Genomic DNA, 71,871 nt, shown 5'->3' on the forward strand with positions numbered 1-71,871 from the left:
CCCATGGCCGAAACTGGCATTATGACACCTGTCGGGCTGTGGCTAGTAATTCAGCTTCTCATTCTTTTGATGCGTGTAGCTCATTTTTTGGATATTTTTACCTCAATTCTTACACATGGCACCTTTAATTTAAAGTAACTCCTGCTGCAAGGAAGCCTAGCGGAGGATGTGAGGACGCATAGAGAGGCTGAGAGGACGCATAGAGAGGCTGAGAGGACGCATAGAGAGGATGTGAGGACGCATAGAGAGGATGTGAGGACGCATAGAGAGGATGTGAGGACGCATAGAGAGGCCGAGAGGACGCATAGAGAGGCCGCGAGGACGCATAGAGGCTGCTCTCAAAGGCAGCTGATAAGCTGATAAAGCTTATCTCTCTATTGTACGCACAACTTCAGGACCCCAACTGTAGTTTATACAAGCCGTTTGCGTCAATGTCAGATGTGAACGCACTTAACTGCAGGTTGAGTTTGTTCATCTTTCTCTCTCTCTTAGTTTGGACTGGTCCTGTGAGAGAGTGACCAACATGCCCTCCATACACACGGCAGCAGACACAGTGGGTAGCAGGTGGAGACCTACAGTCAATATTTACAGGCAACACAGTGAGCCCCTGACAACACCTGAATGGAGACCTCTCCATTGCTGACCTCTGACCTCTATCCTCTGCTGTCCATCTAGTGCTGCCCAGAAACCAGGAAGAAAGACATCTAGGAATAAAAGAATGACTGGACTTCAGACAACAGCTGCAGTTTGTCAGTATAACAAACAGAGTATGACAAAACAGTAGTGCAGTATGACAAAACTGAGTATGACAAATCAGAGTATGACAAAACAGTAGTGCAGTATGACAAAACTGAGTATGACAAATCAGAGTATGACAAAACAGTAGTGCAGTATGACAAAACTGCATAAAACGTCATAATTAAGAAGAGGGACTGATGAATCACATATAGGATTTCCTATGAGGTTAGATCCGATACAAATGCGACTCTTTTTGCCAAGCCTAATGTCAGTTCCCATCTTGAGCCCTTTATTATGGCAGCAGGCTGAGTGGACTGGACAGGTCAGGTCAGACTGGCAGTCTGTGAACACTGAACACTGCAGAGCAGCAAAGGGAATCAGCACTAACCTGATAGACAGAAGCAGAGAGTACATCAACAAAACACCCTCACCCTAAACACACACACACACACACACACACACACACACACACACGGATCTTCACAACTACTTTTTTCATAATAGTTGTCAACTAGTCTTTATGTCCCAGTACAGTGCTGATGCTAACTTTACTGCTAGTACTAGCTATACTTCCATGGAAATGTCTAGCCTGTAAAGCCTTTAGCCGTTTTGTCCACGACTAGTTAACTGCTGCCTACAGTGCTGACTAGTGATTTGAATATTCGACTAGTTGACTAATTGATGAAACCCCCACCATGCACTAAACTGAGCATCAGGGCCCATGGATGCACAGGAATAAAGTCCACAAAAGAACTTCTCCTGGTGTTGTGGATCAGGCCCTCTGAGAGCCTAGCCCTTAAAGGCCACCGTGCGATCCAATTAACCTCGTTAACATGGAGCCAGAGGGGGAAGTAGTGAGAGAGATGGACACAGACAGAAACGATGAGAGCCATTTAGCCTCCCCTCACACAGAGACCTGCCTTCACAGAACCCTCCCTAATCCGGTTAGCGGCTCCTCTGACCCTGTGTTAGTGGAGAATGGGCACTGTTGAGTTAACAATGCCAAAGACAATCAGCCAAGTTTACAAGCGTCCTCTCTAGCAGGATGTACAGCAGTATCATCTGTCTTCAGTCATTATGACCAGCGCAAAACCAACCAAACAGTTCCACTGACCTTCAGTAATTATAACCAGCGCAAAACTAACCAAACAGTTCCACTGACCTTCAGTCATTATGACCAGCGCAAAACCCACCAAAGTAACTGACCTTGACTCAGCATAGCTGCATGGGTCTCGTGACTGATTTACACTCTGTTTTGAACAACTGAGATAAGGCAAACGCCAATCACAACATAATCTTCAAAGTTGTGTTTTTACGAAATGTCAGGTTTTTTTTTGTAATAAATTATTCAGCTGTTGATGCCTCCTCTTCTCTGGTATCATCTTTTGAAAGGAAAAAGACGTGGTTCACAGTCATAGATCTCATGCCCACACATCCAACGGACTTTCATCATCGCATCAAGTTCTAGCAAAGTCATTCCTCAGCCTAGGCTGCTGACTGTTTCTCCCTGAAGACATTTTGAAGTGGTAATCTGAAGAGGCTAAGTTTTGATACTCACAGCTGACAGAGAAAGAGCTTTCCTCTTTGGTCACATGGTTGAAACATTTCAAATAAGAGTATGGCATCTTAAAGACTACTACAAAAGTTAAAAACAAGGCAGAAAACAAGGAAAGAGCACTGAAGCAATCTTGGATAAGTATGGGTTCTGCTAGGGTTGTTAGCATTGTTAGCATGTTGGTGACACTAGACAAGAAAGTTTGCTTACCAATACTGTGTGACTTACATCAAAGCTTCACTCAAAAGTTCAAAGTTTTTTGCTTTTGTGTTTTAATGGGATTCAAAACACAGTCCACAGAGGTATCCGCAAACAAATCAGCATGTTGCAGGCTATATCAACCTTATGAAGTAAATGAGCCTGGCTCTATCTTTTACACAGGCTGCATGTGACTAGCTCATTTCAAACTGAGCTCTGGTGAGGAGTGTCCTCAGAAGGAGGGTGACCACCTGGGCATCACCGGGGTGGAGTGGAGTGGGGTGGGGTGGAGTGGAGGTAGAGTCCCACAGGTCTTGCATCAGTAGAAACCAAAATGGCTGTGAGGGGCGTAAGGCCAAGATGTGATCCTCAGTCTCAAAACGTTCATCTGGGGATTGGTGGGACACTCTCTAAGAAGACAAACTGGCTCATGGTTGATTATATGAATCAAAACCTTGGATATGAAACTTTCATGAACAGATTTAGAATATGACACTTCTGATTCAGCACCAATTCCCTACAATTCGCCACAGCTTTTGTACAACTGCACACAATTCAGCCTGATTCTGCAAGCGTGGCAGTGACCTAGTTTTGAATGGCTGCAGAAACTAAGTAAAGGGGAAATTCATCTGAGTTTCTCCACGGTAAGCCAATGTATTTGCTGTCCATAAAACAGACAGAAATACACAAAAGGGAGAGAAATTGCAGACGAGAGAAGCAACCTCAACCAGTACAAATATATTAATCAGGATCAAATTATACCTTGACAAGGATCTTGTGATGCAAAGACTTTGTCAGTTAGGACTAGAATTGGTGACAAAGAAGGTATATTAAGGGTGATTAGCTCAGAATTATTATTGGATCTGATATAATTGATAAATACAATTATAATTAATACATTAACTGTGATTTCTATCAGAGAATCCAGTGCACACATCCTCAATAGTATTACTATTATACTTATTGTTGTCTTGAATCTTTATTCTTCTCTCCCACCTCCCACTCGTTATCTCTCTCTCTCTCTCTCTCTCTCTCTCTCTCTGTGAGTGGATGAACTAGGCTGTCCACAAATCCCCATAGACTCTCAACCTCCCCACTTACCTCTGTAAGCTGTACTCATGTTCTCCATCTGCCAACTCTCTCATGGCATTCCTAGCCTGGTCCCGCCATACACACACATACACACACACACACACACACACACACACGCACACACACACCAACCAAAATATAACTATGCTTTTATCTTACTACCATTGTAGCATCATAGTGTTTCTCTGAAATTGTGTGTGTGTGTGTGTGTGTGAAAGAGAGAGAATGTTAATTTCCTCTCTCTCCATGTGCCTGTAACTAGCTGCTTCTCACCTCTCCTCCCACGGTGCCCAGCACACGGGATCTGTCACCTCCTGTGGGCCAGATGGAGCTTCAGAAATATCTCAAAATGCCGAATTGCCCAACACCACACTCCTCCTCCTCCCAAACACAGACCCTACACACGGAAAAAAAGAGTCATAGTATCCCCACAGCCCAGTCCAGTAGGCAGAACCCCTCCACACTTCTGTGAGCCTGGTCTTTCTGTAGAGAGGGCCTGTGCTGAGGTGCCCCCTCCACACATCCTTGAGACCAATTTCTCTCTGTGCTGAAGTGCAGGCTTAGTCAGGTGAGTGGAGGCGATCAATAATACATCAGGGGTGCAGGTTGGCCTTGGGCCAAAGACGGGATAACAACAGGACCAGCCCCACACAAGCAGCTACAGAGCTACTTTACTTCTTAGAAACAGGACCCGAGCTTGATAGCCTATATGCATTCATTTTCTGGCATGACAATATATCCTGTCGGGGCCTTAAGCTAAGCAGAAAATGCTAATGGAACTTTACTAGGTCTTTCTTGTCATGCTGCCATGTCAATTTGTCCTCTTACATTATGCAACAAGCTCTGCAATCTGTGGCAAATATTTCATAAATTAACCAAAATGTTACCTAAATTAACTTCATTTACACCATCACATTTTGCCACACTTCAAAAACCAAACACTTGTAGGCCTACTGCACACTGGTGGATACTGTAATAAGGGTTTCATACAAATAAATTCAGGTCTCTATACAAAATCAGAATTGGTATCTGCATGAGAATGAAACTGTAGAAGGTGCACTACTACCTCCCCAGGGGTAGTCTCTGGTTTACGTTTCAAACCTGGTGAATTTTTTAACAGAGCCTTCACATAGAATGTCCTGTGGCCACGGACAGAAGAGCACTCTTGTGTAACGGCAAAGCAGTACACGCTAGAATTTGCATTTGCAGAAGCCAATGTAGATGTGTGGCTAAAGGAAAGTATGAAGAAACCAGAACTCTATAGGGACATAGTACACACAACACTTGACTTGACGCTAGAGATATAATAGGTCTTTGCATGTTACCATTTCCTCCCTTTCCACTATTTGCTACTAGACAGCACCACCTAGTGTTCGCATGTGCACGTGCATGACATGCGCATGGCAAACACACACACATCATCATTAGAGGTGCATCACACCAGGGTCCTATTCTAAATCATATTGTCAAGTACTTATTAGCCAGCAGAGTCTAGACATTGTGAACTGTGATTTTGTTGTTAATAGGCGAGTTCGTCTTGCGGCAGATCTGTGCAGATCTGACTTGATGTGATGCATGCTGGGTTCAATGCATACTGGGATGGACGCAATGCTTGCTGGTTAGAAATTCTGTCCGACTTCTGTCAGCCGGGGAGGGACTTACCACCGTGACACCATGTCACATGGCCTTAAAATATCGCGGGAGTCTTAGCCTGCAGACAGATCTTGCAGTTGCCTTCCACGAGCTGCACGAGCTGAAACACGCCCTCATGACGTCAGTTCAAAGACGCGATAGGGCCATTTGGGAGGAATGTCCTCATGACGATTATGACTGGAGGCTCATGCTGCTTCCTTATGTTGGAATATGCGAAAATAAACAGAAATCGAAGGGATACCTTCTTATACGTGATTTCTGCAACAATGGTAGGCTAGCCTACTGAAAACGTTTGGATATTCTGTTATTTTCTGCTGTTGGCTAAATAGATAGACACACATATAGGGAAACACTTCATATTGAATTTATGTGCTACAATGCAGGCCTGTTAACTGTATGACAACAGTGGTTTATTTAAACTACATCATAAGAATTTATTTCGTCAATCATCATGCTCATTTTAATGAGTAAGAATGAAAGTTCTGCTGTGTTTATTGCAAACAACATTCCGCGATATCTCCCGCGATGTCTCCCGCGAGTCACGTCAGGCAGACTGTAGCCTTTCTGTCCGGGATGAGCTGCCCTCTGTTGTAGCTCCTCCTGGCTAGCCTATGGAAAGCGGTTTAGGACATAACGTCTGTCAAAATAACGCCTCCACGTGTAGATTTTTTACCTCTTCAGGAGTAAAAAATAGACGTCTGAGCGTCAGACGTCAAATTTTTACGTGTGCCACGCGCAAAAAATTTGCGTCTGACGTCAGAAGTAAAAAAATTACGTCTGGGTGATTTGCTGCAATGCCAGAGCCTTTGTGCCAGAGTAGACACAGCATTAGGCTTGTTTGACTTCGGCTGAGTCTGACTTGGTCTGGCTTACTACGTAAACGTGATCTTCAGAGCCTAGCCGGGAGGAGCTACAACAGAGGGCAGCTCATCCCGGACAGAAAGGCTACAGTCTGCCTGACGTGACTCGTGGGAGATATCGCGGAATGTTGTTTGCAATAAACACAGCAGAACTTTCATTCTTACTCATTAAAATGAGCATGATGACTGACGAAATAAATTCTTATGATGTAGTTTAAATAAACCACTGTTGTCATACAGTTAACAGGCCTGCATTGTAGCACATAAATTCAATAGGCCTATCAAGTGTTTCCCCTATATGTGTGTCTATCTATTTAGCCAACAGCAGAAAATAACAGAATATCCAAACGTTTTCAGTAGGCTAGCCTACCATTGTTGCAGAAATCACGTATAAGAAGGTATCCCTTTGATTTCTGTTTATTTTCGCATATTCCAACATAAGGAAGCAGCATGAGCCTCCAGTCATAATCGTCATGAGGACATTCCTCCCAAATGGCCCTATCACGTCTTTGAACTGACGTCATGAGGGCGTGTTTCAGCTCGTGCAGCTCGTGGAAGGCAACTGCAAGATCTGTCTGCAGGCTAAGACTCCCGCGATATTTTAAGGCCATGTGACATGGTGTCACGGTGGTAAGTCCATCCCCGGCTGACAGAAGTCGGACAGAATTTCTAACCAGCAGGCATTGCGTCCATCCCAGTATGCATTGTGTTCAACCCAGCATGCATCACATCAAGTCAGATCTGCACAGATCTGCCGCAAGTCGAACTCCCCTACTAGGCTTGTTCGTCTTGTCTGAGTCTGACTTTCGTCTGGCTTTCTACGTAAACGTGATCTTCAGAGGCTAGCCGGGAGGAGCTACAACAGAGGGCAGCTCATCCCGGACAGAAAGGCTACAGTCTGCCTGACGTGACTCGCGGGAGACATCGCGGAATGTTGTTTGCAATAAACACAGCAGAACTTTCATTCTTACTCATTAAAATGAGCATGATGACTGACGAAATAAATTCTTATGATGTAGTTTAAATAAACCACTGTTGTCATACAGTTAACAGGCCTGCATTGTAGCACATAAATTCAATATCAAGTGTTTTCCCTATATGTGTGTCTATCTATTTAGCCAACAGCAGAAAATAACAGAATATCCAAACGTTTTCAGTAGGCTAGCCTACCATTGTTGCAGAAATCACGTATAAGAAGGTATCCCTTCGATTTCTGTTTATTTTCGCATATTCCAACATAAGGAAGCAGCATGAGCCTCCAGTCATAATCGTCATGAGGACATTCCTCCCAAATGGCCCTATCACGTCTTTGAACTGACGTCATGAGGGCGTGTTTCAGCTCGTGCAGCTCGTGGAAGGCAACTGCAAGATCTGTCTGCAGGCTAAGGGTGCATTCAGAGCACCTCGGAATGACAAGGACCGCCCCCATGGCTAGTTTGTTTTTCCGACAGCAAGTGTTCATGTGCTTTGCCAACGGAATGTGTGACAAACACGGATGCCACAACAAAGGTTAAAACATACACTCACTAATCCTAAACAAACAACTGTATTTGCTTAAACTATAGTGTAAGATGCTCGTGAAAGAAAGATATGCAGCTTTCAAGTGATAAAAAGGGCAAATTCCCAAGTTCACATTAAAACTGTTGGACATGAAAGGCCACATGGACTACAAACGAACTACAACGTGACGACAAAAGTGATGACGAGCCCCTAACTGGGCAACTCTGTTAGCAAAATCTAGCCCCAGTTTCCGACCTCTGACTCACACATTAAGTGACGTGAATGACGCGGAATGATGATGTTTTCACTCGGAGAAAGGTTTTTACGAAGCCCATGAACGCTAGGTAAGACTCCCGCGATATTTTAAGGCCATGTGACATGGTGTCACGGTGGTAAGTCCCTCCCTGGCTGACAGAAGTCGGACAGAATTTCTAACCAGTATGCATTGCGTCCATCCCAGTATGCATTGTGTTCAACCCAGCATGCATCACATCAAGTCAGATCTGCACAGATCTGCCGCAAGTCCCCATTCGCCATGCCGCAACATTCGTCCCCATTAACGTTGGAAGGGTTGGAGCAACACAAGTAGCCTACTTTATTCACGCCTAACAGCCTATATCCATTTGGTCAACTTTATCCAGCCCTAAAAAAGCTAAATTTAACTTTGGTTTACTTGTAGTTTACCGTGTAGCCTAACTTTAAACAGTGTGCATGCTTAACACAAAGCATACTTGGGCTTCATTCATCCACACATCCAGCTCCTAACGTTTTGACAAGCATTTCTACAATTGACCTTGTTCCTGCCCATCTCTAGCTTTGCTGTCTCCATCCTTTCTGTTTTTGTTGTTTGCAAAAAAATATATAATATTTATTGGTAACCAGCAAAGTGCAATTTATTAATCGCTGTCATCTCTCTCCTGCCAACAAAGGGCAGGCCTGTGTTAGGCCTACGTTCCAAGTAGCAGTGCGTAATTCTGCTTCATAAAGTTGAACAAATACATTTGGTCATATAAATAGCCAGTTTATGGTCTACAGTGTAGTTGGTAAGTTATGGTAGGCCAACTTGGAGTGAATATACAGGGGGAATTCTTTGTCTAGCTGAGTAGCCTGGCTGGTGCGCACGTAGGCATAGCCTACGTGAAAATATTAAAAAGGCAAGACAGCAGGGAAACGTTAAAATGATAAACCCGGAAAAAGTTGGCATGTTAGGTATTTTTCGGTCCCTGTGATTATTTGTGAAATTGTGCAAACGGCCTTTTCAAGTCATTTGAGAAGGAAGGAGTGTAGCAAGCTCCCAAATTGACGCTCGTCTGAGAAATTCAGTTTTGGATAATGTTCAGCTTCGGCAGCTTTACAATGACTGAGGAGTCCATAGCAACAAGTTCATGTGTTGAATTTGTTATTACCCAGTGTGCTTTGTTGAATGATCTCAATATGCTTTATTGTTTTATTTCATGTAAATACTTACTAGAGGAGTAACTTTTCAAGTAGGCTAATGCAGTTGCAGGAAGTGTGCATTTAGTTTCCATGCTTATTGTGTTTCCACAACAATGTTAGGGAGTAAATCTACTGAAATGGCCACCATCTTGGTGAAGTGTGATGTGTAAGATCAGAAAGCAGAGGTTGACTTTAGGACGGTAGCATATGTTGATGTGTTATCATAGCGTGTAAGAGCGTGGGTGGAAGACATCGACAATTGGCCGGGGAGGGTCATGTCATTTTTGAAAACGCTGCTGGAGGGTCGTTGAAAATTATATTGCAGGCAGGGGAGGGTCATGCAACTTTTGATCGAAGCACTCAAAATCCCTACGGTGATCCCGTTTATAAATAACGAACGGTCCCTAAGAATGAAAGTTCTGCTGTGTTTATTGCAAACAACATTCCGCGATATCTCCCGCGAGTCACGTCAGGCAGACTGTAGCCTTTCTGTCCGGGATGAGCTGCCCTCTGTTGTAGCTCCTCCCGGCTAGCCTCTGAAGATCACGTTTACGTAGAAAGTCAGACGAAAGTCAGACTCAGGGCCCTATCATGACATTCTAAAGTGCATCGTCACTCGTCAAAAGTCTATTCAAATTTAGTAGGATGTCCAGTTCACATTGGGAGGGGTTTCGTTCTCAAAAGTGGAGCGCATGGCGTAACAAGGTGTTCCTAGGTCTTTTAATCAGTCATATGGGTGTGTTTGGGGCGTAACATCATTTTAAACCAATGAGAATGACATCTGTCATTCCCTTTAACGGCGCAATGCGCGATATGTCAAATAAATGCATCGGTATTTTGGCATTCAACGGCGCATTTGAAGGAGGCTGCTTGCGAGACCGTATGGAATAGTCATTCTTAAACCATGCTTTACTAAAACCTAGCATAGCCTTCACGCATTTGCACTCGTCTATTATTTGAACTCATTGGCAAAGTGAAACTAACTTCACCAAGGAGTCAGTCAACGACAAGACAGTTATATGCAGTTACTTTCACTATTGACTGACAATGGGTTACCATCGAAAACATAGGCTGGAAAAAGCAACACTTACCCTAATGTTGCTCAAATGACTGAATAAAACAACATTTATCCTGCAGAGGAGTTGCTTATATCTCGTGACAGTGCGTCTTCAGCTGTGCTCCATACGTGTCTCTCGCCTCTCCCCTAATCACTTTTAACCGTCATTACCAATTTGCAAATCATGGTGAATAACTACTTATCATGAGATGTACAGTATTTCGTAATATCTTTATTCTAATTATGTTTCCCATTGTAATCGTGCAATTTGTAATGCTTTGCATGGACGTGCGCTGGTGTGCGTTCATGAATGATAGAAGGATGGTGCACCTGCCAATATGACTGTTGACATGCGCTCTTAAAATAGCATATGAACAACTCGCCATTGACGTCTGACCAGGTTTAGGTGGTGTATGATAGCGATTTTTAGATAATGCGCCAGGTCCCTCCCTAGGTTGTTAATTGCCACACCCCTGGGCGCAATGCTTAAAAAATAAACGTGCAAAATAACGAATTCAACTTCGCGCCGGTGAATAACGAACTTTACGCCATGCGCTGGTGACCCAAAATATAGCCCTCAGTCAAGACGAACAAGCCTATTATCAGAGCCCGTCTACGGAGAGCCTTGCCACTCCGTATTAAGTCCCATTGTACCGAATTTTGGTTGCAGTTCCACCAGATTTCCACTGGGGGCGATCGCCATGAGTGCAGAATGAATGGGAGTCAATGGAGCTAGACGGCTAAATTTGTCTCTTTCACCTGATTGTCGTTGACAAATCTCAGATTTGACTGTAGTTTGTATAACTTCAACATGGGTTATAGGTCAAAAGTTGAATGAACGAGTACTTATATCCTTTTGATTTCTTACAGTTTGGGTCGTTGTTGCCCATAACACGCTAGCATTGTGCTAATGAGTGACGTCATTGACACGTTTGAAAGGCTTTTTAGAACAATTAAGTGACTTTAAAAAATATAATACTCCACCAAGTGTATTTTCTTTGCCTCCCCTTTCGAATACAATATTCAAATTACTTGAAAAAAAATTATATCCCGAGAAAAGTGGATTTTGAGGGGTACAGCTCCATAGACCTCCATGCATTCTGCACTCGTGGACGAGCGCCCTCATGTGGAACCACAGAAGGAACTGCAACCAGTTCAGAAACCGGAAGTTTTCCGAGAGTGGCAGTTCTCCCCTTATTAGACATTCTCTGCTATTATCTTGCGAGCACAATTCAAATTGTGCTCTCGCGAGAACTCTGGATTTCCAGGGTAGGTGGTGACCTTATCATATACTGAAGGGGAGAAGTATAACCATTTAGTTTCAATGACTAAACTAACCCGATAAGCCATCCCAATTATCTTTTTCTCTCTGTTTGAGAAGCCAAGGGCACTGAGGGTATGTCGTGAATAGATGGTGGCTGATATGATTTTGGAGAAGATGTTGTTGGCGGTGAAGGTGATATGATTTGAGTGCTGGTGTCACCCACCCACTGAGAGAGGGAAAACAGCCCAAGGTACAACAGGGACAGCAATGAGTGAGCACCACTACATTTAATAAACTAGACTGTCACATCTAATGGTCCATATTCAAATCTGTGGATGTGTCTGTTTCACCTCTGAGAGTGAACTGAATGGCTCACCCATGCTGGAATTATTGTGGCCGTAATAGTGGGGACGGTGATGGGAACTAAGCCAACAGAAGGCAATAAAGAGGAGCAGTCTTCATTCTCACGTTTCAGAATAAACTGATGGACCCGGAACATACTGGCGGGAGAGCTCAGTTCAGTCCTCTGAAACCCCTAAGAGAGGACAAAACTATAGAAGATTCTTCAAATTGCTTGTGAGATATGCCCAGGGTTGCCAACTCTCACGCATCTGGCGTGACACTCACGCTTTCAGCACCAATCTCACGCTCTCACGCACACAAGAAATGTCACGCCAAATCCATTCTTTTTTTTTTTTGCAATCCGTTCATTTTTTGTTGATGACTAGACTAGCCCACAGCATTGTTTCTAAATGACAGGATACGAGTTTAAGGCATACATGTGTCTAGACCAACAGCAGGTAGGTCTAATATCCGCCTCCAACGTTCTCAGCGCAGTTTTCTCTGGTTGTTGATTCGCTGACTGTTTAATCCGGTCCGCGACACCTTCACGGAACACGCTGCTATTTAGACATGAGGCAGACCGACATAAAGTGTGGCCGCCCATTCTTCTCTAGGAACTACTCGCGAAGTAGCCTCACAGACATCACATTAAATAACTTTTTCTCATCTTTTATAAGGTGCTATAGCCGCTATTTGCTGCGATAAACGGTTAGCGAGAAAAATAAATTAACTTTCAAGAAATAATCATATTAGGCTACTATAGCTCTGCGCTCATTTCAATTCCTATAGGAGGGATATCTCACATATCTCAACTTTTCGTTCCACACATGACAAACCGTAAACCAGAATAAACAGCAGACCTTACCGAACACAAAGGTGTAATGCAATCCCCTGTACAATATAAGCCGTTCCAGAGTAATCCGGTTTTGAAATGGTAGCAAATTTCTATATGGTCTCCAATTTTGGGCTTTAAGTGTCTTAAAACTGATCTGTGCTATACATATGTGTAAATATTAAAATCAGAGGATATATAGCTCATGGCTAAGAGTTTGTCGATGTAGCCATAATGATTTGTTTTCACAAAATGCTAAGCATGCATGTATTTAGGTGTCTTAAAAAAGTGTGCTTATATTGGTCAATGCATAATTTCATAACAGGCCAAATAGAAAATAAATGTTAAATGTTAAATATACTGTAGCCTAGACATAATATTAAAATCAGATGATGTAGGATAGTATAGAGTTAGAAGTTGGATGGCTCCAGAACTCACACCAGTGGATTGGGTCTTAAAGGAGCCACACCACTTTTATGACAGCTGTTCTGTTGACCTTTAGATTTGTTGCTACTGGGCATGAAGGGCAGGCCAATTATGAGTTCTGTCCAACATTGATGGTAGGTTTAGAAGAAAAGTGAGCACATTTTAATCATATTGCAATACCAATAACCGTAATCATTTTGGTCATGATTTTTCATTAAATGTTCATACTGTATCTCTAGTGGCTGGTAGACTTTGGAATCCACCAGCCACAATGGTAGGTGGAAAAAAATATTTTAGGCTATTTCCATCCCTGATACATTCGTACACTCATACACACATTCATAAGTCTCAATCTGTCCATTTCTTTCCACAAAACTCGCCAGAAGTAATCATTTAAGGGGTTATTTTTCATTTTTTTCTACTGAGCTACTACCTTTTTCAGGTGGGCAGGGGGGCCCTTTTCATGTCTTTGCCCAGGGGCCCAGTGGCTCATAATCCTTCCATGCCACGGGGTTAAAACAATGGTCTTGTTTTCAAGTGCAATCAATAATTTAATTGTACATTTTGAAGAAATTTAAATCAGGGATTATACTGTACATAGCAAAAAAGTCAGGGGACAGACATTTTTAAAATTAGGTTTAGGAAAAAATTTAACGCACACGCACTATGACTTCACAAAATCTCACTCCAGCCAATCACCCAAAGTTGGCAACCCTGGATATGCAAACACTGCATTTTTGCGCATGAGTCATGACCCATGCAATCTTGACATTTGACCCACAACCTTGAGTAACCTACCTTCAGTTCAGGTTCTATATAGTGAGTTGGACCAAATTGGACCAATATTGATGTCCCTGTGGTTCTGAGAGATCTGTGATTTTCTCCTTGAAGGATTGACATTGTAGACACACAAAATTCTTAATCAACATAAAATGACTGTTTCAGTGATAGCCTAAATATGCCTTCGCTATATTCCTCACGTGGCCCTTTTTCAGGCTAATTCACTTAGATTATTGGCAGAATAAGATTAATTCAAACGCCAGAAAAGCTGAAATCCATCCTACAACTATTGCCCTAATACGCTTTGATTTACTATGATCTAGTATTCTTGGGTTTTGTTCATGTAAAACAACGTTGAATTACCCCTGTGTATGAACTGTTCAACTCTGGTTGCTCAACATTGTGTATCTATTACACTCTGTGCTCTGTATCAAAAACAAGCACGCGCCCTGAGTTCAGGCAGGGTTAATAATTCCTGATTGCGCGCAGCTGCGTGGCAGCAGAGAATGTCTAATAAGGGGAGAACCTTCACTCTCGGAACTCTTCGGGTGTGGTACTGCATCTAGGGGCGCTCACGGGCGAGTCCAGAATGAATGGAGGTCTATGGAGCTGTACCCCTCAAAATCCACTTTTCTCGGGATATAATTTTTTTTCAAGTAATTTGAATATTGTATTCGAAAGGGGAGGCAAAGACAATACACTTGGTTGAGTATTATATTTTTTAAAATCACTTAATTGTTCTAAAAAGCCTTTCAAACGTGCCAATGACGTCATTCATTAGCATGATCATAGCATAGCATAGCATCAATGCTAGCGTGTTATGGGCAACAACGACCCAACCTGTAAGAAAACGAAAGGACATGACTCCCGGATTATTTCACTTTTGATTGAAAATCCATATCCATTTTGCGAAAAATAAAATAAAATCTGAGGGTTTCAGTTGTTAAATAGGTGAAAACAACAAATGTAGCCATGTAGCTCCATAGGACCCCATGTATTTTGGACTCGCCCGCGATCGCCATCTAGGTGAACTCTGGTGAACTGCAGCCAAATTCGGTTTGTATGGGATTAATAGAGTGGGGAGGCTCTCCTTAGAAGGGCTCTGGTGGCAGGCAGTGTAAATTCAGCTAGCAGCGCTGCAGAATCTTTGGTTCAGACTACCTTAAATTACTTGTCATCTGGGAGTAGGCTATCCACCTCCTGTAGCGTTAGTCCGTAGTTTGAGACTTCATTATTATAACTTCACGAGGTAAGTTAAAATACATAATAGCGCTGATGTTTGCTGAATTAACAAGTAGCCTTATATTGTGGGCAATTCAATATTTAGCTTCTAGCCTGACGTGAATGATTCCGTTTGGGGTAACGTTAACCTTAGTTTGATATTCGTTATTTAGAATTTAAGGGAGGTTACATGGGCTATTATTTTAGTCGTGTTGGAATTTTGTTATGTATATCTTTTGTTAATGTTTTTCTCCATATAATCAAATCTATAACTCTGTCACTTCCGTAGCCAATATCTTATCGTTCAGTTAAGTTTCGTTTTTGAGTTAAGTTTCATTTCTCTCCTTACGTTCAGACGCACGCACGCACGCACGCACTGAAGACAGCAAAGAAGACGCGCACAACAATGGCTGACGATATGCCGTCTCTGCTCAGCCTGGAGGAAGAGCTCACGTGCAGTATCTGCTTGTGTACTTTTGAAAACCCCGTCACTCTCCCCTGTGGTCATAACTTCTGTCAAGGCTGTTTGGATGAGACCTGGAAAGAAAGTTTCCTCCTATTCTGCCCTCAGTGCAGGCACCACTACCCTAGCAAGCCCGAGCTGAAGAAAAACACAGTCCTAAGCACTGTTGCTAACACCTTCAAAATGAAGTCCTCGTCATCGGGGTCCATGGATACACTAGTCACGATGAAAGAACCACAAGTTACCAAATGTGACACATGCATGGAAGTGAAAGCATTTAAAACCTGCCTTACATGCATGGCCTCGTTCTGTATAGAACATGTGAAACCGCACGAGGAAAATCCTATTTTCCGCGCGCACCAACTGACGGATCCGTTAGGAGACCTGCAGGAGCGGATTTGCCAGGACCATTGCAAGATCATGGAGTTCTACTGCAAGAAACATGAGTGCAGCATCTGCAGCAACTGCCTGCAGCAGGTGCATCGAGGTTGCGACTACACCACCCCACAGGACAGACGGACACAGAAAGAGGTCTGTCACTTGGTTAATTAAAATAAAATAAAAAATACAAGGCGAATCTTCTATTTTGAGTTTAAGGATGCAGTAGCCTAAAAGCCAAGTGAAGTATAGTCTACTGTAGGGACCTTCTCAAGTGAAATGATGATACTTTCAAGCATCAAGCTTCATATAACTAGAACCGGTGTGGTACAACACCTTGGATTTCACATGAACATGGCAAAATGTTTCTATATTTACATAATTTCACTCACTTCACAAATTCAAGCACACACAATTGAAGTGTCTGTTGAAACATCTATGCTACATAAGCATGTTTGCAACTAATGCATATTCCATTTGTGTAAGGCTGATAAGGCCACACACCAGGAATAACAAGGTAAATAAGTGTATATGATTATCATTGATTGTTGCATTTCTCTGTTCATTCCTAGTCTGAGATGAGGGGTATGTTGAGTCAACTGGATCGAAAGATTGAGAAGAACAACATTGTTATGGCCCAAATGAGGCAGCAACAGTTGCAGCTAGAGGTAAGTCAATACTGACCAGACGAATGTATACAGTATGTTTAAAGATAAACAAAATCCACCTGCTAGAAAATTGTGGGATTATTTTGTCTAGGATAACACATCACTGCAAATTTGAATGTCACTCAGCAATTGTAGGATGACATCAGAAAAATATGCAGTGGTCTCTTAATTTTTTACATTTTTCAATTTCCATACCTGTTTATGTTCAAAGATAAACAAAATCCACCTGCCAGTAAACTGAAATTGTTTTGTCTAGGATGATGCGGTTGCTCGTAAGACTGAGGTGAGCGCAGAGTATCAGTTCATAAGGAATCTGATCGACATGGACGAGCGGAATGCCCTGAAAGCTGTGGATAAGGACTTGGAGAGTGGTCAGACCAAGCTCCAGTCTCTATCAAAGAAGTTTGGCCAGAATGTGGAGAAGATGAACCAAACCAAAGCAGAGCTCAACGGCCTTCTGTCAAAAGCAGATTCGTTGTCCTTCCTGCAGGTATGCAAGACTGGCTAACACCTGACCGCTTCTCAAATCTCAAGTCAGATTGAGAATGGGTTTGGACACTCTTCATTCACTTCCGATTTCCAATTGGAATTAAACTTAAACTGGTACATTATACTCCCATTCATGACCCATTCTTTTTGGAAGTATGGCAAACACATCTTTCTTGTAAACTAAGGTTTTAAATGCAGTTGTTTACTCAATTCCAAAGAAAATACATGACCATAACACTGATGCCATTGCACTGCTAACTATACCCCTCTGTCTGTCATCATATAAACCCCGCTCCATGCCGGATAAGCGGTTGTGATTAGTTCTATTTTTTTGGTTTGATTAAAAAATCTGCTTCAGCAATGAGTCTCCAGATGGGCCTGCAGAGCAAATTCAAATTTGCTTACATGTTTGTCTGGGTTCAACCCACCTACAGTATGTATATGTGGCATCAAATCAGAAGAGAAATTATACTCATTTGTGATATGTAGTCAGTAAGGGATAATGGACGACACGGTGGTCTGTTCACAGAAGTTAATGCACGGTCGAGGTTGTAAAACGGCCCCGACGCGAAGCGGAGCGTAAGTGCATTAACTTCTGTGAACAGACCACCGTGGAGTCCATTATCCCGCTTATTCCACTGTTACCACTTGCGTTGTGCTAATTTCCCGTTACAATTTAAACGTTTTAATCGCCGTCTTGTTTAAACTGTCTTGTAGAACTACTTTCTTCCGACACATATCACCTAATTTCTCAACTTGCAGGACAAACTGCCGTTACTAGTTCTAAATGGATGGTTGCTACGGCCAAAGGCCAGTCGTTAGTTCTATTTCTCCCGTTGTCAAGCGGGCGTGTCCCAAGATTCTGATGAACTTCAGCTTTGAAACATCGCTATTTTACTTAGCCTGCTGTCATCCATCTAGCTAAAAGCCACCTCCGTCATATGCTACAATGTTGCAATGTTCTGAACGTCTGCATTTTACAGCTCGGATGCAACGTGACCGTTCATTTAAACTTCACAACGAGTTCGGCGAATTAATATACAAGTGTGATACGGCCAAAAAAATGGATCTTCATAGGTGTGCAAATAACATACGGTTAATGGTCGTTCTAAATTACGTAGGACAATGGGAAATTCAACCAAGCAGTGGAATAATGTAATATAATGTAGCCATGAAATTGTAGTGTGTGAAATGTGATGAATTTGTCTATCTTTTTTTTTACATATTATTTAAACCATCTTTTTTCATAGGCTTCAGTCCAACTGCCTCCCAATGCCAAATTTGACCCCTACTGCCCCCGTATAAACTTGGACTCCAAAGCTGTGATGGCCTATCACTCCTCTGCTGTTGCTGTGAAGGAGCTACTGAATAAAGTTCTGAGTGCACCAGTAGAAAACCGAATCTCACTTCTTAAACCAGGTGTGTGTGCGAGTGTATACATTTATACTTCAGATGTCAGTTGAACAGCATGTGATGCCATATTCTGCATGCCTTTACACATTCTAATATTCCATTTGACAGAGTTTGAGAAACGGGTTCTTGGTGAACCCTGTCCAGGTGAACTATGCTCCCATTCATGTTATGTATTTTTATTTGGGGGGAAAAAATCAGAATGTTGAATATCTTTTCTGATATTTTAATTTTATTTATACTTTTCTGGGCTTTTCAGATGGAAAGCAGCCACCATTCTCTGTCCCACATCCTCCTGTCCCATTTTTTTATCTGGGAGGCGGGCCACTCCAATCACTTGCCTGTGTGTTTTGCCTGCCCGCTTCTCATTGAAAATGAATTGAATACTAGCGTGTAGCGCTTCTCATTGAAAATTAATTGAATACTAGCGTGTAGCGCTTCTCATGTGAAAAGCTCTGTAACCCACTGATTGCGCTTTTGAGATGACTGGTCAAATCTGGTGATTGTGCTGTGTGATTACCCTCTGATTTATGGCAGGCATAATATTAGACAGAAGTTTTAGGTCTGTTTTAGATCTAGTTTTTGTTTCATGATCAGCTAATGGCTCTTCTTCCCCTCAGGCGCCTCAGGCAGCGGTCAGTTCCCAGATATGGCCCCTCTTATGGGCGTTATACCAGATGTGACGCGCATGCCCCGTGACATGAGTGTGTACTTTCTCTTATGTCTCTTTGTAACCAAGAACTGCAATCGAAATAGTTTTCATTTCAGTTTCACATACATAACACCTTATTTTAATACACTGCAGAACCTCTTTACCTCATACAGTGGGTTAAATCAATGCAGTAACCAATTACATGCTAATATTGTAGCAGCACTTTGTGGAGAATGTTAGAATGTACATTGTGAATGTACATGGAAGCTGATGCAAGTTATTGATGAAAATCAGTTGTGGTGGGTCCTACATTCACTGTCCTTACTGGCTACTCGTTCGTCTCCTCAGATTTCCCTTCCAGGAACATCAGATCACCCAGTCCGGGTGCTCCCCTCAGACCAGGTGGACAGAAATGGAAACCAGCGCATTCAAGTATGTTATGAAAAAAGAAAGCCACCATGCAGTTCAATGTGTGCATGTTAGAATGGCTGACAGAGGGGCCTGAGAGGAGCACGAGTCAGATCATTTAAAAAGTTCTATGAAATGGGAGTAATTAACCAGCAGGGATGGTTGTCAGCAGCTCATAAGATGCTGTATAAATTGGCATGTTTTAAGGATGGTTGGTTTTCTCTTGTCATCACATAACCAGATTCACATTAATCACCGTCTGATGCCTTTCTTGCTGTTTCAGACAAGAAGCCAGAACACACGAAGAGTCAAAAGGACGCAAAGGGAGACAGTAAGACCTCAGCATCTTGTACACCATTCTGTCTATAATTATTCATACTTAATGCCTCTGACTTTGCGGCATTGCAGCATTCTTAAATGATTCTTTTTCTTTGGACATTTTGCAGAATCAGACCGTCAACGTGACAAAGGTAAGTCTGGCAATCTGTGTTGTAAGTAGTTAAAGCAGAGACTTTCTAATGTGGAGACACAGCACTCAAAAAATACTCCATAGAAATGCATGGGGCTAGTTTGTCACGCCAATATGGCCGTTGTCTACACATATCTCACCCCTTCCTCGGCAAAATGTCGACATGTGAATACATTGAGCCAATCATGTGTTGTGATCTCGCCGCTGGAGCAAGATTGGTGTCGTGAAGCCTTGCGCACGCGCATTTCTGCTGAATAGGATGCCCGACGAGTGCCCATAAAGCGTTGTCATATGGCCGCCGAGTGGAGGGACTTGCCTAAAAGGACTTTGGTTAAAGGTACCATCTCTAATTACGACTGGGGATGGAAATCACGATTGCCAGAAACGGAGTTCCAGCACCAAACCCAAAGTCCTCTGGCCCCAACTTATAGTCGTTCATTACACACATTGTTTCTAAATAAAAACCATTACGGCAATACATATGACAATACATGGATTCACTTCATGAATTAAAATCCCATGACCATCATGCTATAGTTTCCAGCAGAGATAATGGACAACTCGAGGATTGAGCACAATGGCTCATGCATCCCTTAGTCTTTCCTGCTATTGGATGCAGCATCATCACATGATGTTGTTTATATGTCAGCACTATTCTCTGCAGAATATCCACATCACACAGGCTATGCATATCACACAGGCTATGCATATCACACAGACTATACAGATCACATAGGCTACACATATCACACAAGCCAGTGGTTCCCAAACTTTTAACAGGCATGTACCCCCTGAGACATTATGATCTTCCGGAGTATCCCCAACACCACCAATTGTTAACAAGTTTTTTTTTAAATTGTTTTATTAATATTTATTTTCATAAATTTTGTCGAATAGTGAATAGGATCATAAACATACAAATCTCATCAATAGTCAACATATGATAGGCCTACAAATGTGCTGAATATAATGATTTTAAATAGATCTGCACCTAATCTCACACACAATCGTCTTGTTGAATGCAGTGATCTTATCTGCTAGGTGCTTGTCTTTGCCTTGTAACTGGAGATTTAACTCATTGAGCTTTCCAAATATATCGCCAAGATATATTGCGCATCGGGTGCTACCTGGGCCTAGGCTACAGATAAAAAAATAAATAAAAAAAACAATTGTTTTTCACGTCAGTTCGCGCCCCACCTGGCATGTCTACGCAACCCACAGTTTGAGAAACTCTGTTTTACCCTCTATGTCTCCACTCTCGAATATTTTGTTAAAGGAACACGCCACCCAATGTCAATAGTAATATATGTTCTTACCTTAACTTTCACGAGTTGAGTCATACCTCTCCCGTGTCGGTACGTGCACTCAAAAGCTCTGGTGCGCGGCTGGACTGTGTTAGCATGTTGCTATGCTAGCGGGCTTTGACGGTAACTAAGCGTAGAAGTAATCAAAAACATCCACGTTTTCCCCGACTTAAATACAGTTGCACGAGTAGTTGATAGAAATGCTACGGCCACGCAACATGAAACGTGGCGATTTTCCAAGCGAATAAACCGGAGAACTACAATGTGTGGCGCAATAGCACTTGGAGTACTTCGACCTAGCGTAGTAGTATTGTTAACACCTAATTGTAGATACTATCCACCACAGAGTTTAGAATCCATGCTTGATCGACCCCTCAGCCTCCCCCTCCCCTCTGAGCGAGAGAGAGGCACACACACTAGAGATGCGCTGATGGGCTATTATTTCAACCATAACTGCATAGCAAAACTTATCATCCATCAGCACCAAATTTTTTTGACCAATTTTCAAAACCGCACCCGCCCACCATCCGCTGGTTGTTTTAATTTAGGCTATGATTTAGCGCTGCTGACGTGAGGCTAGAAAGCCCTTGCCTGTTCTAGAAAGACTGATCCAATGCAGCAAATATATTAAAAGGCTCAAGTCGTACATTGGCTATGTTGTAGCCTATCCCCAGAATATCAGCAGCAAACTCAGTCTCTGTCTCGCAAAACACTCTCCAAATAAAACGCACATTGGCCTTATGCCTATTCTGCCAGCTTGTGAAATTAGCCTATAAAACTCGTGCAACTGTATTTAAGTCGGGGAAAACGTGGATGTTTTTGATTACTTCTACGCTTAGTTACCGTCAAAGCCCGCTAGCATAGCAACATGCTAACACAGTCCAGCCGCGCACCAGAGCGTTTGAGTGCACGTACCGACACGGGAGAGGTATGACTCAACTCGTGAAAGTTAAGGTAAGAACATATATTACTACTGACATTGGGTGGCGTGTTCCTTTAATGCGGAGGAAATAAGTTTTTAATGTGCAGTGCAAATGCGGAAGTTAAGTTACCAACGTGGGATAGAGAAAACGTTTGAAAAGGCATATGACTTAGATCTTTTTTCGCGTACCCCCTGAAATCAGTCCACGTACCCCTGGGGGTACGCGTACCCCAGTTTGACAACCGTGGACATAGGCTACACATATCACATAGTCACTTGTCTGCCTCAGGGAAAGCCCTCACTAGCACAGTGGATTTGGCACTTTCGGTCTTTATTAGAGAACCGCCCATGTAGTCAGGAAGTTGGATGTGCAGAAATGTGTGTTTCATTAATGAGATACTCAAACACTGAAAAGCCACACCAGGGAATTTTACTTGGGACTTAGAGTGGGAACCCTGACATGATTAAACAGCTTTGTGGATCAGGCTGAACCATGAGAGATTTGTGTCTGATTGATGCGTGTGTCCCTCCACTACCTGTAGATCCTGGAAAGAAGCCTTCCAAACCTGCCGGTGGGTTCCCCAAGAACCCAAGTGAATTCTGTAAAGGTCCACCTGCTAATGATGGTATGTCCGACCCTTGCAATGTCAAATTTTATCAATCTCTTTTTCAAGCATTATGGTCTTGTACCCCTGAATTAGTTTTTTTAACAATGTGGCACTTTCATCTATTGTTGTCTACAGTAGTTCTATTGATGCAAACAATTCTATCACTTTCCCACAACAGTTCAAATGGTCAGCTGTTTTTATTTCCTGAATCTAAGGTTGAGCCAGTTTATCTGGAAATAACGGATGTCTAGTTGGTAGACTTTTGCCAAAAAAAACACTAAGACAGCAGTGTGTGAACTGTGAAGTGATTTCTTAGCCATTAATCAAACAGTTTTGTTCTGCTGTAGTTCTACCATTTAGACTGTGTTGTTCAGAGTTCTGACAGTCATGCTTCCATTGTGGAAAGCTCACTTGAGGTGGCTGAAAAGTTGACCCTGACCATGTTTAGTTTACAGACTATTGTAAAAGGTCTTTTATTGGGTTTCTTGACTACTGTTATTCTCTCTGCAGCAGATACACAAGGTGTGACACTTCCTCGTGACGTCTCAACTGCTGTGAAAAGGAATGAACTCCTTCAATGTAAGTTGAGAAGACGATACTTATAGTGTGCCAGTTGTGTGTGCCAGTGTATGCCAGTTGTGTGCTATGGGCATCATGGAAAACGGCACAGAGAAGCAAATTTCAACCTCTGAGGGCTCAGTAGTTGTTCACTAACCCCACCCACCCACCCCCTCTATGTTGCTGGCTCTGCAGTTGGCACCGTTCTCAAGCTGGACCCCAAAACGGCCCACAAGCGCATCGCCCTCACCGAGGACTTCACCAAAGCGTCGGTGGCCGAGGAGCCGTGCCAGTACCCCGACGGGCCCCAGCGTTTCGGCGTGTGCTCGCAGGTGCTGTGCGCCAAGGGCTTCGCGCAGGGCCGCCACTACTGGGAGGTGAAGATGAGCAGCAACAACTTCTGCGGCCTGGGCCTGGCCTACGGCTCGGTGGACCGCAAGGGCCCCAGCAGCCGGCTGGGCCGCAACGCCCAGTCCTGGTGCGTGGAGTGGTTCAACGTCAAGCTGTCGGCGTGGCATAACAGCACCGAGACGGTGCTGCACAACCCCAACCCCAGCCGCGTGGGCGTGCTGCTGGACTGCGACAGCGGCACCGCCACCTTCTACACGATAGCCGACCGCGCCTACCCCTTCCACACGTTCGTCTTCCCCTTCCAGGAGGCCGTGTACCCAGCCTTCTGGATCTTCTCGGCCGGCTCGTCCATCTCGCTGTGCAAGCTGACCGCCTGAGCTCAGGTGATGGCCTCTCAGTGGGCACTCTCAATTGTTTGAACGTGCCACTCTGTGAAGTCATGGGGCCCTGCTTTAATGGCTGATAATACAACACAAAAACGTGAAGTAAGCACTTCTAAAATGTTCAACAGTACACTTATTTATGGGGCGAGGGAATCCGCATGTGGCATATTTAGCAGTCTTGAATCACATGAGGAAACTATTTCCTGAAAAACAAATGAATGGGCAGAGTTGGGCTTTTGTTTTGAGAAGAGAAATTGTGCTAAACAATAATGATCTTCACTGCAAACTTTTTCATGCTGCATTCTAGCACATGCTTGGTTTCATGTCAGGCTTAATGAACAAGGAAATAGACTAGTGAAATCCAGTGTAGTACTTCCTATGTGTCTACAGCTTCATCCTGAATGCACTACATGTATAGTAACTTTGCTTCAGCACTTAACAAAATGTGAAAAATTGTCATTGTAATGTAGCCACTGTTAATAGATGTTGGTAAAGTTATATATCACAACTAAAATAATTTAAAATAATTGAATCAGAAATATCAGATGTTTATCTATTATATCTAATGAGTGTATTTAGGTGTTGCCTGTTTTGTCTAATATATATATATATATATATATATATATCATTATCACATATACATACATATATATACATACATACACACACACTACCGGTCAAAAGTTTGGGTCACTTAGAAATGTTGATTCCACTCCATTATAGAAAGAATACTAGCTGAGATCAGTTGCATTGTTTTAATCAGGGCAGCAGGTTTCAGATTACATTATGAGTTTACATAATTGTAAAAGGGTTCTTAAATGTTTTCTCAGTTAGCCTTTTAAAATGATAGCAGATTAGTAAACAGCATGCGCCTTTGGATGAATGGTTGCTGATATTGGTCAATATTATTATATTAAAGATCAGCCATTTCTTTCTACAACAGACGAGAACCCTTTTGCAATTATGTAAGCAGTGCACATAATGTAATCTGAAAACTGCTTCCCTGATTAAAAAAAACAATGCAACTGATCTCAGCTGGTATTCTGTCTATAATGGAATGGAATGGAAATTTCTAAGTGACCCCAAACTTTTGACCAGTGGATTTAGAAAAATTGATTTGGAGCCCTAATTTAAACACTGGGCAAAGTGCAGTCAGTCAGTTAGTCAGTGAGCAAAGTGTCTTGTGGATGAACTAAAGCTATTATGTGGCATGTTAGTGCTTTGACCCAACAATGTTATGCTTTGGATCTGCTTTTGTAAGACCATTGAAATGAGGGCAAAGTGCTGGGTGTTCAGTAGCAGGATATAAAGTCTTTAGATGCATCAGATGTTCTCTAGCCCAATATTGACAGTTGGCTGTTCTAGTCTAGTCATTTTAGGGTGCTCCAATTACAAGTTCTGTGCTTAATGCAAGGAAGCGTTTTGTCATCTACAGTAGTAAGATTGGCACACGGACAGCTTATTTTGTCTTTGAAGCAGATGTGCTAAAGCCAGAGACCTAATAACTATTGGTCTCTTCAGGATATTACTGTGGCCATCTGTGTGCAGAAGCAGTGATGTGTTTCCCAAAACCATAGCTGCTAACCTGTTAGCAACTTAGTTGGCTGGCAATGGGAAATTGCATTGCAACCAACAAGGTTGTTAACTTAGTTAGCAACTATGGTTTTGGGAAACGCACCCCAGAACGGCATCCTTGACAGCCAGCGTGCCTCCAAAAGTGATGCGTTGATCACCTTCCTGTGTGGACCCTGGATGCGTTTCCCAGAAGTGTTATTCTATGAGAGTGACTCTTAACTCCCTGTTGAGTTTTTTTTTTTTAAACTCCCTGTGCTTTTGGAAGTGAGGGAAACGAGGCACCTGATTAACACCTGACTCCTTGTCAGTTGAGATGTGCTGGTGTGCACAGCTGTGCGGTAGCCAGGGGAAAAATCGAATTCTTGTGTCTCTGTCTTGGTGATGGCTTGACCCTTTGTTCTCGTTCAGCTGTACATGTCGGGGGCTAGTCTCCCATTATTCCACACACAGCTGGACAGAGGCTGAGTAAAATAATCAGGACAAATAGATTGAATAATAAAGAGTTGTTGGATTAGTTTTGTTTGATGTTTGTCTTGTTCTGAGGGCCAGTTACACCATGCAGGTACAAGGTCTGTCTGCTCATGTGACCATGTTCCACAGTGGCTGATACGTTTCCTTTAGGACAGCCACTGGCATCAAACATGGATGTAATTTGGGGCGGATCACTCTTGAGATCAAACCTGGGTGTTCTTTGGGACGGATCACTCTTGAGGTTATGCCAGTCTTCACTGCTCCGAGTTCTGTCAGTGGGCCAGGTTAGCTCCTTCTCCTGTTTCCATTTATAGCCAGCCTGTATACAGATCAGCCATTTTAAACATGCCATCGGTACACTTCCTCAAATGTGACATTGCTGTTTTCTGTGGTAAGACCTCAGCTGTTTCTGCACTTACTGATAAAAAAAAACACCACATAAAGTTTACTGCCAAGAACAGTGAGTTGTTTTTTCCAGTAGTACTGCGTTTGGCTTTGGCTGATCTGACAGGCCTGCTCACAGGAGAGGAGACTGCAGCGTGTGGGCAGTTGGATTTCCTGTGGTCACAAGATCGCTCATGTTTGCTACCGTTTCTTATTCAGTAGATCAGATTCTTGTACAACAAATGGAATGCAAACAAATAAAGCTGTGTGCGAAAGAGTACACAAATTGAGAAAGGTTTGTTCTACTCTCGTGCACTTGTTTTCCTGTCTTACATGAACGGGTGCACTCACATTGTGGTTTTGAATAACTTGGTGCTGCAACTGAACAGCAACACATTGAATAGCTTGGTGTTGCAACACATGGTTAAGCAGCTTCTGTGGGCCTATTCATGTAAGGATCGATTTGTTATTCATGTGAAGGTCTAAAACGGCCGAGAGGGTGCGCCTGATGTGCACAGTGCAACCAAGGCTTTGATGCTCTTCTGTGTAACACGATCAGTTTCACAGTTCATACTTGTTCAGTGAGTCCAGATTCGCTAGCTTGTCATTTGCGTGCACCCACACACACACACATCCACATCACACACACACACACACATCTGCTTTTCTTCAGTGAGATGAAGACTGTCCAGCATGTGTGTATATGAAAATGTGTTTTGATTAGTTCCCAAAATGTACATCATTTCTGACATTCATCTTAAACGTACCAAATATATTCATTTACACTGTTGAAACTATCATACCTGTGAAATCCATACCTTGTTAAATACTGTGATGTACACCTGTCTTTGTTCACAATAGTACTAGAATGACCACTGATCCTTGGATCTGTCTGTTTGTTCTTCACTTCTAAATCTGTTGCAGTTGGGTATGTAACCATTATAGCTGAGAAATTGTCTACGTAGTTAAACTATGGTCATGTAATTTTATCTTGTAACTATTAGATTGCTTCCTCCAAAGTAATTGCAGTAATAAAAATGTCTTGTCTTGTCTAAATGTTAGTGTTAAATAAAGGGTGAAATAGAAAACCGTCTGTTTGGTGTTCTTAGTTGTTACATCTTAAGAGCGACTTTTTTTTAATCAAACAGTGGGGCCCACTGGTGGAAACGTACCATCTCAGATTTTTTTCCTTCTTTTTTTCCCCCAATGAGATGAAGAGCAGAGGTCAAATAAGAATATTCATCAGTTTGTTGAGATTAACCCTTCACCAGCTGAGCACACCACACAGTTTTAGGCACTTTTGGCAGCATGCTATTTCAAACCTTTATCTCAAATCTGTAGCTAGAGCCCACGTTTCCGTTGCTGTTCTAGGGCACTTTATCAAGACATCCAAATCACTGAAAGGGAAACCTCACTGACCACCACCAATGAATCACCCACCTGGGTGATGCACAAGCCAATATACACCAGAACACTCACCATATTCTTGATTCTTGAGATAAGGGACAAAACATGTCCCCCATCAAAATGACAATTAAAAAACAAATTATTTCATTTAAAAAGGCTTTAAAAGTTGGATATGAAAGACTTGTGCATGTTTAGACTCTTAGTTTTGGCTATATATATATTATTGCATAGTAATTTCATAAAATACCGGCACTGTACTATGAAAGCCCATGCAAATGACCTCGTCCTCCGCAGAGGTTACAGTATCAAACTGCAAAAATAAAGTGTTTTAAAATGCCCAAATATGATTATGAGGTTAATTGGATGGCTTAATAAAATATCACAAAATACTTAAAGTGAACATTGCATTATTTTATACATTAACAACCGCCTTTCAAAATCTGTCCTCAATTCATGTCAACTCTGTCAGATATTTTTTAAATTCAAAATAAATCAGGCATATTTTGGTCAGCTTTAACCCTGAGGACCCCCTTTGACTTCTTTCTGTTGATGGATGCAGCAGTTCATCACATGGTCTTGTAAGTGTTTTTTAAAAAATAAATATTCAGCAAACAAGTTGAAATCCCTGTGGTCACAGCTTTTATGTTTGAAATAAAAGTTGCTATTTTGGTTTATTTTGGTTTATTTTAGTGGCAGCTGGCAACTGAGGAAAATCAAAATTGCTACCATCTACTACACATGATTAAGTTAAAAAAACATGTTTTGTCAACTCTGTCAGACATCAACTCTGTCAGATATTTTCTCTGACGGTGTTGACATGTAAGCTGACGGAGTGGAAAAGTGCTCCCAAATACTCATTAAGTAATGTATAACAACTACATAACATGATAATATGATCTAAGTATGCATGTTGATTGACTTAAAACATCTTAATATACCCAAATGTCAAATAACTTATAATAATAACTCATAAAAAGTTTTGTTTTTATCTGTACTCTAGGCATGGCTAGACAAAAATTGTCAGTGTAGGAGCAAAAACAAAGACAGTACCAGAGAAAAGGGAGAGAAAGAATTAACAGTGACCCAGAAAGCAGAAGGGACAGTTAGACGGTAAACAGCAGTTAGAAAAGGAGAGACAGAGATGGAAGGACAGGGTCCAAAACAAAAAAGTAAAACAAGTAGAAGAATTAGGACCCAGAGCAAAAACGCACCGCAGAAAGTATTGGAGGAAAGCAAAGAAAAGGTCCAGAGCTATGCAGAATAGATGGCTAAATGAAATAGACACCCCACCAGAATGTCCTCTGGACCAGGCTGTTGAGGAGCCTACTTCAACCCAGCATGCCCTTGCAGCTGAGAGAGAGAGAGGAGAAAAACCAGGAAAAGACATGCATAAAAGCATTGAAAGAAAAGGTTAAGAAATTAACAAAAGAGCAACACAAACTAAGAAAGCAGGAATGGCGGAAAAAGAAGGCTCAAATAGAAAAGTCAAATGTCAAACTAAAAGATAAAATGATTGTAGATTCTCCATGAACAGAAACAGAGAGGATGATAACCGGAAGCCAACACCGGAACTCCAACATTAGGAGATATCTTCTTTTCAGAGCAGGAGAAGGAATTACACAACTCATGTGGCACAGAAACGAGCCATTGAAAAATCAGGTCACAGACAACTGGCATTACACTGCAAAAATTGTGTATCTAATAAAATCTAACCAAGATTATTAATCTTATATCAAGATAAAAAACTAGTTTGTATTGTTTTCAGTATAAAGAGACTTACCTAGCTGCTTTCTCATGAAATCATTTGACTTCATTTAAGAAATGTTTGACTTATTTTAAGACATCTCATCCTGAAAATAAGAAAATTTGGTTCCACAGCTGAGCCGCATAGCAGCTAAAAGCTGCTTCACCATGTTTAGTTCTAACAGTAGGTTTTATGGTTATGGTTATGGTTATGGTTATGGATTTAGCAGACGCCTTTGTCCAAAGCGACATATAAATACAAAACAACATAATAATATTTAAAAATGAACAGGGAACAGATTAAAATCTAGGTCAAATATAGTAAGGAGAATAGTTGTAGTACACAACTTTTACTAGCAGGTTTTTCACCTGGGACCTAAGAGGACGAGAAGGTGTGTACTGCTGAAGCATGTCTGACAGGTATTTAGGTCCTGCTCCATTTACTGATTTATAAACAAGCAATAGTGCTTTAAAGTCAATTCTGTGACTTACTGGAAGCCAGTGCAAGGACTTAAGAATTGGGGTAATGTGGTCAGTTCTTTTAGTTTTTAGAATCCTAGCTGCTGCATTTTGTATCACCTGAAGCTGTTTAATAGTCTTTTTAGGAAGGCCTGTGAACAGTCCATTGCAGTAATCAACCCTGCTGGAGATAAATGCATGAATGAGTTTTTCTAAGTCATATTTTGACATCAGCCCTCTGAGTTTGGCAATATTTTTGAGGTGGTAAAAAGCTGATTTAGTTATCGCTTTCATGTGGCTTCTTCATAGGCTTTGTCAGTTTGGTGTTAGGTACAGACAACTATCATGCTCTTGCAGTGAGCCATTGGATTGCCAATGCTTTCCCCCAGCTACTATTTGTATAAGAGACTGCTCAGAGGAGCAGCAGACTGATGCAAGGGCCAGGAAGAGCCGTCCATTGGCCATGTTGATGCAGGAGATGGAAGACGAGTTGGGAGAAGCAGGGGATTCGGTTAAAGAAATGTAAGATTTGGTGGATGAAATGGAAGAGGAGCCATTGAAAGATCCTGGGGGTGCTACTGTTGATATAATTATCAACAGTTTTGAGACAGGGGATTGGCTGGCAGTGGTGTATGATGATCACTGGTGGTTAGGAAAGTCCATTGATGTAGATATAGAACACCAAGATGTGAAAGTTGAGTTTTCCTTGTGGTCCTACTGACAATTTTCACCCTAAATATGGGAGGAGGGTAGCCTAGAAATCTAGACGTACCCTAGCAGCAGCAAATGTAATTTGCAGCCAGGGTAGTCTAGCAACTCTCTGTTGGCTTGTGAGCTGGAAAAATCAAACTTCGATCAGGCCAATCATATTGTGTGTAGAGTCGGTGGGCGGGCTTAAAATAATGATGACAGAGTTGCGACGGTGCCACGTGAATTCCTTACTACTTGAAAACAAAGAAGATGGGTGCTGTTGCTAGATGTGGCAGGATAGCCACAGCAGTGGAGAAGACGGAGGAGACCAAACAGATTTCAACGAAAGGCTTCGTTTATTTTTTTTCTTTTTCCTCTTTTCTTAAAATCATGCAAATATTTACAGTGTCAACCATGCATGAAAAATACGCAAAACAAAACTGTAGCAAAACAAAAAGTAATAAGCATAAGTAGCCAGGCTAAGTCCTCAGACCCTGAACCACCATCAACCACAATCAATTGACAGACATGTTCCCATCACTACCATCACGGACATAGTGAGGCTCTGGGGCCTAATACAGAGCATTGCTATCCGTAGCCCCACCCCCTGGATAACCCCACTGTCAAAATTAATCAATTAACTAAATAACAACATTACCAAATAACAAATCAAACAAGAAAACACATAATATACAAACACATACAATAATTGACATGTACAAAAACACCTTACTAAACCCCTAAAAATAGCTTTAATTTATTACCCCTAAAACACCCCCATAACAATGGGCTGCCCCACAATGAACCCGGGAAACCCCTCTATTTCTTCCCAATGGAACAGTCCATCTGTGCACGCAACGCGGAAGTAAGTTTTTAAGGGCGGGTGAGTGAATGGCTTACGGAGTTGTGATAGCAAATGTTTAATCAATAAATTACGTTTTTAACAGCCAGTGTGCATTATTTTACTTGTTGATACTAGACAAAGAATATACAGATGAGAAATGAGAATGACAATATATCTTACGTGAATGTTTGAATCAGTGAGCTGCACAAACTATAGCCATCTAGAAATGCTGGTAGGCCTTTCCCTGCACTCTAAAAAACTAAGTTCGGCCCTGTGTAAGTAATCTATGGTAAATGGTGATTAATGACAATGTTAAGAAGATAAACAGTACATACAGTAATGAGAATGAGTAGCGTCAGGACAGGACAGCAGTGATTTAAAGATGCCGGCAAATGGCCGCCTGCGCGCTGCGCTACATGCGCGTGTGCGTCACAGCTCAGTCTGTGACACTAGAAAACAGCGGTCTTTGAATCGCGACTTGAGTTATAAGCTTTTTTTTAAGTTGGCAAAAGTTTGATCAACTAGCTCCACTGGTGGGCAAGCGGGAAAGCGCATGGGACTCTGTTCTGTTACAGAATACATGCCCAAATATGTATTTTGCAACATATTCAATCTGAGTAACGTATTCTGAATACTTGGATTACTTCCGCATTGAATTGCAATGCATGCAGCCATCAAATCCTGCTTAATAAACATGCCTATTCTGGTGTGAAGTGTTAGGCCCACATAGGAGAGTGTAAAGTCAACTAAGCTACCTGATACAAAATAGCAAGGTGACCAGTAAAACTACAGCAGGCGACTATGCTAGGAGGAGGGATGTCTGTTTCTGTCCAGTGAAATATTTTGAAACTGACAGGGACAGCTTGTCCCCTCCAAGCAAGACAGACCAGGGAGCTCTATGCCATAGCCCCTGATGTTATGGAGTTCATAGAGCATAGGCATGTTCAACACCTCTTGTCCAATGCCCAAGTCCCGCAGGTTAAGTATAAGTAAGTATAAGTATATATACTCTTTTGATCCCGTGACAAACTATTATATAAATATCTAATACTTGGCTCTACACCGAAGGCAGTAATGATTTACTTACTTGCTGAGAGAAATTGGAACAAATCATAGAACTTACTTGCCTGAGGTCCTGTAGAAGCTCTTTGTTTGAAGTTTGATACCCTTTCCCTTGATACTGCCATGTCAAATCTAGGTAAATAAAAAACCTGTTCCTTTTCAGGCATGATAGATGAGATCTATGTTTATGATGATATCCAATTCAAATTAATGTACTGTAGTAGGCCTATCGATTTTTTGTTTGTCACTTTTCAAAAGTACTTTTGTCCCTTATCTCAAGAATCAGTGATATATATATATATATATATATATATATATATATATATATATATATATATATATATATATATATATATTTACACACATATACACATACAGCACACACACACATACATACCAGCTTGAGGAGAGTGAGGGAATGAATGGATGGGCCAATGAGCAATGAATGAGTCTTGTCTTGACATACTACATAGCAGCCTTGGTTGAGCGTGGGTTAGCTTAAACGAGTTTAGTCGTTCTTCTGTTATTCTTTGATAAATAAAACATTCCATGCCATGTGTTGATGGTAATTTTGATACCACAGATGAATGAAGACCCAGTAGAATTTGAACCTGTGCGCTCGTTTCGATGCAGAGCATTGTGGCATCTAGAAACGCTATCGTAGGTTGCCTGTGCAAACTGTACCAAAATTAACGTCATCCGTCATCAGTTAAACTCGTAGGCCTATTTAAAAATCAAATGATAATATTACATTGGAGGAATTAAATCAGTGAAAAAGCGTGAGAAAAGGCATGTGCGGTTGAAGGTTGTGTGTCATGGTCTATGTGGGAGACTTGAGAGAGCCCTGTTGAACAGGTTTACCAAGTGGCTGTGACCGATTTATGAACATTTTCCTTGAACCTGGAGAGCTAGTCCGACACAGGCCAGGAGGTAGGCCTACTGGTAGTTTGCAAGCATCCTGTTGCAGACCCAACCTGGATCGGCTCGTTGCAGGCAGGGATGGATTAGCCTACTGATCGGCCTACCGGGCCCTGGCCGAGGGCAGAGACTTTCTAATGAGGAGACACAGCACTCAAAAATCCTCCATAGAAATGCATGGGGTTAGGTTGTAACGCCAATATGGCAGTTATCTACTCTACACATATCCCGCCCCTTCCGCGGCAAAAAAGTCGACGTGAAAACATAGTGCCAATCATGTGTTGTGAATAGACTCAAAGTGTGGTCCGCAAGCTATCCCAAGTGGTCCGCGAGCAGACGTGGTAAAATATACTGGTAATATAGAGGAGTTGTTTGTTATATTGAACCAACTTTAATGTAAATCCAAACAGTTCTATGACACTGCCTATGTAAACTACGTTTAAATCATATGAATCCTCTGACACAATAAGCAAGGTGCAAAGACAATAAGCAAGGTTGTTTAGTGGGCCTATTGTGTAATATATTGTTGAAGTAGGTCTACTTTTTTTTAGCTATTGGTCTGTGAAGTTTTTTTTATTGGTTAAGTGGTCCTTGGTCTGAAAAAGTTTGAGAAACACTGGACTACATCGTGCCAATCATGTGTTGTGATCTCAGCGCTGGAGCAAGGTTTGTGTCGTGAAGCTTAGCGCACACTTAAAAATGGGTTCTTGTATAATCTGTATAATGTGATTAGATATTGTTGTTAATAATGACATCTTTAAATTTGCTCGTCTAGTTCTATCCCTGGGCCCTTGTCCACACTTTTCAATATGCAGTGGGTGGAGTTAGGCTCAGAATGATTTTATCATTTTACTCATTCAGCAGACTGTCATATGAGGAATTACAAACCGAGGAACCCTATAGGCTATATTCAAATGACTCCAGGAGCGTTCACCACCCGATGCCAGCCAACTTAGACCTGCTAAGCCAGTCTTCTTGACGAGGTAAGTGTAGTGTTAAAATAAGAGGTGGGTAAACTATGAATTCTGTGATCTCGGTGAAGTGGACTGCGCCATGTGGTATCGGATAAAAAAAAAAAGGCAAACATGTTTGATAATGATGGAGGTTATTGTCCAATGCTTATAACAATACCAGTGGTATTAAATGGTTCCGAGAGTGTTGATGAGTGTACATATTGTGAATCTGGATAATACAGTGTGATTTTTGAATGTTAAAAGTTGCAATTGGTGAATACTCTTTTGAGAGGTGGATAAACTCTATTTCTGACATTTCAGAGGTGGATAAACTGCGTTTACTTGCGTTTAGCCTCCACTACATCCCTGAGTGTATAACGAAAGATGTTTCATTATAGAATACACGGGAATAATGTGTGTGTGTTTGTTTTTTAAATAACAAGTTGGCTAATTTCGAATTCAGTAGGCTATTTTTAGCTTTAGCCAGAGACGGTTGAGATCTTTGCTTTAGCCTACTGGCGTGCGACCTGCCAACACCCGTTCTAGGAGTTAGATTATTCGGTGGCATGTAAGATGGCATGTAGTGACATGTACGGTGGCACGTACTGATGTACGATGGCACGTTTTTGTCGAGTTTCTCACGTAGCCTACAGTGTCTCCCGGTGCCCTCCTGTTATTTCTCCCGAAAGAGTAGGCTACCATAAATTGCACGACCGTCCAACTTTATTATTAATATCACGGCTTAATACAATTATTATTACGCACTAATAACATTACGCATTTGTCATAAAATCTGGTAACGCCCCAAACCTGAGTCAGGGAGCGTGGGCTACGCACACTTACTGCGCAGGTGCTCTCAAACAAGCAAGCAAATGTTCGGGTGCTAACCAGCTGTTGTCTGATAGCCCAGTGTTTTTCAACCACTGTGCCGCGGCACACTAGTGTGCCGTGAGAGATCATCAGGTGTGCCGCAGAAAATTACCCAAATGTCACTCACTCAGGGGCGTAGATTTGCGTGGGGACCGAAGGACGTGTCCACACCAATGTCAGATTACGACTGAAATGTCCCCACCAATATTCAGGTTGAAGTGGGGGGGGGGGGGGGGGGGGGGGGGGGGGGGGAGCGCTCACATAGCCTATAAGGGTAAATCGCGCTGATTTGAAGTTACCTATAATAACTACCAGTGAGCCGCAGGAGACGCTGCGCTTCAGCTTTACTTCACTACAAGGCATATGAAGTGCGTCCAAATTCATCCATTCTTCTCTGTTGAACTCCTCGAGTAGGCTACTCATCACACATGTGTCACATGAAAGAGCCTTTTCTCAGCTTTTAAACGGTGCTATAGCCACTATTTGCTGTGATAAACAGTTCGCGAGAAAAATTAACTTCAAGAGATTTAATAATTATTCTCTGTGCCCATCTCCACATCCATTCGTCTCGGTGGAATATCGTAGGCAAGGGCGTCAGTTTGTTTTTAATAGTGGTGGGGACAATAACCATAAGCTTGAGTGTGGTTTGAAAAGTGCGGGGTACCCTTATGTAAGCTATTCATCCATTCAACGCTGCATTACAATATGCTCAACAGTGTTGCGCCGGTTAAGGTTTTTTAACATCCGCACCCACCCGACCCGTCAGGAGAGTCAATCTTCACCCACTAGACCCTCAATATGCACTGATTAGGCCTAACTACCCGAACCTGACCCGACCCGACAAAAAAAAACAAAAAAACAATGAGACGTCTTTTTGCCGCAACGTGTGTCTGAAAACGAGGTGAAACCGACTGCACTTTGGTTAGCTTGCATTTGCTTTGCTGTTGCTTAGAATGTTAGATTCTTGCGATAGATGTCTTCAGACAATAAAAAGTAATTTGGAAGGGAAATTGAAGAGAAGAGTTGGCCGTGATTCCCCTTTGAAAATCAGAGGTTCACAGGCTACTGTGGCCTTGGTCAGTGGCGCCGCAAGCCGTAATCCTGTAGCCTATGTGCGTACAATTCATTAATGAAATCATTCAATACAACAATAAAAATAGCTTGTGTACTGTCTTAATTGAAACATGCTTCACGCACAAATGATAGCCTAGGACAAAGAGAATGGACATCTCAACATAAGGATACATTAGAAGATGATGATTGGTGTAAACTTTGTCACACGACGTGATAAGCAGTTCGGGCGCTTAAAAACGCAACGTTCCATTCAGTCATAAATCATTCAAACGTAGGCCTAGTGCTCGTCATGAAAAGAAAACAGCAGCTTAATATTTTTCAGGTGTTTAACAGTAGGCCTAGGCGCACTGTAGGCTATCAGTTATGCCGTAGGCAGTGAGATTATTAGGCATTGCATCCTGTCACTCTGTTTGGAACATCGCAGTTCGGGTTGATAAGATTCAGTTAATGCGAGTATGGGTCGTCTCAAAGTTTGGGACAACCAAACAGCAGAGTAGGCAAAGCAAATCCTACTTGTTAGGTTACCAATAGCTGTCTTTTCTCTAGGCCTAGGCCTATCGGAAATCGTGACATAAGCTCGTTGGTTTCTTTTTTCTTTTCTTTCTCGTTCGCGTGTTGGGTAAAGCGATAATGCATTTAAATCAATGTACATCAGAGCCGATATGGCCAGCCCTGATCTGCTGCTCTGTAAAGGTATTTCTGTCCCGCACAAATTTGCTGAACTACTTGCGAAGTAGCCTATTCCTCACAGACATCACATGTATCACACGAAAGAGCTTTTTCTCAGCTTTTAAACGATGTTGGTGGTTAGTTGTTGTGGTAAACGGTTCGCGAGAAAAGTAGCCATAACTTTCATTTAATCATAGGCTATTTGTTGCGCCCGTCTCCCTACCCATTCATCTTGGCTTCGCGAACTTTCCCTCAACACATGACAAACCATATATCAGAATAAACAGCAGACCTTACCGAACACAAAGGTGTAATTAAAGTTTAAAGTTTTCATTAAAGTTTAAAGCACTCCCCTGTACAGTTAGCCATTTCAGAGTAATCCGGTTTTAAATTTGCAGCAATGTCTATATGCATGTCTCCAACTTGTTCACAATGTGTTTAAATTGTTCAATAGGCCTACATGATTTTATAACAGGCCAAATACAAAATAAATGTTACAAATATCGCCTAGATAGCCTATCTGTAAGCATTACAATATACATATAGGGCAGAGCAACGCTCGAGTTCATGCTTTGTTTTATCGCTGGATTTTAGGATAGCCTACTATGGCAACCGATTGCATTCCGAGCTACAGTCAACTCTAGCAGGCATTAAATGACTGGAGGGTCGGGTGGGTGCGGATGTTAAAAAACCTTAACCACGCAACACTCGATCCACACATATCCAGGCAGGTGCGCATGCTGTGAGGATGTCATTGTGCGCGCCTATCGCATGGTTTAGACTCGATGATTTCAGTATGTGGGGATTTTTTCGGTCGCAATTGGTTTGCACTTTTTTAGAAGTGGTGGGGACAAAATTCAAATTATAAATAGTGGTGTGGACATATCCCCCCCGTCCCCACCGTAATCTACGCGTATGATCGTAGGCCTACACACTCTTCACGCAACACATGACAACCCATATATCAGAATAAACAGCAGACCTTACCGAACACAAAGGTGTAAAGCATTCCCGTGTATAGTTAGCTGTTCCAGAGTAATCCGGTTTTGAAATAAATTGTAGAAAAATTCAACATGGTCTTTCGGCTTTAAGCATTTCTTAAAACTTTGCTGTGCTTACATCGCCTAGATATCTGTAAATAGGCCTATTAGAGAATATACAGGCAGCTTATGGTTAAGAGTTGTCAATGTAGCCTTAATGATTCTTTTCACAAAATGCTAAGCATGCATGTATTTAAGTTTCTTAAAACTGAGCTGTGCTTAAATGGGTCAATGCATGATTTCATAACAGACCAAATAGAAAATAAATGTTAAATATAGCCTACATATGTATACATATTAAAATCAGATTATATGCTACACAGTATAGATCAAGTTGGACAGTAGCACATTTTAATCATGGGTAGTTGGACAGTAGCACATTTTAATCATTTTATATATCTATAGTGGCTGGTGAAAGAGTTGAGTGGCTTTTCCTTTTTTTTTTCGGGGGAATTAGTGGGTGTCCCCACCAAAGCTCAGACCAAACCTACGCCCTTGCACTCACTGGTCCAGAAAAGCAACTGTTGCATCAAAGAATTTAGAACCACATGCTCTCATTGATTGTATGATTGCACTATTTGTGGTATGCAGGCATTGTACAACGGGGGCCCCATATCCAGAATTCACAGAATCATCACATATCCAGTTCAAAACAACAATTAAATTAGATATAGTCACCTACAAATGACAGAGGGCGCTTGTTTTATTGAGCAGGTCTTGCATAGAAGCCATAATAAGGCCATCTGTGTATTATTTGAAATTTTAGGCTATGGTATGTTTATTTTTTCTTCACACAGGATGTTAGTGTGCCGTGGGACATTTTAAGTGTCAAAAGTGTGCCGTGGCACAAAAAAGGTTGAAAAACACTGTGATAGCCTACAGTACGTGTATTATTCTCTAGGCGGGTGGACTATCCTACATAAACTGGCAGCAACGACCGAAAGTGTTGCATCTGGAGTGTATAGGGTAGGTAGGCTATATTAATATGATGCTGATATTACACTGTAACACTGATCATGAATCAAATAGGCCGAAAGCAGTCTTCCCAAGTAGGCCCACCTACTGTAGTCCCACCCGAAAAAAATCAACCGTTTAAACAAATTAAATACAAATCTAAATCTTGGCAAGTGTAGTTTAATCATATTTTAAGATTTAATGGAAGCTCAGATTGTAACATTATAGGCTAGCCAAGGCCTCTTATGATTTTCTCTCAGCAGTCGTGTTAAGATATTGTTTTGACGGGACTGTGTATCTCTACATAAAGACCAGTTCATCAACTTGCGTTTCTCTCCTCCGCAGATCTATACGCATTATAGAAACGGCGCACAGAAATGGCGACGGATACTGCATCAATGCTCGGCCTAGAGGGAGAACTCACATGTAGTATCTGCATGTGCATTTTTGAAAACCCCGTTACTCTCCCCTGTGGTCATAACTTCTGTCAAGGCTGTTTGGATGTAGCCTGGAAAGAAAATGCCCTCCTGGCATGTCCTCAGTGCAGGCACAATTACTCTAGCAAACCCGAGCTGAAGAAAAACACTGTCCTAAGTGCTATTGTTGACACCATCAAAACGAAGTCATCTTCATCGGAATCAGACCATTCCAATGATGTACCAGTCAAGCAGGAACCAGATGTCATCAAATGTGATACCTGCAGGGAGCTAAACGCAGTTAAAACCTGCCTTACATGCATGGCCTCGTTCTGTGAAGAACATCTGAAGCCGCACGAGGAAAATCCTGTTTTCCGCGCGCACCAACTGACCGACCCTTTAGGAGATCTGCAGGAGCGGATTTGCCAGGAACATTACAAGATCAAAGAGTTCTTCTGCAAGGAACACGAGTGCTGCATCTGCAGTACCTGTCTACAGGTGCATCGAGGTTGCGACTACACCACCCCACAGGAAAGGCGAGAACAGAAAGAGGTCTGTCAATTATTAATTGTCCCTTACCTTTAAGGAGACTGTAAACGCGAAGTCAATTACCCCTAGGCCAGTGTTTTTCAACCACTGTGCCGGGGCACACTAGTGTGCCGAGAGAGATCATCAGGTGTGCCGCAGAAAATTACCCAAATGTCACTCACTGGTCCAGAAAAGCAACTGTTGCATGAAAGAATTTATAACCACATGCTCTTATTGATTGTATGATTGCACTATTTGTGGCATGCAGGCATTGTACAACGGGGCCCCATATCCAGTATTCACAGAATCATCACATATCCAGTTCATAACAACAATTAAATTAGATATATTCACCTACAAATGATACAGAGGGCACTTGTTTTATTGAGCAGGTTTTGCATAGAAGCCATTATAAGGTCATATCTGTGTATTATTTTAAATTTTAGGCTATGGTATGTTTATTTTTTCTTCACACAGGATGTTAGTGTGCCGTGGGACATTTTAAGTGTCAAAAGTGTGCCGTGGCACAAAAAAGGTTGAAAAACACTGCCCTAGGCTACAGCAGCCCTTAACACATGTAGCCTACAAGACCATGGATTTTCACATGACTGCAGCGATAAAATAATGTTTATTTACATAATTAAGCCACTTAAAGAAAGGCTATAGGCCTACCAGTGGCAGTATATACTGTATTTCAAAGCAAATTAGTAACTGTATGCTCACATATTGCAAGGGTTGGGCTACACAATGAATAGCAATTTGAATATGTAAGAAATATAATGATCAACTTGAAGGTTGTGTTTCTCTGTTCATTCCTAGTCTGAGATAAGTGGTATGTTGAGTTTGCTTGAGAGAAAGATTGACAAGAACAACATTGTTATGGCCCAAATGGGGCAGCAGGAGTTGGAGCTACAGGTAAGTGTGCACTGGTCACACTAATATAACTATATGTGTTCAAAGATAAACAAAATCCACATGCCAGAAAATTGTGAAATTGTTTTCTAGGATGATGCAGTTGCTCGTAAGAAGATGGTGAACACAAAGTATCAGTTCATAAGAGATCTGATTGACAGGGATGAGCAAGATGCTTTGAGAGCCGTGGATAAGGAATTGGAGAGTGGTCAGACAAAGCTCCAGTCTCTAACAAAGACGTTTGGTAAGAATGTGGAGAAGATGAGCCAAACCAAAGTGGAGCTCAACGGCCTTCTGTCAAGAGCGGATTCGTTGTCCTTCCTGCAGGTATATGGTGTGGTATCAAATCAGAAGGGGAGAAATTATACACATGAATGATCATGAAGGAACTAAATGTAGTCATGAAATTGTGCATTGTGTAGATGCTGAAAGACTGATATTGAAAGTTTCAGAAATGCTCTTTCATGTCATCTCATCTTTGTTTCTGATAGGCTTCAGTCCAACTGCCCTTCAATGCCAAGTTTGACCCTTACTGCCCCCGTATGAACACAGACTCCGAAGCTGTGACAGCCTATCAGTCCTCTGCTGTTGCCATCAAGCAGCTACTGGACAAAATTCTGAGTGTACCAGCAGAAAACCGAATCTCAGTCCTTGCAGGTGTGTGTGTGTGTTCACAGCCATCTTTCAAAATATGTCTGAACATGACACCACCTCTCTAGATGTTGTAAAACTTATATCAGACAGAAAATATGTGTAATGTAACTTCCTCCCACAATAAATAAATATGTGTTTGAGCATATTCTTTTTATGATGTCAATTGACAACATTTGTCATGCCTTTCTAATAATTCTAATATCCAATTTTGCAGATTTTGAGAAGGTTCTTGACAAAGGTGAAATATATTCCCTCATATCCCTTATTTTTAATTAGCAAAACAAGCAGACATTTTGCACTGCTGGACTCTTCAACTCACCCAGTGGGTTAAATCAGTAACCATTGCAACGTAACATTTACATTGTATTATAATATTTGAAGCTACAAGTTATTGAAACATTTATTTGTGGGTCTACATGTCTTTACTAGCTTGTTCTTCTCCTCAGATTCTGGTTCTGGTTACACTCGCCCTCCTCAGGCGGGGCATGGCAACCCAGGTGCTCCCTTCAGACCAGATGGCCAGAGAATGAATCCAACGCATCCACGTATGTCATGAACAGAAAGCCACCGTACAAATGTGTGCACAATGCACAGAGGGGCCTTAAGAATAGCAGCCATAGCTATTGTAAACCTGGTGCGCCATCATCACATGAAGCAAAAAGACAATTATAATGAATAAGTCAGTAAGCAAGCAACACACAGGAAAACAAAGCATGTAGATGAAGCATTTCTTGTCAGCAGGTTGTTATATACTAAGGCTTGAATATAAGAATGATATATTTTGTCATCACATTAGCAGGTTTGTCTTCACATTAATCACCGTCTGACTCCTTTCTTGCTGTTTCAGACAAGAAGCCAGAACACACGAAGGGCCAAAAGGACCAAAAGGGAGACAGTAAGACCTCACCATCTTGTACACCATTATGTCTATAATTATTCCATACTTAAATGTTTTGCATTTGGCAACATTGCAGCATTTTAAATGGCTCTCTATTTGGACATTTTGCAGAGTCAAACTGGCATCACGATAAAGGTATGTCTGGAAATGTGTGCTTTGAGCTGTTGGATTTGGCAATGAAAGGACAATAAACAGAATTGAAACAGGAGATGTTTTCTGGAAGCACCAAATGCCCTTCTCACCTGTAACCTGATGGAATTAGTTTGCCACGTGGCCTCTGTGTAATCATACATACTTGAGGACGTGTTTATTTGTCTTTCGGGTGAAGGCCATTCATGTGCTTTAGCAGCCATAGCTGATTAGGGGAAGCCTTAGGGGCCACACCATCTAGCCATAGTTGTGATGAGACTAAACCTGGTGTGACCTTACCATATAAGTATAAGTATAAGTATATATACTCTTCCCGTCAGGGGAAATTTGGTCTCTGCATTTATCCCAATCCGTGAAAAACACTCTGGTGTGACCTTACCATATGAATCCAAACATTGATTGTCAATGAAGAAGTCAGCAGTAAGTATAAAAGATTGTGATGAAATGTGAGTATCTAGCAGTGGCGGACATTACTTGAGTACATTTAGGCTACTCAATACTGTACTTAAGTCACTTTTTCATGTATCTGTAGTCTACTTGAGTATTTCAATTTTGTTACACGTTTTACTTTTACTCCTGTACATTTCTAGGCCAAATATCTTACTTTTAACTCCACTACATTTTGTGACAGCTGCAGTACAGCTGAAGTTCCTTTTGGGAAAAAGACTGTCCAAATACATGTCTACTTACATGTGTATTTTCTATTAAGCGAGCTAGGCTTTAAATCCACTATTTACTGTACCTTGTTGACCCCTTTTCACAATATTGATGTTACCATAAATAGCCTCACAACGTTATCAAATAAATGATGATAGACAATGACAGATAATGCCAGTTTATTGTCCAGGTGGAGACCCAGATACTTGTAGGTGCTTACCACTTCCACATTGACCCCATCAATGGAGACTGGTAGCAGAGCGGGCTTAGACCTGTGGAAATCCACCACCATCTCCTTGGTCTTTGAAGTGTTGAGTTGAAGGTGATTGAGTTTGCACAATTGCACAAAGTCCTCCACCAGGCTCCTGTACTCCTCCTCTTGCTCGTCCCTGATACACCCCACAATTGCAGTATCATCAGAAAACTTCTGCATGTGGCATGGCTCGGTGTTGTAGCAGAAGTCAGATGTGTACAGGGTGAACAGGACTGGAGCACAGTTCCCTGTGGTGCTCCGGTGCTGCTGATCACAGTGTCAGAGAGGCAGTTCTTCAGTCTGACGAACTGTGGTCGCTTGGTCAGGTAATCTGTAATGCAGGTTACCAGGTGAGCGTCCACACCCATCTGCAAGAGCTTATCTCCCAGTTTGAGGGGTTGGATGGTGTTAAAAGCACTTGAGAAATCAAAGAACATGATTCTCACAGCACTTTTCCCCTTGTCTAGGTGAGAATGTGTCCTGTGTAAAAGATAAGTGATGGTATCGTCCACACCTACTTTCTCCTGGTATGCAAACTGTAACGGGTCTAGTGCATGGCGTACCTGGGGTCTGAGCATACCTAAGACCAGTCGCTCCATTGTTTTCATCACATGTGATGTTAGAGCGACAGGCCTGAAGTCATTAAGCTCACTGGGGTGTGGTTTCTTGGGGACGGGGGTGAGACATGATGTCTTCCAGAGTGTTGGAACTTGTCAACTTGTCAACTTGTAAAGCCATCCACAAAGCAAAAAGTGGTTACTTTGAAGTATCTAAGATATCACATTGGTTTGTTTTTACTGTAGGTCTTTCTACAGTACATACAATTCTCAGTTGATTTTGTCCTCAAATGAAGGAGAAAGGCTCAATGAATGCATATGTCTGTGCCGAATCATTTCAACAATAGTAAATGCAACTGTATGTCATAATACATTTCAGGACTTTTACTTTCGATACTTAAGTACATTTGAAAGCAAGTACTTCTGTACTTCCACTCAAGTGGAAATATAAAAGGAGGACTTTTACTAGAGTAACATTTGACCATGTGTATCTCTACTTTCACTCAAGTACAGGATTTGTGTACTTCGCCCACCACTGGTATCTAGTAAGAAAATGAAGAAGATAGGTCAAACGTGAACATTTTGGAATGTGGAATGTTATTGTTATGTAGGAGAATATGAAGTTTCTGTGTTCACGTTATAGGTTTGATTGCAATAGTCTGAATATTCCTTTTTTACTACTTCAGACAAGAAGCCAGATGCAAGCAAATGGCAAAAGGCAGAAAGTAAGACCTTGTCATCTTGCATGTTTTGATTATTAATTGTTTTACATTTAATTTCACTCATTTATTCATTCTTAAATGGCTTTTCTGTTTGGATATTTTGCAGAATCAGAGCACCACCATCGTGACAAAGGTACTGTAGGTCTGTAGATCTGTTCTCTGAGGTGTTTGGAAATAAAATGGCATTTACATTACATCACATTTAGACGCTTTTAACCCAAGCCTGAATTGACACGTCTTACCAGTAATCCACCAATCAGCTAACCTGACTCTCGCCAGATGAATTTCGTTCCGCCTGGCTCCACTCATCCATCTGGGATCGATCCATTGGAGTGGTGCTTCAGAAGGCTGGGCCTTATTAAAAAATCCTTGCATAAGATTGGATAAGCCACTTGTCCGTCATCTATTGACGTGCTACTTCAACCACTCACATTGAAGCCAACCCGTGATGCTGAGAACAGTCTCACAGTCGCTTCTACGCTACATCACATCTATGAAACTCCCGCCCTGCGTCCTGATTGGCACCCATAAAATCTGGTGTCGAAATCACTCTCAATGGAAGCGATCCCAGATGGATGTGAGTGGAGCTAGGCGGATCTAGGCGGAACGAAATTCATCTGGCGAGAGTCAGGTTACCAGTCAGCAGCATTGACAGCCAAGTAGGCTGGACGCACCGAAAAGGATTTCCGGGATTGCAGCCCGGTTTGCCTTGTTGCCACTATAATCACACATAATCAAGGCTGTAACTATTTGTCTTCCAGGTGGAATTGTAGCAGGGCATGATTAGATAGCTTTGTGGCTCAGGCTGAACCAGATATTTCTATCTAGCTGATATGTCTTTCCTGTTACTGCCCCTAGATCATGGAAAGAAGGCACACAAACAGCCGCCTACCCAGCCCTCTGGACCATCTTGGCCAGCTAGTACTCCATCTCGGCGTGGAAAATGACAGGCTAAGCTCACATGATGGCCACTCTCAGTCATGGTACCCTGCCATCACAGCTGAGCGGATTCAGCCAAATTGAAAAAGTATAATACAGTACAGCAGTGGTCACCAACCTTTTTGAGCCCAAGATCCCTGACCTCGGCCCTGAACAAAGGCAAGATCTACCTTGAAGTGTCAGAAGACAACCAAAGCCAAAATACTTCCAATTTAAGGCCTTTAATTTAGGCAACTATATCAGATCAAAATATCACATCCTCCACCCCCTTGTGAATCTGGGTCTCTATACCTTTTAGTCTAGGTTACACAAGGATGGCATACATTTTACTAACCGAAATCGCATTGCAGGAGCCAATGAGAGAACAACACTTAACATAGTCTTTACTTACATTATTTTGGTTTTGATTATGTGTTTGTGACACATGTCATGATAAATTTGATAATGTTTGATCGCTGTTTTGGTGTGAAGCATCTTTCACTTAATGAATGCACACTTTAGAAAGTGAAAGTAACCTAGGCTTACTATGCGCTCCTTGTGCTGTGCGCATGTCTGCAATCGATTACGCTCCTCAAATGGAGATCACATTCATGTTCCCTCGCGTGGCCACTCTATGTAATCCTATTGTGTTTGCAAAATTCCTGACAGTTTCTGATGCCTAAACTTGCGTTTTTCTTTCCAGTGTTCTTTAGCAGTTGTTCTTTAATCACGTAACAGAATGATTTTCTGAAAAACCATATGAACGGGCTTAGGGATTAGTTTTATTTGATGTTTGTCTTGTTCTGAGGGCCAGTTACACCAGGTACAAGGTCTGTTTGCTCATGTGACCCTGTTCGACAGCGGCTGATACGTTTATGATCAATCTTGAGGTCATGCCAGCTGTGCTGCTGTTCAGTTCTATCCATGGACCAGATTTGGACATTCTCCTGTCTCGATTAACAGAAAGACCGCTTATACAGAGGTCAGTAATTTGAACAGGCCCGGATCTAGACTGCTAGGGGGAAGAAAATCTGGCGAGTTTTGTCAAAAGAAATGGACAGATTGGGTTACAAATATGACATAGCCAATCCTTCAACAGATTAAAAAAAAATGTAAAACAGAGGCTGTTATCCTCCTACATCTGACTCATATAGGTAGTGGGGGTGTGGTGTTTACGACCTAGTGTTCTCAGTTTGTCTGTGAGATGTATGTATCTTATTCTCCCAGAAGTGTATACCTGGGGTGAGGTGATGGGTGTGTGTGTGTGTGTGTGATACCTTAGTATCAGCATAGGCAGGATTATTCATGTTTTTCTTTTGTGTTAATTTGCAGCTTTTTCATTTACGGTACATTATTTGTAGACAATTATATGAAACAAAAATAAAATAAAATGGCACAGCACAGACAAGTATTATTTATAATTAATTGAAAATTAAACCTTCATGGCATAGGCCTCGGTAATGAGTCATCATACACATTTACACAAGACATATCAGCAGGCCAATTCTGAAAAAGGCTTCAGTTAAGACTTTTGTGGACATGTTTGGGTACAAGCTGACAACCTGTTTATTTAGTTAGAAGGGACCCATACAGGTAAAACTCCAGGGTGGTTGTCAAGTTGAACATTTCTTTTTGTGAGTTTAATTTCAGGCCAATTTTCAGGTTTCCTGCTCAACACAACATGCCCACAACATTTAAAGGTGCTCTAAGCGATGCTGGGTAACGTCACTTCAGTTGACGTTCAAACAAAACAGAGAGCTGGCTCGCTACTCCCTCCCCCTCTCTCCCTCCCGTGCAATTGAAACTCCTAAACGCGCATCTCGTTGGTGATTTGCTGGAACAGTTTGTTATGTTTTTATGGCCCACTTTTTTTAAGGGCACTTTGGTGACCTCAAAGTAAATGGTAACACTAAAACAAGGGACTACATTAAGATTCTGGAGGAAAAGACCAGGCAGTGTGAGAGACCTACCCCAATAGGCGGCATTGGACCATTAAACCACACAATGATCCAAAACATACGGCCAGACAAGGCAGGGAGTGGTTAACAGAGGACAATATCAACAGTTTAGAGTGGCCCAGCCAGAGTCCAGATCTCAATCCATCCAAAAAGTGAGCGACATTCCTGCCTCAAAACCCAGATTGCTGCTAAAAAGGACTAAAATCATTGTGGAGACGTGAAGAGCTGGTAGGTAAGAATCATTTTGAGAGCTGTGAATGCAAATTATAATGTTTTCTCTGGTTATTTAAAAAGGGTATGAATACTTTTGAGCATGCCATTTTCCATAAAAAAAGTTTAGAAAAGGGGAAAACGCTTATTTTTTGATTCCATGCTTCTACCATTTTGTCTTACAACCTTTAACCATGTGGCAGTGTTATTTTCAGTCAGAACAAACATGTTGGTCAAGAGAAAATCAACATTAAATCAATATTTGCCAGGGGTATGAATAATTTTGTTCTTAACTGTAGGGAGAAATTAAATTTGCTTTGTTTACTGTGGATTGGATTGGTGTGATACTCTTTTGGTATTTATTGATTAATAATTTTAAGATCATGCTTGCACATAAGTTGGATTATATTGCAAATTTGCTCAAAATTACAGGAGGAGGTTTAGAAGAATAAGGAAGCACTTTGAAAAAAGTCAGATTTTACCATTTTTAAGAATACAGTGATAAAATGGACAAAAAACATTTTCTAAGCCGACAACCTGGCTAGAACACACTTTAAGGGGTTAAATATTAATACTGGGTAGATTGTCAGCTTGTACACAGAGGTGTCCGACAAAGCTGCAATATCAGTTTTGGCCCCCTGACTAATACCACATCCCCTTGCTGGAACAGAGCACTGTCAGAAATGATGGTCCTTTTCAGTGTACAAACTTGGATGATGCTTACAAAATGCAGAACTAATTTAAAAATCTGTTAGTCATGTGCTAGGTCCCAAGATCTTTCTGAATCCTATACCACATGAGATCATATTAAAAAATAACCCAAGACTACCACCTTCTGGTCCATAAATGAAATTAGTCCTGCACATTCTCTCCGCAAAAAATAAATCACTCTTGTCAATTTGTCTCCTTCTCCTACTTCATCCCCTACTCTTGCAACTTTTGTGTATGTAAATAAGTGTGTGCATGTGTGTGTTTGCTTTTGTGTATGTGTGTTTATCTGTGTGTGCTTTCGCTTTTCAGTGTGTGGGGGGGTTGTTGATCCAACAAAGAAGTAGTATGGATAAAGCATGCATTTCCTGAATCCTTGGAGTCCAGAGAGTATTGCAGTTTGTCTTTTGTGTCTGTAATATTCTCTGATGCCACAGGGCATAAAGAAAGTGTATAGTTTAGGTGGAAATTGTGGAAAATCTTGTGTTTTTCTTGGTTCAAAGAGCTCCAGTGACCTCTGTGTTTGTCAGAGGGCTTTACCAATGTGCTGAAAGGTTAGGGTGTACTCTTTAAGATGACACCAAACATAATATTATACAACTTCAACTTCATATGCACCAGGTGTCTAAAATGCGATTTATTTTAGAGGGTGGTTTACTTCATTAGGTGATAACCACTAAAAAGCTACCAATCTCAGAGGTCTATCATATCAAAACATAAACTAGGGATGTGTAGGTATAAAAAAAAAAAATCACAACTAGAATTTGCCCACCCAGATGGTACCGGTATTTGGTCTGGCCCATGGATTACCCAGGAAAAAATCTCTAGAACTGCCACTGAGTGTGCATACCTGTTTGTGTGTGTGTGTCTGAGCTTGTGTGTTTGTGTGTGCATTTATGTGTGTGTGTGTGCCTGCATGTGTGTGCATGTATCTTTATGTGTGTGTTTGCTTGTGTTAATGAGTGTGTGTGTGTGTGTGTGCGTAGTGTACAGTCAGTAAATGTACACATATACAGTATTCATTTATGGTCCTCCATGAACAGAATTCCACAAAACTTGCATTCAGAGGGTGTCATAATGATCCTTAACTTGAAATTCTGTGCAGTTTTGAACCTGTCAGCCAAAGATACCTGTAATTACAATGCCTCGTTTTTGCTTTTTTTTTATTTTTAACTAACGTTATACATCAAATGAGTGGAAATGGGATGGGTTGACATAGCCCCTGGAGGCCAACCTACAAAAAAATATTGCCCATCCTAGGCCCTACGATTCTCGAGATATTTACAGAAAACTGTGTCCAGCCGTCTACGGCCAGTTGGTACAGTCACTAAATGTACACATAAATTCATTTATTGTATGGCCCCCATGAACGGAATTCCACTAAACTTGGCATGCATTCAGAGGGTGTTATAATGATCCTACACTCCAAATTTCGTGCAGTTTTGATGATGTCATTAAAGATACCTGCGATTACAACACCTCATTTTTGCTTTTTCATTTTAAACTAGGTGGCGCTATACATCAAATGAGGGATGGGTTGACATGGCCCTAGAGACCAACATGCAAAAAATGGTGTCCTCCTAGGCCCTACGGTTTTCGAGATATTCACAAAAAACTGTGTCCGCCCTGGGGGTCCAGTCCGGCGGGGGGGCTTCGCTGCGCGGCGGTCATAATTAATGGAGTTTGGTAACAAAACAAATGGCTGGTATTCAAAATAATGCAACACAAAACAGCAATAATTATTATCCGTAGTGGAGGTATTATCCTAGTATCTGCAGATCCATAGAGTGCAGTTCAGTGCATTCTCTACTTCTAAGGAAGTGTAAACGAGATAGAACACTAATCTTCTAAAACTGAGTAAACAACACGATGTGTTGACACGTGTGCAATCCTAGTCTCTAAGCCACGACTGGCTAAAGCCTACTGACATGCTCTACATGTTTAGCATCACAGGTCTAATGAGGGTATCCTAGGTAAGGAATGTCTGACAAACCTATTGCCTCAATGCACACAAATGAAGAAAAGTATGAAAAAATAGAATGTATATACATGTACATCCAGTGCAGCTCTTGACAGCAAACAAATAGATATATTGAGGAGCATGAGTGTAAACTAAAAGATATTTGAAGGAACATGGTCAGCAGGGAAACCAGCACAAATAAAGGATATGACGCTGTAAGACTATTTAAAAATAAAAACACAAGCTAATGTTTCTCACATAGCACTTTCTGAGGCAGACTATGCGCCTATGACACATAGGGCTGTATTTTGCACCCTGGCGCATGGCGTAAAACTCGTTTTCCACCCGGCGCAAAGTTTAATTCCTTATTTTGCACGTTTACTTTTTAAACAATGCGCCCAGGGGAGTGGCAATTAACAACTTAGGGAGTGGCTTAGCGCATTGTCTACAAATCGCTATTGTACACCTGGGGGGTATTCCATCAACCTCGCTAAAGGCCAAACCTGGCTTATTTCGATAAGTCTCACTAATTTTAGTGAGAATTCCGTTCCATTAATGAGGTTAACGTGAATCCCAGCTTGGTAACAATGGGAATTTATGCCACAGAACTAACCTGCTCCGTAGCAGGTTAACTTTCAAGCTAAATTAAGCTGTGTTGCAGTCAGAAAACGAGTCCAAAAAGGTGGTTCCGTCAACCTGTGCTCTCGTCACCTGTAGCATACTACTTCAAAAATAGAAGTAGGCCTATAGAAATGTTTTTTCCGACAGTGCACCAAGCATGGATTTACACATTCACTAGCTCCAAAGAATGTATGAAGATTATACGATTAAAAATGTTTTAACTTCACATGCGTGTGGTTCTAGGAATCGTGCTACTCTGCGTCATTTACGTTCGGTGGTGGTGTAACGTGCAGCGAGACGGCATAGGATAGGATTTACATTCATGCGTGTTCGCAGGTTCGCTTCCCATACGAAGTATTAAGGCTACATTGTTTATCACCTTGATAATGGCATTTTTAGTTATAATCTTTGATGAAAGACATATGTCTACTGCTGATAAAGGGTCATGCACATTTGGTAGGCTGTTCAGTGACAGCTTTGCCAGTGGGCTATAGCCTATTATATCTGATGCAAGCCAAAGGATAATTATTCTGTAGCCTAGGCAGCTAATAATTAAAACTGCTTCATGTGTCGACGATTGTTCATGAATGTCAAATCAACTGTGTGCCACACAGATTAAATATTAGGCATAAATTGAATTGAAAGCCATTGCATTTCAGATAATTTTATTTCAAAACACTTTGGAACTTATGGGAGACAATAGCCTATTATGTTGATACTAATTTATTTTACGACCACCTACACCTAGACAATGATTTGGAGTGAATGAACTCTTTTAATCTAAGAATGTAAGCTAGGCTATAGATAGTTTTGAATATCTATATGCATATCCATAAGTTGTTTTTGAGTTTATACTATTTATTCATGCACTCGTTTTGTTCAAGCATAGACTGTAGACCTATGTGTTCAAGAGTGAAGCCAATCAAACTTGCAATTGATTTCAAAACCATTAGCATTGTTGTTTTAAATGTATGCTTTCATTATTCTCCCATTTCTGTAGGCAATCTATTTTTTTCTCTCGATGTTAAATTTGATGACTTTCGATGAAAATCCTGTAGATGGCGCTTGCCAAATCGAACAGAAATCGTCTAGTATTGTCTTAATTTTACGACATATATCCTCTTTTCGTCAATCTACTGTTTTGGTCTACTGTTCTACCTCGTGCACGAGCAGATATGAAGCTGACTTTAACCTCGCTTGAATAAACGAGACCAAGATGCCGCTAACTTGAGTTAATGGAACGGCTTCAGCCCCAAGTGGAAGTCTACGCTATTTCAAGCCAGGCTATTTCTGTTAAGCGCCGCCTTCATTAGCGAGGTTGATGGAATATCCCCCTGGTCAGAAGTCTATGGCGATATGTTATTTTAAGAGCGCATTGTCAACAGTCATATTGGTGGCCAGGTGCACAACGCACCATCCTTCTATCATCCATGAACGCACACCAGCGCACGTCCATGCAAAACATTACAAATTGCACGATTACAATGGGAAACATATTAGAATAAAGATATTACGAAATACTGTACATCTCATGATGAGTAGTTATTCACCATCATTTGCAAATTGGTAATGACGGTTAAAAGTGATTAGGGGAGAGGCGAGAGACACGTATGGAGCACAAGTGTTGCTTTTTCCAGCCTATGTTTTCGATGGTAACCCATTGTCAGTTAATAGTGAAAGTAACTGCATATAACTGTCTTGTCGTTGACTGACACCATGGTAAAGTTTCACTTTGCCAATGAGTTCAAGTAATAGAGGAGTGCAAATGCGTAAAGGTTATGCTAGGTTTTAGTAAAGCATGGTTTAGTGGAATGACTATTCCATAAGGTCTCGCAAGCAGCCTCCTTCAAATGCGCCGTTGAATGTCAAAATAACGATGCATTTATTTGACATCGCGCTTTGCGCCGTTAAAGGGAATGACAGATGTCATTCTCATTGGTTTAAATGATGTTACGCCCCAAACACACCCATGACTGATTAAAAAACCCAAAGGAACACCTTGTTGTGCCATGCGCTCAACGTTTGATAACGTTGAAAACCCTCCCAATGTGGACTAGACATCCTACTAAATTTGAATAAGCTTTTGACGAGTGACGATGCGCTTTTGACTGTCATGATAGGGCCCATAGCAGTGCAAGATATGCCAGTCTATTTCAATGAAATCAGTACTCATATAGTATCTTGTTTCCCAGCTTCTAATACAGAAATATTTGAACCATATTTATAACTTTTTGTTAGTGAAAAACTTTGAGACTGTAAGTGAGTAGGCCTATGGCCGTCTATGGGAAACATGAATATACAATTCTTAATGGATCATATATCATTTGAAAGAGCCATTTCTAATCTTTAAACTGAAAGAAACTTACAATTGACACTTTTCATTAGATTTTTAGTTATTCTTGGTTATTTGAAATGTTTCTCAAATTGCCCTTTTCTCTTAGAATTCCCAGGAATCTGGGGCATTGTTATAGAATTCCACTGGGGTATAGAGGGATATGCGGAAGAGCACAGAACAGAAAAACTTAGTTGAATTCTTCTATCCAACCATAATTCTGACTGTAAACATAAGGACACATAATAAGTATAAGTATAAGTATTCTGTCCTAGCAATTGCGTCCTTGCAAGGCGCAGACAGATAGCTAACTGAAGAATGTGGAATTAATAAAGCTCCAGAACGTTTCTTCAATGAATTTTACTGATCCATAAAACATGCCTGTCCAGTTCTTTCACTCATTACATTGTTGCTCATTCTTTTTTCTCGTAAAACTATAAAAATAAACAGAAAGACATCAAATTACCATATGTCAAATTACTATCTCATCAATATGTGTTTTAAGTGTATTTTTCGTATCACAAGCAACATGCTAATTATATCCGACGATAACCACGAGCTACATTAGCAAGCTATGAGTAGAAATTAGCACGCTAGTCGTGCATGCATTCTTAATCAAAAGTAAACTTTTTATATTTCCTTATTTTTAGAATTATAACAGAGGCATTTTCATGAGTGTTTACATACAATATCTCGAACAATAATTGCTTAGAACACTTACGGACGTATCTACTCCAAGGATCTGACCGTGAGAAACAGCTTGTCATACACATCTCTATGAACACGTTAGAACTAAATTCTCGGAGGCGAGGCAAAACAAAGGCACTTAGGGTGCTATACCAGGGTACACCAGTAGGTGTCCTTCTTGCATAAATTTAAACAGATTAAAACAGAACACTCCCCGTCTGGTATAATTCGTATTATGCCACTACATTCCTACTACATTTTAATCAATTATCATCTCTGGAAAAAAGCAAAACAATATCATTAATGGGTCTCAGATATTCTTTCACAGTCCCTTGATTTGCAGTCTTGACCATGACCTTACGAACTCTGTTGTCACTGCTTGGTATGGCCTTTGTGACAAGTCCTACTGGCCATTCTATGCGTTTCACCTGACAGTCTTTGAGTAGGACGACATCACCTTCCTGAAGGTTCGGCCTGTCCTCTGTCCATTTCCTTCTTGGTTGTAGTGTTGTCAAGTATTCCTGCTTCCATCTTTTCCAGAAGGAGTCCGCCAAGCTCTGGACCTGTCGCCACTGACTTTTGTGCAGATTATCAATTTTGAAGTCACCTGGAGGAGCAGGGGCGACGCTTGCTTTCTGGGTCAGTAGCATCGCAGGTGAGAGAACTTGAGGTACCTCCGTGTCGGACAATATGGGGGCCAAAGGTCGAGAGTTCATGATGGCCATGACCTCGGCCATAAGTGTGGTCAACACTTCGTGTGTGAGTCATGTGGTGTTGTTTTTTAACAAAAGCCCTTCAAGAATGCGTCGTGCGACTCCAATCATTCTTTCCCACGCTCCTCCCATGTGGGAGGAATGCGGTGCGTTGAATGACCAGGTGCAGCCTCGATCTTGTAAGAAGCTTTTGATCTCTGGGTCTTCTGTATTGATTTGAAGCTCTTTGCAGGCCCCGATAAAGTTTGTGCCTCTGTCTGACCGCAGATGTTGAACTGGTCCTCTGATAGCTAGGAAGCGACGGAAGGCATTGATGAAGCTTGAAGTTGACATTGACTCTATCACCTCCAGGTGAACAGCTCTGGTGCTTAGGCAGCTAAACATGACCGCCCATCTTTTGTTCTCAGCGCTGCCACCTCTGGTTTGGCGTGTCACACGCTCCAAGGACCAAAGACGTCGAGCCCTGTGTGTGTGAATGGAGGATCAACAGACACTCTGTCTGCTGGCAGATCTGGCATTTTCTGATTTTCAAGCCTTCCCCTCATCTTCCTACACATGACACATTTGTGGATCAAACTAGAGATGCGTTTTTTACCTTGGACGACCCACAGTCCTGCGCTGAGTATCGCGCCCATGGTAAAGTGGCGGCCTTGATGTGCTACTTGACTGTGGTAATGCTGAATGAGCAGATTGGTTACGTGATGATCTGGTGGCATGATCAGAGGATGTTTCTCTTGGTCAGAGAGGTCCGCTGCTTGTAATCGACCACCCACTCTCATCAATCCCTCACTGTCGATAAAGGGATCTAGTCTCTTGAGTGAGCTGTCTCGTGACACACTTTGATGCTGTATTAGGCTTTCAAACTCACCCTTGTACGCTTCTCGTTGTACAGCTTTGATGATTGTAGACTTGGCTTGTGAAAGTTCTGCAGTGGCAGTTTTCGTGCAGTTATGCCATTTCTTACAGGTCTGTGAGTCTGTGGATTGAGAGAATGACCTCGCTACATGGGTAAGTGTGGCATTAGCTCTCACAAGAGATTTCCAGCTTGAAAAGCGCTGGAATCTGTGTGTGCCTAGCGACGGACTTGTAACTTTGGTTGTAAGTGTGGTTATCTGGGGCCGAATCTCCACATCCAGATCTGGGCCTATGAGCTGAAAATGCTCCACCTCACTGTTTTCTACTGCCTCTGTTTTTTGCAGGAACGCAGGTCCGGTGAACCAGTTCGTGAGGAGCAGGTGAGCTGGTGGCATAGGTCTGGTGCCATGGTCGGCTGGATTTTCATCAGTTCGGACATAATGCCACTGATGAGGCGATGTGGATTTCCGTATACGTGCTACTCTGTTGGCCACGTACATATGGAATCTCCTTGTTGTATTGTGAATGTAGCCAAGTACTACACGGCTGTCTGTGTAGAATTTCACACACAGTTCTGTGTCCAATTCTTCTTTTATGAGCTCCATGAGCTCGACAGCGAGCACTGAAGCACACAGCTCTAAGCGTGGGACAGTGTGAGCAGGAAATGGGGCTAGCTTAGCCTTGCTCATCACAAACCCTACATGGCACTGACCTTTTGAGTCTGTGACCCGCAGATACGCCACTGCGGCTATGGCCAGAATGGATGCATCTGAAAAGACGCACAGCTCTCTGTCGTGGGCTTGAGAGAGCGAGACTGGAACATAAGGTCTTGGGATGTGCAGATGCTCAAGGTCAGTAAGGGATGTCGTCCATGCTTCCCACTGAGCCCTCTTCTCTGCAGGGAGAGGCTCATCCCAGTCTTGCTGCACAGAGGTGAAGTCTCTGACAAGAGCCTTTCCCTGCACGGTGATGGGAGATACAAGCCCCAGAGGGTCATACAGGCTGTTGACTGTTGAGAGCGTCCCTCTCCGTGTGAATGGTTTGACATCTCGTGACACTCTGAATGTGAAGCAGTCTGTTGTTAAATCCCAGCTAATGCCAAGACTCCACTGGAGAGGTAATGTGTCGGCACTCAAATCCAAGTCCTTAAGTTCCTTTGCTCTCTCTTCAGGTGGGAAAGCCTCCATGACTGTGGTGCTGTTGGACGCCACTTTGTGGAGTCTCAGGTTTGCCTCCGCCAGCATTCGTTGCGTCCTCCTCACAAGGTCAACAGCCAGGTTTTCGCTGGAGACAGAAGTAATCCCATCGTCAACATAAAAGTTGCGCAGAACAAATTCTTTGGCGTCTGTGCCATATTTTGCTTCGCCGCGTTCTGCTGTGCGCCGCAGCCCGTATATCGCTACAGCTGGGGAAGGACTGTTCCCGAACACATGTACAGTCATTCTGTAGTCAATGATTTCCTTGCTGGCGCAGTTGTCTTTGTGCCACAGAAAGCGAAGATAGTTGCGGTGGTCTTCTTTTACCTTGAAGCTGTAAAACATTTGCTCAATGTCGGCAGTAATGGCAAACTTTTCTTTGCGGTATCGCAGCAGAACGCCAATCAGTGTGTTGTTAAGGTCGGGCCCCGTGAGTAGTACATCGTTGAGTGAGATGTTGCGATACTGGGCACTTGAGTCAAACACTACTCTAATTTTGTCCGGCTTTTGGGGGTGGTAAACTCCAAATATTGGCAGGTACCACGACTCCTCACCAGGCTGCATGTTCGGAGCGGGTTCGGCTTGACCGTTTTCTATCACCTTCTGCATGAACTCAAAGAAATGTTCTTTCATACCTGGCTTTTTCTGGAACGTGCGCTGTAACGAAGTCAGCCTCTGCACTGCCTGCTCTTTGTTGTTCGGCAGCTGTGTTCTCGGTGAGCGGAATGGCAATGGCGCCACCCAGTGGTTGTCTTTGTCTAGATACACGCCCTTGTCCATCACCTCTAGGAAGATGTTGTCTTCAATTGAGAGGGCTAGTTTTTCGTCGTCTGTCTTTCTCACGAAAACGTTGTCTCCAAAGTGGTCTGGGTCAATAAGGGCAGTGCATGAGTGACGAGCGTCATGTAGTGAGTCAGGGAGGCACAGGAGAGAATGAGGGCCTAATCGCTCTCTGACTTGGATGCTTCTAGTGCACGGTGTGAAGAATGAGGTTCTGCCATTAGAAAGTATGTTAGTCTTGTAGACGTTAACTTCAGCTGGTTGATGGGCACCGTCAAGGCAGATCTCCCCTACAATGACCCAGCCCAAATCTAAGCGTTGTGCATACGGTGTGTTGTGGGGTCCATTGTACTGCTCACGTACCTTGTGCACACTCAAGACGTCTCTCCCTAGGAGAAGAAATATCTGAGCCTCAGGATCTGGAGGTGGTATCTTGTCTCGTACCGGAGAGAGGTGAGCAAAGTGTTGTGTGATGTCTGCCGTCGGTATTTCTGATTTGTCATCTGGCATCGTGTTGCATTCGATGAGGGGAGGAAGCGCTACTGCAGATTTCCCATCGAGTGACTCCACTGTGAAGCTGCATGCCTTTCTCCCCGCCGTCTCAACTGTGCCTGAGCACGTCCTCAGAGTGTAGGGAGAGGGGTCACCTTCAATGCAGAACAGGTCGAAGAACTCTGTCTTGGCCAGCGACCGATTGCTCTGTTCATCCAATACTGCATACACGCGCTGGGCTTTTTCACGATGTTTGGAAGGATAAACGTTCACCAGGCATATTTTGGAGCACGACCTGGGCTGAGGAGATGCGCTGCATATTTCTGTGCATTTTGAAGTGACGTCGATTTGCTGTCCATTTTGTTCTGGTTCACTTCTGGTCTCTTCAGATGACCAGGGGGCGGGTCCAGGATGGAGGGCAGATACATGCTTTTCACTGCCACATTCTCTGCATTTCACAGACAGTTTACAGTCCTTTGCAATATGTTTAGTGGAGGCACAGCAACGGTAACAAATGGAATTTTCTCTAAGATAGGCCTTCCGGTCATCCAGGTGCTTAATTCTAAAGGCCCGACACTTGAAGAGGGCGTGGGGCTTGTTATGGATGGCACAATGTTTGTCTGGCTCATTGCTTTGCTTGTCTGATTGGTTGCTGGCAAAGTTTCGAGTTTGTGCTGCTGACACCTCAGTTTTCTTGACGAAGATGGACGGTTTACTATTTACGTTGACTGCTCTGTCCGTTTTCATGCTGTTTGAGCAGTTAGATGAGGAGAAGACAAAACTTGGGTCATTTCGAGTCTTTGCTTGATTGCAGATAAATCTCACAAAAAAACTGAAAGGTGGAAAGGATACCTTGAGCTCTTCTTTGTATCTGGAACCTTGTGTTACCCATCTTTCTTGAAGGCTGTATGGGAGTTTTTCAACTATGGGGTTCACACCCCTAGCCGTGTCGAGATATGCAAGCCCCGGTGTTAGGCCAATCCATTTTGCAGACTCCAGCTCTTGCAGCAGATCCCCCAGCTCTCTCAGTTGGCGAGGGTCTTTGTTTGAGATGCGAGGAAAAATTTCCAGCCGTTTCAGCAGAGCATGTTCGATGACTTCCGGACATCCGTAGCAGTCCTCTAGGCGCTGCCATATGATCAGCACTGCTTTATCTGGACTTGAGACATGAACTGACCTGATTCGTTTGGCCTGAGTGGCTGACTCTGGACCAAGCCATTTGACGAGTAGGTCGAGTTCCTCTCTGGGTGTAAGGTTGAGATCTTGTGTGATGCTTTGAAAAGACGTTTTCCATGCCCAATAGTTCTCTGGGCGATCATCGAATTGGGTCAATCCTGAGCTCACCATCTCTCTTCTTATCAAATACGTGGCGAAATCAGGCATCATAGGTGGCGCGTCAGTGTAGCCTTCCGTTGTTGCCGGAGAAGGGGGCCTTAGGGGGTACCTGATTGGTGCTGGATTGTCGTGTAGGCCTGTGTAGTTGGCTCTTCTTGGCTGTGCGTGGCTGGCTGCATGAGGGCACGATCGAGTGGGATGGTGCGGCTGAGGAGGATGCAGCTGAGCGGTTGTTTGTGGAGGACGACTTGGTTCTTCGTGCAACTGCCGTGATCCAAGAAATGGCTGTGGAGAGTGTTGCCCTGGAGTGTTCCGCACGTACTCCCTGGTGCGCTGAGCTCTGTCTTCATCTCCCAAATCCAGTAGCTGGTCGTCTTCCCACTCTGCTGCAGCTTGGTAGACGTCTGCTTCTCTGGACGCTGCTTTTGCCTCCTTCTCTAATTGTAGCATGTGAAGGTCAGCCTCCACCTCTGCTTCGCGCCGTACTGCTTCGGCTAATACTTTCTGCTTTTGTTCTTCAATGCGAGCTTTCTCCCTTAGCATAGCAGCTTCCTTCTCAGCATATGCAAATTTTACTTTAGATGCCTCTGCCCTGGCTCTTGCCTTTGTGGCAGCACTGGTAGCTGTTGATGTGCTGGACCTAAAACTGCCTATGTGTGACCTCGTTTCTAAAGTCACATGTCCTGGATCTTCTTCTTGAGAAGTCGCCATTTTGTCGCTGTGCATTTCTGACAAGCTGAGTGGTACGAGGTTGCTCCGTTGTCTTCACCCGCTGTGTATCATCCTTTTACTATTCTGTCCTAGCAATTGCGTCCTTGCAAGGCGCAGACAGATAGCTAACTGAAGAATGTGGAATTAATAAAGCTCCAGAACGTTTCTTCAATGAATTTTACTGATCCATAAAACATGCCTGTCCAGTTCTTTCACTCATTACATTGTTGCTCATTCTTTTTTCTCGTAAAACTATAAAAATAAACAGAAAGACATCAAATTACCATATGTCAAATTACTATCTCATCAACATGTATTTTAAGTGTATTTTTCATATCACAAGCAACATGCTAATTATATCCGACGATAACCACGAGCTACATTAGCAAGCTATGAGTAGAAATTAGCACGCTAGTCGTGCATGCATTCTTAATCAAAAGTAAACTTTTTATATTTCCTTATTTTTAGAATTATAACAGAGGCATTTTCATGAGTGTTTACATACAATATCTCGAACAATAATTGCTTAGAACACATACGGACGTATCTACTCCAAGGATCTGACCGTGAGAAACAGCTTGTCCTACACATCTCTATGAACACGTTAGAACTAAATTCTCGGAGGCGAGGCAAAACAAAGGCACTTAGGGTGCTATACACCAATCCGCCGCGAACTTTATGGGCGCTGCCATCTTGCCTGCAGCCATTACTGCGTGCCTGCGGAGTGTGACGGTGTGACACTTGCTAATGGCTTTTCAATGAAAGCATCCTGTCAGAGAATATCAAATAGGAGATCCTGCTCATGAAAAAATGTCAGGTGAAAGGGAACATTGGGTAGATGATGTCAGGCAGTGGCCAAAACTTACCGATTAAGGTAATTTATTGACAACATAATGTATTAAGACGTGTATTAATTAATGACAACAATAAACCGAATGCTATCATTAGTAGCTGTGTTGCTAATATGTTCACAAGCTTCAGAAGTTGCAAATAACTATTAGCCACGACCACTTGTAGCAGTAAAATACATGTTCTTACAGGTATTCAGGATTATTTTATTAATCGTATGTATTTCATCCACTTTTAACGCACATCTTGGTCCTCCACTCGACAAGGAACTCTGTAATCCGTAAGCCTGTAAACATGGGCACTCAATGTGCAACAAAGGTTTGTGAATTTCACAAACGGTTTAATTCTAGGTCTGTATATTCCTACTGTTGTTAAAACAGCCGACCACACAACACGCTTTTCCCGGCATCACTGAACAGCATACGTACTAAATAAAAATTAAGAAAAAGAAGAAGATTTCGCATCTACAGCTAACGTCTGCTACAGCCGCCTACGGGACCAACACATTATTTTGCTACTTCCTTAGCAGCAAGGCAACGCAGTAATGGCGGCGCTGCTTTACTTCCGTGTTTCGCCGGATTTGTGTATACCAGGGTACACCAGTAGGTGTCCTTCTTGCATAAATTTAAACAGATTAAAACAGAACAATAAGTATATATACTCTTTTGATCCCGTGAGGGAAATTTGGTCTCTGCATTTATCCCAATTCATGAATTAGTGAAACACACTCAGCACACAGTGAGCACACAGTGGGGTGAAGCACACCCCACTATAACAATAATCCCGGCACAGTGAGCTGCCTGCAACAACAGCTGCGATTGGGGAGCAATGAGGGGTTAGATGTAGGGCTGAACGATTTATTGCATTTGCGATAATATCGCGATATGATGAAACACGATTTTCAAACCGTAAAGGCTGCGATTTGTAATATGTGACGTCACCAAAACGCATTTATACTTGCGCTTGCCGACGCGCCACCGACTCTTCTCACGGACCACTGAAGAAGCAAAAAACGTAAACAAGAGGACCAGCTAACAGTGTCAAGAAAGGTCTGATCAGTAGAGCTACTTTGGTTAAAAATAAACCTCTTCATTACCTTTTGCTTGAACCTACCAGCTGGTTCTAGTTCATAATTCCCCTGTGCTGCTACTCTGGCTGGTAACTTCGTTCACTTGTCCATCTGACGATTAAAACTCCACGACTGTTTAGGCTGCACAGCAGCCATTCACCTGTGCACTGGGGACTTTGTTTACTGGAGTACAGTGGCAGTGGGGGCATTTGCGATATCCAAGGGGGTTGGCGGCACAAACATTTCATCTCACGGGTAAATGAATTGATGCATAATGTTATCCCAGCTGTTCTAACATTACCAGCTAAGGCTCTAGGCTACATACATGCTGCTAACTGCTGATAACTTTGCCTGTTTAAAGAGTTTTGTCTCCGCGATTGGCTTTGTTGTGATATGAACAAACTAGTTAATTTGCATGCATGCGTATTGCGCTGCGGTCTTGATGGTGCTAGCCTTTAGTTAACACCGAGCCGAACGGTCATTCGGCCGCCTTTATTTGCGCTACAACAATCTACAGTAGTTTGTTCCGATTCACGTGCAAGTAGCCTACAGAGGAGAGGAGCGGGTCTGTCTGTGTGTGTGTGTGTGTGCGTGTGCGTGTGTGTGTGTGTGTGTGTGCGCGCGCGCGCGTGTATGGAGAGCACAGGACAAGGAGAAGCCGTGTCAGTGCCACTACATGTAGACCTATTTGTTAACTAACGAAAGAAGGTCATATCTACATGAAATAGAAACGAATCAGAATCATTAAATGTTTACAAGGCTGGAAGTTCAACAAATATAGGTCTACTAATGTGATTAAAGTAGTTAAATAAAAAATATTTCATTCATCAATCTTATTCAATGACCTAATGCCATCATAACATAGGCCTGGGCTCCAGGAAAGAACAGTTTATGTTTAACTTATATAATTTTGTGTTAGTCACTATAGAATAATATATTGCTTGTCTTTGTTGAATAAGACAGAAGATAAAGAGCTTAAAAATAATCGCATATCGCATCGCAATCGCAATATTGGTGAGAAAAATCGCAATTAGATTTTTTTCCAAAATCGTTCACCCCTAGTTAGGTGCCTTGCTCAAGGGCACTTCAGCCGTGCCTACTGGTCGGGGTTCGAAACGGCAACCCTCCGGTTACGAGCACTAACCAGTAGGACACGGCTGCCCCAAATAAGAAACATAAACAAGGAACTACTTATGAATATAAACATCACAAGATCTGATTCCAATACCCTCAGGGTGTGGTGGGGAGTCTCAGGCAGAAGAAATGGAGGATATTAGAACAGAAGGCCTTAGAGCACCCTCAGTTTCTGTTTTTACATGCTCGATTCTGCAGCACTCTCAATATGCCACATCTGTATCCAAAATCAAGCAGACACAATTAGAGTTAATAAGGAACTGGACAATTAAATATGTTTTTTTAAGCTATAAACGGAATTATACAACTGTGTTATGATTAGAATTGTTGTTAATAATGACATCTTTAAATCTGGTCATTGCATCCCTTGTCCACACTTATATAAATATAGTGTGCCATATAAATGAACTTACTTACTTACACTTAGCAGTTTTCAATATGCAGTGGGTGGAGCCTCTAGGCTCCAAATAATTTTATGATAGTGATTGAGGATGACTCACAATCACATTTATATTTTCCAACGAGGAACTTTGAACCAGAACTAGGAAAGAGTATTCAACTGACCCCAAGAGTGTTCACCTTAAGTAGCCTGTAGCCTGCTCTTGAAGAGGTAAGTTAACATTAATTAACATGGTTCATTATTATGTAGAATAGACGACACAAATGTGTTTTTTACATAACAAGCAATTTCGTATTCAGCATGTATCGAAAAGTTACAGTAGCCTATCCACAGTCTACTCGCGCACCAATAACTTGTTTAATCCAAACATTTTAATATTTTAGGGAGGCTCAGCGTGTAGGCTAGGTCATCAAAGGCTTTAAGCTGCTTATGGTTATTTTCAGTCGCAACAGTATTGTTTTGACAGGATTGTGTATGATGTATTACTATTTCTACATAGACCACTTCCGCAGACGCATTAGAAAAGGCGATATCCTACTGAAGAAATGGCGACGGATACTGCATCACTGCTCGGCCTAGAGGGAGAACTCACATGCAGTATCTGCATGTGCATTTTTGAAAACCCCGTTACTCTCCCCTGTGGTCATAACTTCTGTCAAGGCTGTTTGGATGTAGCCTGGAAAGAAAATGCCCTCCTGGCATGTCCTCAGTGCAGGCACAATTACTCTAGCAAACCCGAGCTGAAGAAAAACACTGTCCTAAGTGCTATTGTTGACACCATCAAAACGAAGTCATCTTCATCGGAATCAGACCATTCCAATGATGTACCAGTCAAGCAGGAACCAGATGTCATCAAATGTGATACCTGCAGGGAGGTAAACGCAGTTAAAACCTGCCTTACATGCATGGCCTCGTTCTGTGAAGAACATCTGAAGCCGCACGAGGAAAATCCTGTTTTCCGCGCGCACCAACTGACCGACCCTTTAGGAGATCTGCAGGAGCGGATTTGCCAGGAACATTACAAGATCAAAGAGTTCTTCTGCAAGGAACACGAGTGCTGCATCTGCAGCACCTGTCTACAGGCGCATCGAGATTGCAACTACACCACCCCACAGGAAAGACGAGAACAGAAAGAGGTCTGTCAAGTTAATGTTAATTCAAGTCATAAAAGTGTTTCTTACCGTGTTTAAGAAGGCAGTAAAAGCAAAGTAAAATAACCCTTAATAGGCTGCATAAGCCCATAACACTTCCTATAGCCTACAATATCTTGGATTTTCACATGACTGCAGTAGCCTACCTAAAATAACATTTATAAAATAAATGTGTATTTAGATAATTACACTCAACTTAGGAAAGCCACTCAAATAAAGACTGAATATCTGTGTCTGTACATGCAAATACGTAACTATGCTCATTTATTGCAAGGATTATGGGCTACACAATGAATGTATGTAATATGTATGTAAGGAATATAATGATCAACATGAAGGTTGTGTTTCTCTGTTGTTCCTAGTCTGAGATAAGTGGTATGTTGAGTTTGCTTCAGAGAAAGATCGACAAGAACAACATTGTTATGGCCCAAATGGGGCAGCAGGAGTTGGAGCTACAGGTAAGTGTGCACTTGTCACACTAATATAACTATGTGTTCAAAGATAAACAACATCCACCTGCCAGAAAATTGTGAAATTGTTTTGTAGGATGATGCGGTTGCACGTAAGAAGATGGTGAACACAAAGTATCAGTTCATAAGAGAACTGATTGACAGGGATGAGCAAGATGCTTTGAGAGCCGTGGATAAAGAATTGGAGAGTGGTCAGACCAAGCTCCAGTCTCTAACAAAGACGTTTTGTAAGAATGTGAAGAAGATGAGCCAAACCAAAGTGGAGCTCAACGGCCTTCTGTCAAGAGCGGATTCGTTGTCCTTCCTGCAGGTATATGGTGTGGTATCAAATCAGAAGGGGAGAAATTATACACATGAATGATCAGGAACTTCATGTCATGTCATCTTTGTTTCTGATAGGCTTCAGTCGAATTGCCCTTCAATGCCAAGTTTGACCCTTACTGCCCCCGTATGAACACAGACTCCGAAGCTGTGACAGCCTATCAGTCCTCTGCTGTTGCCATCAAGCAGCTACTGGACAAAATTCTGAGTGTACCAGCAGAAAACCGAATCTCACTGTGTGTGTGTTTGAGCATACAATACTTCTGATGTCAACAGTAATTGACAACATATTCTACATATTGCCTAATAATTCTAATATTCCATTTTGCAGATTTTGAGAAGGTTCCTGATAAAGGTGAAATACATTCCCTCATACTTCTGCCTACATCTATTGATAGCACTTTTGACATGGTGATGGCTGGTGATGTTATGCAGGTTATTTGACATCACCAATGTAATGTTATTCATTTTAAAATCCAAACAGATGTACATTTGTTTAGGTCTAGGTTTTGCATCATACTCAGGCGTATGACTTGCCTTCTTCCTTGCCTTCACAGGGGACGTTTTACAAGTCGCCTCTCCAACACCTGAGGTGGCCTGTCAGAAGAGTGAGCTCTCTGTCTCTCTTTCTCTTTTTTATAGACGTAGAACTGCCATTGAAATGGCTTTCAGATATATACTGCTCAAAAAAATGAAGGGAACACTTCAATCATCCACTGTAAATATAGTTTGAGAATGGAGAAAAGGGTGGAAGGTTTTAACAATTGTGGAAAACTGTAAGTGTTCCCTTATTTTTTTTGAGTAGTATATATAGGTAGCTATTTTTCCAGAAACTTTATTTTAATACAGTGTAGATCTCATTGCCTCTTACAGTAGGCTAGGTTGAAATGATAGGCAATGCCATGTTGATATTGCTCTGTTAAAACATGGCTGACACCAGAGATGGTTGATAAAGGTAACACATGAATCTCAACCTCAATCACTCATACTAGACTTATAGGTCAAAGTCTGTGGGCCCTATCATGATAGTCTAAAGCGCAGCTCAAAGCGTATAATCATCATGAAGTGAGGCGAGAGGCACAAATGGAGCACTGCTGAAGACGCACTGTCACGAGATGTAGGCTAAGCAGTCTTCTGCAGGATAAATGTGACCGAATGTGGCGAAACCACCAGTCGTTTTAGTAAAATTTACAAAATTAAGTTAATGTGCTCACATGAAAGGCCATTGACTAAGCTTTTCAACAGTATGTATATCGAGGGTATTGTAAAAAGTATCGCTAAGATAACCGCATCCAAAGGTGGCATGATTCTCCTGTCACGATACGCCAGAAGAGGAGAAAATCACCTTTTTAAGTAAATTGTCACGTGCGATAGTCTGAGGACACAGCTATTATTAGCCTTACGGTAGCGTGACTTTGAAGCGGATGACTGACTATGTCCAGTTTTATCAACCGAGAGAGTGTCTTTTTCTGCCCCCTAGTTAATACCTGGGACGGTCATAAAGTGTCACTATAGAATATAATTAATGTATTTCGGGGGAAGTAAGGGAGAAGAAGTTCTGTGTACACAGATTGTGTAGGCTATAGGCCCACTTTTAAAATGTGCTACGTCAATGGAATACTTGTCCTGGTCCGTAAAATGACGCCAGGATATTTCTAAAAGTTCGTGCTTTTGACCGTTCGTGCCCTGAAAGGCAAGTCTTTCACATCCATATTCGGTTACATCTGCCAAGAACGATAGAGATCTTACACATTGAGTAACGAGTAGCCTAGAGTAAATTTTAGCTCTACCGTAAAACCGTATAGCGGCGTGGACAAATGGAATGACTGCTAATGTGTTTAATCTACACCTAAATAAAGTCAGGGTTTAACAGTCAAAACGTATGTTTATCCGTGAAATTTGTTCACAATATGAAAGTGTAGACTGTATACTGTCGAATTATGCAAAAACGTGAAATTTGACATTTTAACCTGTAGGCTACGTTTGTTTATCGTGGATTTTCTCAAAATAGCACTGTGCGAAGACGACTGGTTTCGCCTTGCAGGGTCACAAATGTCCTTAGGGTTTTTATTCAGTCATTCAAACATTATTGGGGTCAGTGGCGGTTCTAGGATTTTTCTGAGACAGGGGCCACAAAGGGGCCACATCATACACTGAGGGGCCAAGAACCGGTCAACATCCATGAAAATCCCTTGTTCAGTAAGTCAATGGTGTAGTCTACGTGATATGCAGGACTATGCAGTATACCCACTTAAAAAGCATCACCATCTCAGTATACCCACTTAAAATAAGCAAGGAAAGGTACTAACATATGGGGTTGATCACAGTATACCCACTACAGCTATAGACTACACCACAGCAGTAAGGTGCATATATTTCACCAGTCTCACCTTGTTCAAATACTTTTGCTAAAAAACTAAAAAGCCAATATAAATCTTAACAAATTTCCCATTTATTTATTATGTGCATTGAAAACACAATATATAAAACTAAAATATAATAGACACTTCAGCGGAAATGCATTGATATTTTAAACAGAAATCATACATCATACTTGTACAATCATATTCATTTTTGTTCAATTGGACAAGTTTTACTTCAACTCTTTCCCCTTTTCTTGATAAGAGAAACCACCTTCACTGCCAGTTTGCATACATTTAAATAAACACACACACACACACACACAGCATGTGAGCAACAACTACATCATATTTACACTATTTTTTTTTTCAACAATTATTTTTACAATGGTCTGATTTGGAATGGTCTTTGAATCACCGTCTTGCTTCCAGTTAGAAAAGTTTGATTCTGATTTGAAGACAGACGATGGGGAATTTGGAAGCGAAAAAATTATGGAAGGGGTAGCAAAACACTAAATATGGAATACTCCAACCATTTGAAGTCTTTGAATCAGAAGTCATTTAGTGGCCTCTTCCTATTTCCATGCTGTATCTTGCGGAATACCTTTGGTTGCACAGAACTAGCTGCTCTATAATGGGAAATGTCTGGAGAGAAAGAAAATTAAACAAGTTTGAGTAACTTAATTGTTATTAACTTTCATAACCCACTGTCGCAGGACTGTCATGCAATATTCATTTATGATGAGCACTTGACAAGCAAACATGACGTGAGCTTACTGATGGCTGAGAAGCAGGGGTGGCGCCAGCAGTTGAAAACATTCGGGCCTTAGCCCATAGAATCTAAACAGCACTGTCAACATGGCATTTCTAAAATGAATGACAAAATATGCTCACTGTAGTGGCAATAGGAAATAGCATCGTACGTACCATTAGGAGCAGCTATGCTTGGTGACTCTGGTGGTTCTGAAGACTGTGGGTTGAAGTCACCAGCTCCAATCTGAGCCTGCGCCATCCCAGTCTGTAGGTGAAACACAAATGTGTGTCACAAAATCCATACTTGTATTCAGCATGTCTAGTGCTGCCGCGATTAGTCGACTTAGTCGACCTAATCGACCATGAAAATTAGTCGACGGCAATTTTTTTAGTCGAAGAGTCGTTTTACTATTGACCGCCTATTTATTTTTGGTCTCAAACGGCTCACTGTAATGTTACATGAACTCTATGTTATTAACTCTTGAAAAGTACAATGACTGTCTTTGGATGAACAGGCTACTAAGACTTTGGCAGTCATGTTTTAAACCCCACTGCACGCAAACTGTTAACGCCAGCAGCAAAGCTGCGTGCCTGCCTGCTTTCAGCGCAATTCATTATTAGGCAGAGCTGGGTGGGGGGAGCTAAGGTTACGCTAGTCCAGACTCTGACTAATGTAGTATTGTGGAAATTGAAATAAATGAAGTGAAGAGTGTCTCACGTTGACAACGCAACGGCTTGTCATTACTGTAATTCATTCATACAAAAAAACGTTAAAACGAACATGCTGCCCGTGATATCAAAAATCAAGGTGCGTGTCATTTCCCATGGTCAATAAGTCACGACCATAGACTGTATATATAGAACAGCAGTCCTCTGATGTGCATGTTTTCACAAACTTTTTGTGAACAATGTTAGCACTTTAAACACTGGCTGCTTTGAAGTGCATGTATAACAATATAGCATAACAATAATAATTGTGATGTGATATAATGATAATTTGATGGGGGGTGGGTTCATGTAAGTGGACCCTATGACCCCAAAGTATGCCATGACTGGGCCTCAGGTCAAAGAAGTTGTTTATGTCCATGGCAACACTGGCATACAGATAAAGTCTATCAAAGGTCTGACATTAGATCTGAAGGTAGCATTTTAAATGGGTGTTTTTTTTAATACATGATGTTTTTGAGTTTAGCTGAGTTCAAAATAAAACGGACACAACAAAATAACAAACACTTGATTTTTAAAAAAATTAGTCGTTTAGATTAGTCGACTAATCGAAAAATTAGTCGAAAGATTAGTCTAGAAAATTAGTCGTTAGTGGCAGCACTGAGCATGTCGTCTAGCAACTGTAAAACCAGTTATTATTATAAAAAAATCATATAAAGCTTGAGTGAATATAGGGTAGAAAATGTAACCAATTTATCTCAATGAAACTCTCCTTGTCCTAACACTTTCAGACAGAATTCATGCAAAGTAAAGTAACAGTTCACTGACTTAAGTTAACGTTAGCAGCTTGCTGCTGCTTCATAATTTAATTGACAAACCTAACAGCAACAAATAAATGTCCTTTTCACATATTAATGATAACTCACATAGGGCTATATTTTGGGTCACCAGCGCATGGCGTAAAGTTCGTTATTCACCGGCGCGAAGTTGAATTCGTTATTTTGCACGTTTATTTTTTAAGCATTGCGCCCAGGGGTGTGGCAATTAACAACCTAGGGAGGGACCTGGCGCATTGTCTAAAAATCGCTATCATACACCACCTAAACCTGGTCAGAAGTCAATGGCGAGTTGTTCATATGCTATTTTAAGAGCGCATGTCAACAGTCATATTGGCAGGTGCATGCACCATCCTTCTATCATTCATGAACGCACACCAGCGCACGTCCATGCAAAGCATTACAAATTGCACGATTACAATGGGAAACATAATTAGAATAAAGATATTACGAAATACTGTACATCTCATGATTAGTTATTCACCATCATTTGCAAATTGGTAATGACGGTTAAAAGTGATTAGGGGAGAGGCGAGAGACACGTATGGAGCACAGCTGAAGATGCACTGTCACGAGATATAAGCAACTCCTCTGCAGGATAAATGTTGTTTTATTCAGTCATTTGAGCAACATTAGGGTAAGTGTTGCTTTTTCCAGCCTATGTTTTCGATGGTAACCCATTGTCAGTCAATAGTGAAAGTAACTGCATATAACTGTCTTGTCGTTGACTGACTCCTTGGTGAAGTTAGTTTCACTTTGCCAATGAGTTCAAATAATAGACGAGTGCAAATGCGTGAAGGCTATGCTAGGTTTTAGTAAAGCATGGTTTAAGAATGACTATTCCATACGGTCTCGCAAGCAGCCTCCTTCAAATGCGCCGTTGAATGCCAAAATACCGATGCATTTATTTGACATATCGCGCTTGGGCCGTTAAAGGCAATGACAGATGTCATTCTCATTGGTTTAAAATGATGTTACGCCCCAAACACACCCATATGACTGATTAAAAGACCTAGGAACACCTTGTTACGCCATGCGCTCCACTTTTGAGAACGAAACCCCTCCCAATGTGAACTGGACATCCTACTAAATTTGAATAGACTTTTGACGAGTGACGATGCACTTTAGAATGTCATGATAGGGCCCATAGAGATTTGTGACTCACCAAGAAACTTCTGTGGAGGATGAAACGCTGCCATTGATCGGTTGTTCACGCTAGCTGATACTTTCGTTAGCTAAATGTATCGGGGTTCTTAGCCGAGACTTCTCTGGTTAGCCAAATGTATTCTTTCTTTCGTGCACAGACCTAATAAACCTTATATTTATGGAGACTTCATTTCAATACACTATACACTCTTAAAACAAAAGGTTCTAAATGGAACCTTAAAGGGTTCTATTACTTGGTACATATATGGCACCCTCAAAAGGTTCCATATAGAACCATTCCAGAGGGTTCAATATAAAGAACCCTTCAGGGTTCTTTTATTTTTATAAAAGGGTTCTAAATA

At 41.9% G+C, this 71,871-nt stretch overlaps 3 protein-coding genes across 9 annotated transcripts; all 3 read left to right on the forward strand.

Moving 5' to 3' along the window:
• The first annotated feature begins 15,175 nt into the window (after positions 1–15,175).
• On the forward strand, positions 15,176–27,536 carry LOC143133886 (E3 ubiquitin/ISG15 ligase TRIM25-like). 4 transcript variants are annotated; one of them, XM_076293827.1, is made up of 13 exons: positions 15,176–15,949; positions 16,369–16,464; positions 16,721–16,954; positions 18,204–18,372; positions 18,475–18,510; positions 18,623–18,706; positions 18,984–19,067; positions 19,364–19,447; positions 19,707–19,754; positions 19,870–19,893; positions 22,661–22,744; positions 23,240–23,305; positions 23,480–27,536. In XM_076293827.1, exons 1-13 carry the CDS (start codon positions 15,362–15,364, stop codon positions 24,010–24,012), a joined length of 2,130 nt encoding a protein of 709 aa, XP_076149942.1. In that variant the 5' UTR covers positions 15,176–15,361; the 3' UTR covers positions 24,013–27,536. The 4 variants fall into 4 exon arrangements, with proteins under 4 accessions (XP_076149942.1, XP_076149933.1, XP_076149952.1 ...); XM_076293818.1 differs by having other exon boundaries at positions 15,179–15,949; positions 23,237–23,305; XM_076293837.1 differs by lacking the exon at positions 18,623–18,706 and having other exon boundaries at positions 15,182–15,949; positions 23,237–23,305.
• A 6,926-nt stretch (positions 27,537–34,462) lies between these two features.
• LOC143133904 (E3 ubiquitin/ISG15 ligase TRIM25-like) lies at positions 34,463–48,845 on the forward strand. Of its 4 annotated transcripts, none has more exons than XM_076293857.1 (12): positions 34,463–34,554; positions 39,477–40,099; positions 40,895–40,990; positions 41,081–41,314; positions 41,479–41,644; positions 41,856–41,879; positions 42,088–42,186; positions 42,489–42,536; positions 42,651–42,674; positions 44,843–44,881; positions 44,985–45,020; positions 45,737–48,845. In XM_076293857.1, exons 2-12 carry the CDS (start codon positions 39,509–39,511, stop codon positions 45,823–45,825), a joined length of 1,446 nt encoding a protein of 481 aa, XP_076149972.1. In that variant the 5' UTR covers positions 34,463–34,554; positions 39,477–39,508; the 3' UTR covers positions 45,826–48,845. The 4 variants fall into 4 exon arrangements, with proteins under 4 accessions (XP_076149972.1, XP_076149981.1, XP_076149991.1 ...); XM_076293866.1 differs by having other exon boundaries at positions 44,985–45,011; positions 45,737–48,844; XM_076293876.1 differs by lacking the exon at positions 41,856–41,879 and having other exon boundaries at positions 45,737–48,844.
• A 15,453-nt stretch (positions 48,846–64,298) lies between these two features.
• Positions 64,299–66,339, forward strand: LOC143119549 (E3 ubiquitin/ISG15 ligase TRIM25-like). The gene is made up of 5 exons (XM_076281128.1): positions 64,299–64,942; positions 65,320–65,415; positions 65,504–65,737; positions 65,827–65,984; positions 66,306–66,339. The coding sequence occupies exons 1-5, from the start codon at positions 64,352–64,354 to the stop codon at positions 66,337–66,339; spliced, it is 1,113 nt and encodes a 370-aa protein (XP_076137243.1). The 5' UTR covers positions 64,299–64,351.
• The last annotated feature ends 5,532 nt before the right edge of the window (positions 66,340–71,871 follow it).

The sequence above is a fragment of the Alosa pseudoharengus genome, unplaced genomic scaffold (assembly GCF_046254945.1).
Source record: "Alosa pseudoharengus isolate Yale_2024_CS ecotype anadromous, Long Island Sound unplaced genomic scaffold, YU_APseudo_1.1 YU_APseudo_1.1_scf_1, whole genome shotgun sequence".
Lineage (NCBI taxonomy): Eukaryota > Metazoa > Chordata > Actinopteri > Clupeiformes > Clupeidae > Alosa > Alosa pseudoharengus.

What these genes read in the sequence shown, in the direction of transcription:
- LOC143133886 (XM_076293818.1), top strand. Translation starts at nt 15,362, where the DNA reads ATGGCTGACGATATGCCGTCTCTGCTCAGCCTGGAGGAAGAGCTCACG. An exon ending in GCCACTCCAATCACTTGCCT is followed by an intron (nt 18,707 to 18,983) that starts GTGTGTTTTGCC and finishes TCTTCCCCTCAG; the next exon opens with GCGCCTCAGGCAGCGGTCAG. An exon ending in AAGGAATGAACTCCTTCAAT is followed by an intron (nt 23,306 to 23,479) that starts GTAAGTTGAGAA and finishes CTGGCTCTGCAG; the next exon opens with TTGGCACCGTTCTCAAGCTG.
- LOC143133904 (XM_076293857.1), top strand. Translation starts at nt 39,509, where the DNA reads ATGGCGACGGATACTGCATCAATGCTCGGCCTAGAGGGAGAACTCACA. An exon ending in ATTCGTTGTCCTTCCTGCAG is followed by an intron (nt 41,315 to 41,478) that starts GTATATGGTGTG and finishes TGTTTCTGATAG; the next exon opens with GCTTCAGTCCAACTGCCCTT. An exon ending in TGAGAAGGTTCTTGACAAAG is followed by an intron (nt 41,880 to 42,087) that starts GTGAAATATATT and finishes TCTTCTCCTCAG; the next exon opens with ATTCTGGTTCTGGTTACACT.
- LOC143119549 (XM_076281128.1), top strand. Translation starts at nt 64,352, where the DNA reads ATGGCGACGGATACTGCATCACTGCTCGGCCTAGAGGGAGAACTCACA. An exon ending in AAAGACGAGAACAGAAAGAG is followed by an intron (nt 64,943 to 65,319) that starts GTCTGTCAAGTT and finishes TGTTGTTCCTAG; the next exon opens with TCTGAGATAAGTGGTATGTT. An exon ending in ATTCGTTGTCCTTCCTGCAG is followed by an intron (nt 65,738 to 65,826) that starts GTATATGGTGTG and finishes TGTTTCTGATAG; the next exon opens with GCTTCAGTCGAATTGCCCTT.